The sequence below is a fragment of the Arachis ipaensis genome, chromosome B5 (genome assembly GCF_059453495.1).
Source record: "Arachis ipaensis isolate K30076 ecotype BB chromosome B5, ASM5945349v1, whole genome shotgun sequence".
NCBI classification, from domain to species: Eukaryota; Viridiplantae; Streptophyta; class Magnoliopsida; order Fabales; family Fabaceae; genus Arachis; species Arachis ipaensis.
The window spans coordinates 158,885,655-158,953,237 of NC_142440.1; the positions used below are offsets into that span (position 1 = coordinate 158,885,655).

The 67,583-nt window shown below is 31.7% G+C and overlaps 4 protein-coding genes across 4 annotated transcripts; 1 reads left to right on the forward strand and 3 right to left on the reverse strand.

The window, feature by feature from the left end:
• Positions 1-40,741: 40,741 nt before the first annotated feature.
• LOC107644902 (DEAD-box ATP-dependent RNA helicase 35) lies at positions 40,742-43,640 on the forward strand. The gene is made up of 2 exons (XM_016348857.3): positions 40,742-41,207; positions 41,599-43,640. The coding sequence occupies exon 2, from the start codon at positions 41,641-41,643 to the stop codon at positions 43,405-43,407; it is 1,767 nt and encodes a 588-aa protein (XP_016204343.1). The 5' UTR covers positions 40,742-41,207; positions 41,599-41,640; the 3' UTR covers positions 43,408-43,640.
• Positions 43,641-46,065: 2,425 nt separating this feature from the next.
• On the reverse strand, positions 46,066-48,552 carry LOC107641549 (UDP-glycosyltransferase 1). The gene is made up of 2 exons (XM_088488892.1): positions 48,387-48,552; positions 46,066-47,691 (listed from the first exon to the last, which is right to left on the reverse strand). Exon 2 carries the CDS (start codon positions 47,532-47,534, stop codon positions 46,155-46,157), a length of 1,380 nt encoding a protein of 459 aa, XP_088345018.1. The 5' UTR covers positions 47,535-47,691; positions 48,387-48,552; the 3' UTR covers positions 46,066-46,154.
• An 8,704-nt stretch (positions 48,553-57,256) lies between these two features.
• On the reverse strand, positions 57,257-58,930 carry LOC107644905 (UDP-glycosyltransferase 13). Its single transcript, XM_016348860.3, has one exon. The coding sequence runs from the start codon at positions 58,791-58,793 to the stop codon at positions 57,453-57,455; it is 1,341 nt and encodes a 446-aa protein (XP_016204346.1). The 5' UTR covers positions 58,794-58,930; the 3' UTR covers positions 57,257-57,452.
• Positions 58,931-60,546: 1,616 nt separating this feature from the next.
• Positions 60,547-66,469, reverse strand: LOC107644903 (SPX domain-containing membrane protein At4g22990). Its single transcript, XM_016348858.3, has 11 exons — positions 66,025-66,469; positions 65,054-65,112; positions 64,823-64,943; positions 64,035-64,346; positions 63,830-63,934; positions 63,275-63,729; positions 62,789-63,099; positions 62,456-62,631; positions 61,977-62,167; positions 61,611-61,744; positions 60,547-61,096 (listed from the first exon to the last, which is right to left on the reverse strand). Exons 2-11 carry the CDS (start codon positions 65,104-65,106, stop codon positions 60,858-60,860), a joined length of 2,097 nt encoding a protein of 698 aa, XP_016204344.1. The 5' UTR covers positions 65,107-65,112; positions 66,025-66,469; the 3' UTR covers positions 60,547-60,857.
• Positions 66,470-67,583: the final 1,114 nt, after the last annotated feature.

The following is a 67,583-nucleotide window of genomic DNA, read 5'->3' on the forward strand; positions in this document are numbered from 1 at the left end:
AATTAATATGCATCATGCTATCACCATAATATATTATATGTTTGGTATTGTTAAACTTATTATAGTGGCAAATGACAAGGCCATCAATAATTCAATGTCATATTTTCAATACCGTGCAGTGAAACAAACTTCGAAAATTGGTATGAATAAATTTTTTAACTAAAGTAATTATTATAACTAAGACTATTTTAATAATGAACATTAATACAATATATTAATATATAAAAAAAAATTTATCTTAAATAAATTTTTAAAAAATTACTAATAATTTAAGTTATATTTAATTAAAAAATTAAATTTTAATTTAATTATCAACAAATTAATTAATATAATAAAAATTAATTATCACTATTTTTTGAATTTATTTATTTATTTATTTATTTATTATATGTTAAATTTAACAAAAAAAATTTAACAAAAAATACGAAAAAATTATTTATATTTTATTTTAGGATAAACATAATATAACAAGAGTAATATACATATATATATTTTAAATTTTGTGGGGACAAATGCCCCTTTTCCATTGTATGTGAGTCCGTCCCTATATATACTAGCGGCTCAACAGCTGTTTTTCTATTATTTTTAAGATATTAATTTTTATATTTTTATTGTTAAAATTATAAATTTAATAGAATAATTTAAATATTAAGAACAAAAAATTTAAAGGTAAAAATATTTTTTAAATTATTTAATTTTTAGAATGTATAAAATTTATAAATTTAAATTAAATAAGATATTAAAAAATTTTATTATGTTGTTATTACATGTAAAAAAGTTAAAATAAAGATTTAGAAATATTATTTACAAATTAAATATTTATAAATGTCATTAGGTTTATTTATTTATTTTTAACAGTATTTAATTTGAATCAAAGATAAAAAAAAATTATATTTAAAGTATTCTTTATTTTTATGCATAATTTTAATTAATAATAAATATTTATTATTAATTAAAATTATGTTTAATTTTATTATTTTTTTAAATTATTAAATTATATTTTTATTATTGTCTCAATGCCACTATTGTGATATTGCATTGTTCTTTTTTCTCATCTTCCCCTCTTTCTACCTTCTCTTCTCTCGATGGTTATTAATTATCACCAAATATCATTATCATAACTTTTAATTTTATCTATCACTTTGATTTATAATCAATTATTCTATTAACTTTTATGAGTTTTTGAAATTTTGCTAAAAGAATTTTTTGTGTCTTTTCAATATTTAAATGTATAAAAATTATATTTTTTTATGTAAGCATGTTAGTTGTCTTATTTTATTCTATTAAGAATAAATTTAAGACAAAAAATATTCAAAATTTTTGCTATATTATCAAAATTTGGTGTCAATAATTCTAAAAAATAATATTAAACTATATTATTTTTAACTAAATATTAAAAAATAATACATCATTGTAAATTTTTTAACTAATAATTATAAATTATTATTTAAAGTGAAACACTACATAAAGAGAAAAAAAAATTTTAGTTTTATCGTTCTAGTTTCTTTTTTAATCTTCATTTGATATTATTCAAATTTAATATGTTGATGATTCTTATTTTTTGTAATTAGTTAAAAAGTTTCATCTCTCTCTCACTCTCTCTCTCTCTCTCCAAACTCAATTTTGTTATGAAATATTATTTTAGGTAAGAGTATTTTTAATTTTTTTAGGTAAAAATATTTTTAATTTTTTATATAATAAGTATCTTTTAAATTATCTAATGCATAAAATATCACGTCTTTTTATTTATTCTAAAAGTTTAAAATTAAATGATAGTATTTTTTTTAAAGACAAAAATCTATAACAATATAAAAAGGTAATATTAAGTTTCACGTTCTTATATATGAAAATATTATGATTTATTATATTATATATTATCTTTGTACCACATAATAAAAAATAAAATTCTATATCTTATTTTTGTTACTTATTTTACTTTCTTTTAGTTGTCTAAATTAGCTTATATATTATCAACTTATTTCTGTTATTTATGCAATAATTTTTTCTTCTAGTAGTTATCCATTAATTGTTCAAATTCAAATATATTCTTTTGAACTACTTTTTAATGATACGATTGTAATCATTTAAATAGGAGATTTTTAGACCCTAAAATTTTTAAAGTAAAGAAAAATAAAATAAAATAATTAAAATGTCTAATAAAATAAAATAATTCAAAAAAAAAGATATATAAAAAATAATAAATTAAAACTTACATGTCCCATGAGATAAAAAAAAAAGAAGAAAATAATCATGAATGTTAAAATAATAAAAAATATATATTTAGATATTTATTGGGTTGTCAGATTATTTAAAAAATCAAAATTTATTAACAAAGTTCTTATCTTGTCATATTTTAATGTTATATAAAGTTTGTTCATTCTATCGTTGATATGTGCATATTTTTTGTATCCTTTGTATGTCAATCAAATAATTTTTTACTATATGTTAAATGAATAATATTAAATTAATTTATTTTTAAATTTTTGTAATATACTTTAAAAAATTAATAAATGACAAATTCAGTTCTCTACATAATTAATGTCAAATTCAATACTCTAAATAATTAATAATTTAAAAAATGTTTAATTATTCTGTTGGTCCCTATAGTTTCGTAAAATTTTTAATTAGGTTCCTATACTTTTTTTTTTCTTTTAATTGGGTCCTCGCACTAATTTTTTTTTAATTAGATCCCTCTTGATAGTAATTGGCTAAATTTTATAGGGACCCAACAAAAAAAAAATTGGTGCAGAGACCCAAATAAAAGGAAAAAAAAGTGTAGAGATCCAAAAAAAATTGGTGCAAGGACTTAATTAAAAGAAAAAAAAACATAGGAACTTAATTAAAAATTTTGCGAAACTATAGGACCATCAGAGTAATTAAACCTTTAAAAAATTAGCATACCAATGTTTTAAGGAATACTTGATAGGTGTGAACTTTTTTGCATGTTTTATATGTCAATTAAATAACTTAGTATATATGCCAAACAAATAATATTGTAAAAGACAAAATTAATAAACATTTTTATAGTATGATTTATTTATTTTAGTTTAATTTAAAAATAAGTATTTATGTATTCAAATTTTAAATACAATACTCTACATAATTAATAATTTAGAAAATAAAAAAAATTATCCTATACAAAGCAGTTTAAAAAGAATAATGTTAAAAAAATATTTTAAAAATATAGATAGAGTAAGTAAATTAAAGAAAAAGAAAATTTGTAACTGCGGTGGATGAATGCAGTGAAGAAAGGTAATAGAAAAGGACGGAGGCAATTCAATTGAGAATGTTAAAAAAAGGAAAAGAAAGACAGTGATAGAAATACAAAAATGGTAAAAATTTTTTTAAGAAATTACAACAAAATCTCTAATAAAATAATTAGAGTCAAACTAAATGACTGATCAAAGTACAATGTTCAAGACGAAACAGTACAAACTAAAATAAACATAAAACTAAACAAAATATAATTTAATTGAATATATCAAAATATAATAATATTTACCAAAAATTACTTATCATTATTGATGATAATTGAACACTTTCTTTTATCATAATTATTCTTTTCTTCTTTCTATTCATGACTTGAAAATTAACATTTGGCATGGTCATCATGAAGTTATCTAAAAAGTTATTAAAGGTTAAAAATGCTAGAGTTGAGTAAGAGAAGTAAATAAAAATACAGAAATAGAAAAAAAAAGTAAATTATTTGAGCGAAGGATTGAAAAAGTTATAACTTAGAGTAGATGACACAACCATTCGATGTATCAATTTATTTTCCTCGTCTAATACTCTCTCGATAACTGGCACGCCTTGCGGGCGAGGTGTTGCTGCCTCTGTTCTTGGCTCATATTTTGTCTTTGTTGCCTGGCATAGTCTTGCCAAGTCGGTCGACCACTTCCACCTGAATCTTTTATTGGTATCCTATCAACTGTAATTAATCAAAACAAACATATAAACATGGTTTTACATTTTTATTTAAGGAAGAAAAATAAATTATATTAGGTTTTACATTATATTTAGATGAAGTGAGAAGAATGCATGAGAAGATGGATGAAAAACGAAAGAAGTTTTTCTATTATGCAGTAACAGTAATGTAAAGTGAGAGAGAATAAAAGAAGAAAGAGATAATTATAGAAGTTACGTAGATGTATGAGTAAGAGAAAAGAACGTGAATAAAAATGAAGTAGTGGGAGTTCTGTAATACGGAATAACTGACATATATTGAGGTATGTTATTAGGAAGGATAAAAGTGAAAAAAAAATTGGACACTAAAATAGATTTTCCCATTATATATACTAGCGGCTCAACAGGCACTAACGTGCCTGTTCAGCCGCATTTTTTTATTATTTTTAAGAAATTAATTTTATTTTTTGTTAATATATTATTTATTTTTTAAATTTATTAGATAAATATTTTTATTTTAATATTAACGTGACCTTATTTATATCATATTTTATTAAAATTAAAATTACTACAAAAATTTTTTTAAAATATTAAATTATGAAAGCACATAATAAAGAGGTATATATATTATCAGAAAAAATATAGTTTAAAAAATAATGATAATAATATTTAGAAACATTATTTACAAAATTCACTATTTATAATTGTTATTAAGTTTAATTATTTGTTCTTAATAGTATTTAATTTGAAGTCGAGATAAAAATTTATATTCAAAGCACACTCTATTTTCATGCATAATTTTAATTGATAAAAAATATCTTTTTAATTTTATATTTAGTTTTTTAAAATTTCTTTAATTTTATTATTTTTTTAGATTATTAATTTATATTTTTATTATATTATCTTTCTATATCAAACGCTATTCTTTCTCTTACTATTATTCTCTATACACATATCTGTCATTGTCTCATCGTCATTATTATATTATCTTATTCTACTTTCTCGTTTTTTCTTATAACCAATTATTCTGTTAACTTTTATGAGTGGTTGAAGTTTTGTTAAAAGAAGTAAGATATAGAGCGTTTAATTTTTTTTTTCAATTATCAAAATTTGATGTAAGTAATCCTAAAAAAAAAATCAAAATATATTATTTTCAACTAAAATAATACATAATTGTAAATTTTTTAACTAATAATTATAAATATAAGTTGTAATTTAATATAGTAATTTGGGACGGAAGACAGCCATTGCTATCTATATTTGACTGCTACTATATAAGTTTTACATTTATTTTATTATGCACATTAATTAAAATGGACTTTATTATTTTATTTTACATGTTTTAGAATAATTCCAGTATTATAAGGATGAGATTAATTTTTATAATCTAACGTAATTTTTTTTATTATTTTGTTTGTCATTTGAATACTATCCATAAAAAATAGTTACTTAAAGTGAAATACTATATAAAGAGAGACAACAAATTTTTTGATTTATCGTTCTGGTTTGCTTCTTATTAATCCTCACTTAATAAGTTATTAATAGTGAAACACTATTTGATGGTGGTGAATTTTTGTAATTAGTTAAAAAATGTCAACTTTTTCTTTCTCTTTCTCTCTATCTCTCTCTACGATTTTGGACAAAATCAATTTTATTAGTAAAAAGTTTTTTAAATTTAGAATATTTTTAACTTCTTATATAATAATCAGACTTAATAAATTACTAAAATTTAAATCTATTTTCTTGAACTACTTCTGGATCATATAATTGGAATCGTTTAAACGGGAGATCTTTAGACTCTAAAATTTTTAAAATAAAAAAATATAATAAAATAAATTAAAAAACCTAATAAAATAAAATAGGTTAAAAAATAGAATATATATAAGAAAAAATAATAAATTAAAACTTACATGATCCATGAGATAGAAAAATAAAGAGAAGAAAATAATCATTAAGATTAAAACAATAAAAAAAGTATAACAGGGTTCTTATCTTACCACATTTAAATATTATATGTCTATCTAATAATCAATAAAAAATAATATTATTTAATGTAAAATAGATTAAAAATAAAAAAGAAATTAACAAAATTAATTAATAAATTTCTTATATTAGGTCGCCATATTATTTGAAAAATTAATTAACAAAGTTCTTATATTACTACATTTATTGTGTTATATGTCAAACTAATAATCAATAAAAAAAATATTATCCAATATAAAATAGATTACAAATAAAAAAAGAAATTAACAAAATATGCGTTGAAATTTTTTATTCTACTATTGATAGGTGTAGATTTTTTTGTATCTTTTATATGTTAACCATGTGACAAATAAATAATATTAAATTAATTAATTTTTTTGCAATATAATTTAGAAATTAATAAATGTCAAATCAAGTACTCTGTATAATTAAATATCAAATTCAATACTCGCGTCTTATGTATATGCCACTCAAATAAATTGGCCAATATTCAAAATAAATAATATTATAGTAGATAAAATTAATAATTTAATTTAGTTTTAAAGTAAATATTTATGTACTCAAATATCAAATATAAATAATACTTTACATAATCAATATTTTAGAAAATAAAAAAATATTACAAAGCAATTAAAAAAAATAAGTTAACCAAATATTTATGAGACTTTTCTTCGTTCATTCGTTAATAGGTAAAGATATATCAAAAAATAAAAATACATATCAAATTGATAAGATAAAAAAAATTGTTTCTTTTTACATTAAATTGATTAAAAAAATGAGATATAGTACTATTTTTATATGTAAAAAGTTTAGAATAAATTAAAAAGACAGAGGAATTACTGAAAATATAGATTAGATAAGTAAATTAAAGAGAACAAAACAAATATAAGTGGATGTTATGCGCGTGAAAGCAATAACCGCTGCAAAATCGTCCAAAATTTGCAACTGAAGGCAATGGAAGATGATGGAGACTAGGGTATTGAAGAAAGGAGAAGAATGAACAGCAAGAAAAATATAGAAAAGTAGAAACTAAATTAACATAGAATTAAATAATAAAATATGAAGATAGTGAAAAATGTGAAATATTTATATTCATTCTCGTCCATTTTTTTTATTTATTAGCAATTCCGTCTGCATTTTTTGAAAGTGAAAGAGTAATTTAATTTAATTGAGGGTTAAGTATGACTGATGGTGGAACAGTTTTTTATTGAAAGGGAGTTAGTTTTTAAATTGAGTACGTCATTTTTTTCGGTTTTAAAATATGTCGTGGGTTGATAGTGAATCAGTTTGATACTTTATTATGGGTAAATTCTTTATTTGATAAAAAAAGAATAAAAAATATGGAGGACGTAGTAACAATTTATTATATTAAATTCATTGTTTAACAAAAAAAATAAACAGAGATAAAATAGGAAGAAAAAATTGGATACCAAATTTTTCTTATTCCCGTTATACATTAGTACGGTCCAATATGTAAGATAAATGATACTGTGATAGACAAAATTAATAATTTTATTTTATTTTAAAAAAAATATTTATGTACTGTAATCAATAATTTAAAAAATTAAATAAATATTATTGCAAAACAATTTAAAAAGTTAAGAAAATATTTATAAAATTTCTTCATTCCATAGATAAAGACATATAAACAAAAATAAGAACACATATTAGATAAAAAAATATTTTCTTTTTACATCAAATTAATAAGATTAAAAAAAAAATAATTCTTTTACATCAAATTGATTAGAAAAAAAGATAGAACTATTTTTTACCTAAAATATTGGAAATGAATTAAAAGAATAGAAGAATGACTAAAAATATAAATTAAATAAGTAAATTGAAGAAAAAAAAAATGTAAGTAGAAGTTATGCGTGAAGCCAAATTAAATTTGCAACTGCAACGGATGGATGACGATGGAGGCGATACAATTGAGGATGTTGAAAAGAGGAGAAGGTGGATATTATTGAGGATGTTGTCTTTGAATTTTATTTTAAAAATTTAAAATTAGTACTCAAAAATAAAATAAACCATGAATATAAAAATACCTACCATTTATACCTATTATTTGGATCATTATCGTGTCGATTTCTATATTTTTCAAAAGGTAAAATATAGATACCTGTGTTTAACAATGAAGTTGGCGTATGAATTGTATCAACTCCCTTGTCAAATCATATGGCGATCATTTGCACGTAATTATTAATTTGCTGAATTCTCCCTTATTCTTCCTTTATTAATTTTCTGAATTCTCCCTTTCTGAATTCTCCCTTTCAAATCATATGTCGACAACAGCCAGACGACATATTTATAAGTGGAGCAGTTCTTTAATTTCCTCACGATTGCAGCAGTTATTTAACTCTTTTGTGGGTTGATGACTTTTTTTAATTAAGAAACAAAAGTGTATTATTACTATTTTATCCATAAATTTGATTTGTAGAATGAATTATTTGAGAGTAAAGGATGTCTATAAAAATTGGACACCAAACTCTGGTATTGATATATATATTGGTATATATATATATATATATAAAAGTTTATTACCCCCTCTTCATTGCATGTGAGTCCGTCCCTATCCACAGCGGTGTCGTTTGGAGCCGCTGACGGCGTGTGTACGGCCGAACAGAGGGTTCACAGACGATGAAACAGCGGGAAGAGAGAGATCGGAGATCGCTGGGTTATAGAGGAAGAAAGAGGGACACAATTTAATGTTGTGGTGGTGTGTAAAGGTGACCGGGCGGCATTGGTTGGAGCTAGCGGTGGCGTCAGAACGGTTGGTCGGGAGAGGAGGGGGTTCAACGACCCAGGTGAGGCTGCGCGGGAGAGGGAAAACGTAGATTAGAAGTTTATGGTGAAATTTAGAGTAACCATCCGTATTGTCCATAGATTTAATTGTGAATTCTAATTTTTAAAATTTTAAAATCTGTTAGTTAGATAATTAACTAAAAATATGATATTAAATTATAGGAGAAGTATAAAGAGATAATGAGAATACTAAATAATGTAAATAATGGATATGTCGGATGTTCAATTCAATATGTATGTAGATGATTATGTTAATTATTTTTAATTGGATGATTATTCTTTTTTATTCGATTTACATTTACTCATGCACAGTTAACAATGGCTAGATGTTTAATTCACTATGTATGCATATAATTATTTTAATGTTAGGATTTAGGAGGTAATTTGAAGAGAAAATATTTTTTTATTTTATTGAGTCAATTTTAAAGTCTATTATTCATATTATTTACAAAAATTATTGTTTACTTAATAAAACTATAAATTATAATTTATTTATTTTTTTAACCTATTGTTCACATTATTCATACTTATTATTATTTTTTCATATTGTTCCAATAATATATGGACATATGTCGAATAAATTAAAGTTATTAAGATAAAATCCACTATAAATGACAAGTCCGATAATTCTATGTCGTAATATAGGGTTCAAAGACTTTAAGGAAGAAAAATCCAAAGTGAGTTATCACTTATGGTGACACCATTACTAATTCAATCAATCAATTGTATTGAATGAGATAAAGTTCTCACGGTAATAAATATATGCTTTGAGAATTACAATTGATGAGGTAAAAAGGGACTTTAATAAATAAGAAAATCTCACATGTAAAGTTACAACGACCAAGAGAAGGATAGGAATGTATTTTGAATATTTAAAGTAGTAAACTTTAAGCTTAGATAAGAAAAAAATTAGGTATATGAACCAAAATTTATTTAGGCTCATATCAATGGAAAATAGAAATTTGAAAGAAGATAAAGTTATGACCATTAGAGTTTTAAGTTTTAAATTATAGTTGCAATTAAAATTTTGAAAACTAAATTGATTCTGAACTGATAAAATTAGAATTTTTTTTGGTATTGACAAAATTAGAAGTTCAATCATGTATTTGTAACTGCAGACATTTTATTTTTTGCAATGTAAATTACGGTTTATTATTGTATGAATATTTTGTTTTTATCTCTTTGTGTTTGCAAATTTAGTTCGGGCCTATTGCAGTTATTAGGGGTGTATATGGTCTGATCCGGCTCGAATATTTGGTTTGGTCCCGAATATTTTAGGGACTAATTTAGTGTGATTTCATCGGATCTAGAGTCGAATAAGGGTCTCAAAAATAGACCCGATTATTATTTCGGGTCGGGTCCAGACCATAGCTCGGGTCACCCGAACTTGACCCGGTGGCCCGATCATCATACACAATTAATATTTTATGTTATTAGTGATAGATGATGGCTATTCTTATGTGGAATTTAAATATTGTAAACCTTAATATTTTGTGTTATTAGTCATTATAAGATTATAAGTTAATGTTTTATGTTTAAAATGCATAAGACTTTAGACTAATGCATAATATTGTGTTATTTGTATTGATTTAAATATTTGATGTTATTAGACAATATTAGTATTGATTATAGTTATGTTTTAATTTTAGAGAATTGTTAGTTCTTGTTATATTTTTTAAAGTAAATTTTACTATATGAATTGTGAAATAATGGTTGGAGATTAGGTGATTTTTACATGCTAAAAACTCGGTTTTTACCCGATTTTTACCCAGTCCAAAAGTGCGTAGATTTCATCGGGTCTAGGATCGGGTTAAGGTCAAAAAATTAAGTTCAGTCTATGTTTCGGACCAGATCTGAGTTAAGCCAAACCCGGTGTGGCCCGACCCATGTACACCCCTAGCAGTTATTATGATTCGTTCATTCCGTTGCAAGTTTACAACCTTAATACACTGACCAAAAAAAAGTTTAGGTTATATCTAAAAAACGTTTGACGTTAAATAATTTTTAATTATGGTTATACATTCCACTATTAATAAAAAAAGTGATTAATTAATTATAATTATTAATAGACTTAATTTAAGAAAAATAACATTTAGTTACATTAGGCAAATGAGTTGGAATTCGCTGGTGTTCCATTTAAATCAGAAAAGAAAAGGATGGCTAGGTTAAGAGCTCAAACAAAAAAAAGGTTAAATTCATGTAGTAGTTTGAAAGGTTATAAATAATAAAAATTTTAGAAAAATAATCTTTTTTATTAAGACTTTTTATACTATTTTATTAATAACCGTTAAAATCAATCAAAGTTATCAGTTGGCCTAATTTTAAACTACAAATATTTATTTATAGGCAAGGAATCTTTTAAAAAAAGAATTTATATAAATTGTTTCAAATTATAATAAAATTTCACTTTAACTTTTTTATAAACTTAGTTACAGTTAGTCTAATTTTAAAGAACAAATATTCATTTAAATGAATCTTAAAAAAAAATCTATATAAATTGTTTCAATTTATGTTTTAATGAAATTTTATAGTTAAGTTTTGATACATTTTTTTTAATGAATAGAGTAATAGTACAATTTGTAGTGAAAATGTTCTTTTTTTTTTTTTCATAGGAGCTATGAAGGTTTTAGAAGGCTTAGAGAAGGGGGTTGAATTTATAACATTTTTTAACTTTAATAAAACAACCCTTTAAAATAAACTTTTAATCTGATTCTGTTTGAACTCAACAGCGGAGAATTTATGAGACAATTTTATTTTGTCTCATGAATATCAGAAAATAGAACAGAGAAGGGAAGAGAGAAGCTGACACCATCAAGTATCCTGGTTCAGTTGCCTTGTGCAATGCAACCTATATCCAGTCTCCACCACAACTGTGGTGGAATTTTCACTATAGTTAAAGTATTACATACACCAATTCCACAGGATTGACACAATCCTTTCACTCTCAAGTTCTAACATAACTTGACTTGGTTATGCTAATACCTAACTATTCACTCTTAGTGCTCAACCAACTAAGAAAGGGGTATCCACTGGTACAAGATACAAGACACAAAATTAACTTAAAGAAATATGAAATCACTCTAGACTTTTCACTCAAGTGTATCCCTCTGCCTCTTTCCACTTTTAAGCTTTTTTCTTGAACTCTCTCATTCAGCCTTTTACCTCAAGAAATTACAGAAAGATAAACATTGAAAAGAAAAATAGAATCTGTAAAACATGAAGGAGATTAATGCTTCAACAGCCTATTTGCTATGTGATAAATCAAATTTGCTTGCCTCTGATTTAGTTCCTCATTCTTGCAGAATGCTCCTTTGACTAGGAAGCACTGTCCAAGTTGATGAACTTCTTTAGAGAACTCTTCTCAGAACATGAACCTCAAAAACACTGGTTATCTCTCCTTGACTTCAAAATTATGAAAAATCTTCTTTTGTATCTCCTTGCATGTTGCTGAGTTGCTCTCTACCAAGTCAACTCCTTGAGCTGTGTGCTACCAACTTACCACATCACTTTTTCCAGATCCCCAAATTAGAAATTTGAGTCTGACTTTTTCTTGCTTGACCGAAAGCCTCAATGAAGCAATTAAGAACAGTTTTCAATGGCAATCCCACATCTGAACCCTTGAAATACTACTTTGTCTCCAAGAAACAAATTTGACCATTGATTTACAGTAGTGGTGAATAGAGATCACTTTCTTCATTTATCTCAATTTGGAGTGGCAGAGAGTTGGGGAAGAGGAGAAGAAAGCACGATACATAAGGAAATAAGTTACCTTTAACTTCTACCTTAGCCTAAGATGGGTAGATTTGGGTGATTAGACCTCAACCTTTTTGCTTAACCCTTCTCTTTCTTTCTTCTTTGATGAATAGCTTAGAAACGAAGCTCTCTCTCACTTCTTTGATTTTTGACCGAAAGAGAAAAAGGTGAACGTTGCTTTGGAGGCAACAACTTGGAGGGATTTGCTTGTGAAGCTTGGGCTTAGGTTGTGTTTGATTTACTTGGCCCATCTGATTTTATTACTTTGTTTCCTTTGGGCTGTTAGTGTTCTGTAGCCCACCAGCTTTGGTTTTATTTTCCATAATATTAGGCTGCTGCTTTATTTTTCTTTGGCCTGCAACACTTAATCATAATGATTAAAAACCAATTGGGTAATTAACTCAATAAATTAATGTTTGTCATCATCATTTATGTTAGTTAATTTCTTAACTCAACAATCTCCCCCTTGATGACAAACATAATTAAAACATTAATCAAAAGAAATTGAATTTGAATAAATTTAAGGAACTTCCCTTTGAATGATGTCACTTGCTTTTGTGTTGCTCCCCCTTTCCTTTTCAAGAGTAGTTTCTCCTATATTTATGCTCTTTTCTTCCTTCCTGTTTATTATTCTTATAGAGAATACAATAAAGAGCTACACACAATTCAACTTGACTAAAAAATTTTACACAACCAGCAACACAAATCCAGACCAATACTGAACATATCATGTCAGCACTTTTAACAAGTATCCATTTCAGAAGCTGCTCAGAAAAAATTCGAACAAAAACAGAGCATCAAGATTAACTAAGGCATGACAAAACAACAAAACTTGTAAAGTAAAGTCAAATTAGCCTGATTACGGCATTATCAAGCTTTCAAAGGAGCAAGTATCAGAATTAATTCACAACAATATGACCACAGCAGCAGCAAATTAATAACCAAAAAATAACCAGAATATTACTACTCCCCCTTTTGTCATCAAGGGTGGAAAAGCATTCAATACCAAGATAAAACTGCACCTTAAAACCTGACCAAAAGTGTTAGTTCAAAGTCCAAAACCAGTAGGTAATTAACTAAGTACAACAGTAGTTAAAAGTATTACAGTCATCCAGAAAAGACATAGAGTAGTTCAAAAGTAAATGACAACAGTTTTCATGAGACAAAAGTGAGCAGACAGCAGCAGCAACATGCGACAAATCTAGGCATCTAAACCATTTTCCTCAAAATCAGCTTCCTCTTTAGCATCAGTGGCAGCATCTTCATCTTGTTGAAGATTATCAATGAACTTGAGAAAAATAGCCCCTCGATCTCTTGATTTTCGGAGGAAGTTCTCATGATTGCTTGCTAGCTTCCTTTGTTCCTTACTCATGGCAATCATATGATTTGATTGGGAGACAAACTCTTGGACCACATCTTTAACAACATTAAACGAAGCAGATTTTTGTCCAGTGGAGATGGAGGTGCCCTCGGTGGAAGGAGGAGGAGAATCCTTAGGAATGAACATCATCTTCATCATCTAGAACCACCCTTCCAGAGCGAGTAGGTCCCTTGTGTTGTTTCACTGAACTACCTCCCTTTAGATAAGAGTGTCTATTCTCATATGACTCATTAGACAGATCAACACTAAAATGTTAAAAAATGCAAGTTAAGAACATGCTATAAGGAAGTGTTTTATCTTTCTCACTTCAAACAGAATCAAACATGTATCTTACCATCAAATAAGCAAAAGAGATTTCTGTTTTAGTGAGAAGGGCATACAAAACAAGAGTGTCAGTGTAAGATACCCTTTGGTATGAACCACTATGAGGAAGTATGATGTGATTTACAATACGGTGCAACTGAGCACGTTCATATCCCAGGACTTTGTGAGTGGGTGTAATTCCATCAATCAATGAAATATGTTCACAAACATAAGCAAGAGCATCACTAAAGGAGAGACCTACCCCTTCATCCCACTTACCCGAAGTGTAAGCACAAGTCCCAACGTCAGTATACTTCAAGGCATCACTTATAGTTTCATTGTTTAGAACAATGTCACGGCCTTTCACATATGAATAAACGCTGCCCTCATAATATGTCATGTTAGCATAAAATTCTTTGGCCAAAAGAGGGTACACTGGCTTTTTGATATTAAAAAGGTGATTCTAGTCTAGAAATTTCAAATTTTCAACAAAAGAAAAACCTTTCTTTTTCAGATTTGGCAAATCAGCAACAAAAGAGGGACACAAAGTACGGTACTTAATAACACCTTCAAAAAAATCATTATTCATGGCAGACTTAAATTTGTAAGGGTTATAGTTTGAATGGGAGGTCATGAAGTGTGATTTGTGTGCAAAGGGATCAATGTCTGGTTCTCTAACAGACTTAAGAGGGATACGAGGTTTACCTCTCTGAGATCGAGTGGGAACAGACCTTGTCTTAGGTTGAGTGGGCTCAGAGGTAGGTTCGGCAGCAGCTGGCCGTTTCCCTTTCGAGGTGCTAGGCTTTGATGAACTTGGTTTTGAAGGAGGTTCCTTTGGTGGTGGCGTCTACTTGGCTGAGGGTGGAAACCTCGATGGGTTCTTAGTGCGAGCCATGGGATCAGAGCGAGAAGGTAAGGTAGGAGGAAAAGGAGAGGGAGTGAAGGTTCGGTCTTGAGAGCGAGTGGAAGGTTTCTGTTTTGTAGGGAGCTTGAAGATCTTTTCACGAGGAGGCTTTTGAGAAATAGTTTTTTTCCTCATTTGGTTGGTTTCTGATTTTGAACAAAGAGAAGCAGTAAAGGTAGTGGGGAGAAACCAAAGGGTTGGAGGAAGGAGTTATGAGGGAAGAAGAAGGAGTGTTGGTAACCGCACCGTGAATAAAAGTTTTTCTCAAAACATGCAACTGCATCACCTCTGATTTAACTTTAAAAGGACTTGACATCACAAAGAGAAAGATTTGATTTTATTAAAAATGAAATGGAAAGTAATTTTAAATTTGAAACTTTTTGACTGAAAGACAAAATGAATAAAATAAATAAATAAAGTAAACTCAGATACAATAAATGAATGGATCATGTAACACTCATATTGGGCCCAGAGGTGGTTTGGTTTAAGAAAACATATTAGACCACCCAGATTCTGAATTTTAAGGTTGGCCCAGATAATTCAGCATGTGCAGTAACGTTTAGAGATGGTTCTTCATATGCCCAGAATTGTCTCATACCTGTTTATGAGACAAAAACTCCAACAAACACATCATCAATTTTCAAACAATGAATCATAACTTAAAATTCCTTGACTAGTCCTAAGCATGCAAAATATGTCCTCAGCTAGTGGTTTAGTAAAAATATCAGCTAATTGCTCTTCTGATTTAACAAATTGAATGCTAATATCCCCTTTTTGAACATGTTCTCTTATTGAGTGAAATCTCATTTCAATATGTTTAATTCTAGAGTGCAAAACTGGATTCTTTGAAATATTAATGGCACTCATATTATCACACAACAAGGAATATTTTCAGCAATTAGTTTATAATCAACAAGCTGTGTTTTTAACTACATAAGCTGAGAACAATAAGAAGAAGCATCTATATATTCAGCCTCTGTAGTGGATAAAGCCACTGTTGACTGCTTCTTACTTGACCAAACATTCAAAGACTTTCCAAGAAAACAACATAAGCCTGATGTGCTCCTTCTATCAACTATTTCACCAGCAAAATTTGTATCACAATAGCCAACTGCAGAAAAATCATCAATCTTAGGATACCATAGACCAAAATTGAATGTGCTATGAACATATCTAATGATCCTCTTAACTGCAGAAAGATGAGACTCTTTTAGTTTTAATTGGAATCTTGAACACATTTCAACACTCTGCACAATGTCAGGTCTAGAGGAAGTTAAGTACATAAGAGAGCCAATCATTCCTCTATACCTAGTCTCATCTACATCTTTCTCAGTTTCTCCCTTTTCTAATTTTGAATTAGGGTGCATGGGAGTTCCCATGGGTTTGACATTTTCCTTACCAAATTTCTTAACTAGTTCCTTGGTATACTTCTCTTGATGAATAAAAATACCATTTTAAGTTTGCTTAATTTGAAGCCTAAGGAAAAAATCAAGTTCACCCATCATACTCATGTCGAATTCACTTGTCATGAGTTTTCCAAATTCAGTACAAAGGGATTCATTGGCTGATCCAAAAATAATGTCATCAACATAGATTTGGACTAGAATAAAAGAATCATTAGAATTCTTGATAAATAGAGTAGTGTCTGAGGTGCCTCTTTGAAAATCATTTTTCAAAAGAAAAGAGTTAAGTCTCTCATACCAAACTCTAGGAGCTTGTCTTAAACCATAGAGAGCTTTTGATCATTTGAAAACATGGTTAGGAAATTCTTTATTTTCAAAATCAGGTGGCTGCTCCACATACACTTCTCTATCTATCACACCATTCAAGAATGCACATTTCACATCCATTTGATATAATTTAAAACCACAAAAAGTAGCATAAGCTAAAAGAAGTCTTATGGCTTCCATTTGGGCAACAGGGGCAAATGATTCATCAAAATCTATTCCTTCTTCTTGGTCATATCCTTGTACCACTAGCATTGCTTTGTTTCTTGCAATGCTACCATCCTCTCCTAACTTGTTCCGAAATATCCACTTGGTGCCGGTCACTTTCTTTCCATTCAGCCTTAGAACCAATGTCCAAACTTGGTTATTCTCAAACTCATGAAGCTCATCCTCCATTGCCTCTACCCAAGAAGGGTCATCAAAGACTTCCTTGACACTCTGAGGCTCCATTTGAGAGAAAAGAGCAATGTTTAATTCTTCATTTGCCTTTCTAGTTGAAGACCGAGTCTTAATACCATGAGAGACGTCTCTAATGACAAATTCTTAAGGATAATTTTTTAAGAATCCCCATTGATGAGGTCTGGTGGACTTGGAGGCAGATTCAGTCACCAAGGGATTCATGGAACTGTTGGTTTCAGGATTTCCTTTAGATTCATGAGACAAAACGGAATTGTCTCTTGTTGGATTTTCAGCAGCTGCAGTCTCTGGTTCAGTCTTTCCAGAATTTTCATTTTCATGATTTTGTGCAGTTTCATCGTCCTTTTGAGCTTGATTCCCTGCATCACAGTCTTCCAAAATACTTTGAATCAAGTTAGTATCACAAAATGTAACATGTATGGACTCCTCAATTATTCTAGCATCTTGATGATAAACTTTATATGCTTTACTAGTTGTGGAATATCTTACAAATAAACACTCATACGCCTTTGGATCAAATTATCTTTGTTATTAAGAACAAAACTTTTGCATCCAAAGATATGCAAGTAGTTCAAGTTTGGAGGGTGACCTTTCCAAAGTTCATAAGGGGTTTTTTTCAAAAATTTCCTTATGATGGTTCTATTCAGAATGTGGCAAGCTGTGTTAACCGCTTCAGCCCAAAGGAATTTTGGAACATTGCTCTCACAAAGCATAGCTCTTGTCATTTCTTGAATGCTTCTATTTCTTCTTTCCACAACACCATTTTGTTGTGGTGTCCTTGGACAAGAGAATTTGTGAGATATTCCAAATTCCTCATAAAAAGATCTAAATAATTGGTTTATAAATTCAGTTCCATGATCACTTCTTATAGAAGAGATCTTTAAATCCTTTTCATTTTGAACTTTCTTGCAAAAGATTTCAAAGGCCGAAAAGGCTTCATTTTTGTGTGCAAGAAATAAAACCCAGCCAAACCTAGAGTAGTCATCCATAATTACTAAACCATAATGTTTACCACCTAAACTTTGAGTTCTTGTTGGACCAAATAAATCAATATGTAGCAATTCAAGTGGTCTTTTAGTAGAGATATCTTCCTTTGATTTAAATGAACTTTTTGTTTGTTTTCTCATTTGGCAAGCATCACAAGTGATGTTTTTGTAAAATTTTATTAAAGGAAGACCTCTTACTAATCCTTTCTTAACAAGTTTGTTTATTTGAAACATACTTGCATGGCCCAATCTCTTGTGCCATAGCCACTTTTCAGATTCTTTAGAATGAAAGCAAGCTACATTTTGATCCTTTAGTTCATTAAGGGTAAGTCCATATACATTATTACAACGCTTAGCAATAAACAATACTTCATTTGTCTCTTCATTCACAACAGAGCATTCTAATCTTTTGAAAGTCACTAAATAACCTAAGTCACACAATTGACTTATACTCAAAAAATTATGCCTCAACCCATTTACCAAAAAGACATCATCAATGAAGGTAGAATGATTATTACCTACTTTTCTAACAGCAACTATTTTACCTTTTTCATCATCTCCAAAGGTCACAAAACCTCCATCATACTTGTTTAGTTTGATGAAGAAAGTTGACCTTCCAGTCATGTGCCTTGAGCACCCACTATCCAAGTACCACATATCCCTTTTGTTCTTGGATGCTAGGCAAATCTACATTAAAAACTTCAAGTAACCTTAGGTATCAAAATTAGTTTGGATCATTTGAAGTTAATCCATCTTGGTTGCCCAAGTGCATTGAAATCACAAACAACATTGTAAATTTAGTTTCCTACAATTCTTTTTTCAATGAAGCATTGTATGAGTGACCAAATTTCTTACAGTTAAAACAATGATTTTCTGATGCATATTGCTGAAATTGAGGTGAGTTATTATGCTGAAAATGATTAACGGACTAAAATTTTCTGGTTTTTAGAAGAAGTGCATTTCTTTTGACAAAACAATTTTTGTTATAATTGTTCCTCTTTGCAAAAGCATTCCAACCAGAATTTTTAAAAGCTTTTGGATTTTTCGAATGTGAGATTTTGTTGTAAAATGGTGGATTTTTTAAAGCAACCTCATTATTCAAAATGTATCCCGGACCTGACCTATTTGATGTAGGTTCGATTTTTGATGATGGCTCAGTTTCACTAATGTAAAATTAATCAAATTCCTTCTCATGTGTGGGAACATATCCAATACCAGGTTTGTTGGAAGTGAATTTAGTTTTTGATGAAGAAGCCACAAATTTCATAGAGGAATCATTAAAAACTACACTTTCTTTGGTTACATAACCTAAGCCAGATTTTTCAAACAGTGGTCTTTGACTTATAAGTAATTTGTCCAAGTTACTAGAACTTTGAGAAAATTTTGCTAAATCACCATTCAGCCTTTTAATCATTTCATTTAATCTTTCGTTTTCAGCAATAATCTCTTGAGAAGGATCCACAATATGCTTTCCTTTTAGTTTTTCAAGTTCAGATTTTAGAAATCTATTTTCTTCAATAATATCCAAGGCACATTCAGTTTCCTTCACCTTTTCTCTCAAAAAATCATTTTCAACTTTCAACATATCTTTTTCAAATTTGCATTTATTGTACTTATCCAACAGTTTTGAGGAATTTAGTGTAAGATCATCAATTATAGTATGTAAATCATCTATAGACAAGTCATAGTAATTTACCTCATCAAGATGATCATTACCAGCCATGAAGCAGATTTTATCTTCACCTTCAGAATCTTCTTCCTTATTCGAGTCATTCTCAAGATCCTTCCAAGATGCCATGAGCACTCTCTTCTTTTCTTTCTTCCCTTTGTCCTCCTTCTTGAGTTTCGGACAGTTGAACTTAAAATGACCAGCCTCCTTGCAATGATAACAAGTTACCTTGCTCAAGTCCTTCTTGTATTCCTTTGAGCTTGAACCCTTGTACTTGCCTTTGTTCTTCATTATCCTTCTAAGTCTCCTAACAAAAAATACAAGTTCATCATCTGAAAAACCATCACTAGACTCACTCTCTTTTGATTCTATTTTTGACTTGAGGGCTATTCCCTTTTTCTTTGAGTTCGGGTTTGTGTGTGTGGCTTCATAGGCAAAGAGTTTTCCTCTCAACTCATCAAAGGTTATAGAGCTTAGATTATTACTCTCGGCTAGGACAGTGGCAGTTGTTTCCTACTCCTTTGTGAGGCTTCTAAGGAGTTTTCTCACTAGGGTTTGTTCTAAGTAGGTTGTACCCATAGCATCAAGGTTGTTGATTATGATTGAGAATATCTTAAACACTTCATCAATGCTTTCTCCATCCTTCATATTAAACATCTCATACTCCTTTCGCAGCATATCAATCCTCTTTTTTTGACCTGTTTGGTACCTTCGTGTGTAACCTGGAGTTTCTCCTAGATTTCTTTGGCTGTCTTGCATCTAGACACCTTTCAGTACTCTTCAAACCTGATAGCACAGTGAAGAAGGTTGATGGCTTTAGCATTCAGCTCCACTTTTTTCTTGTCATTATCGTTCCATTCAGTTTCTTCTTTTGGAGTCACTATTCCATCTGTACTTGTCTATGTTGGAATCTTGGGGCCGCTTACAACAATCTTCCATATGTTATAATTAATGTATTGGATGAAGATCCGCATCCTCTCTTTCCAGTAGGCATAGTTCTTCCCATTGAAGAAGGGAGGCCTGTTGTCTGACTGGCCTTTAGTTAGAGTGTAGGCAATTGTGGTTGTACCCAAGTTGTTCGCCATTGGACCTTTACTCCAAGCGGTGAAGCTTGATACTTGAGACATTGGCTCTGATTACCAATTGAAGGTTTTAGAAAGCTTAGAGAATGGGAGATTGAATCTATGACCTTCTTTAACTTTAATAAAACAACCCTTTAAAATAAACTTTCAATCTGATTCTGTTTGAACTCAGCAGCAGAGAATTTATGAGACAATTTCATTTTGTCTCATAAATATCAGAAAACAGAACAGAGAAGGGAAGAAAGAAGCTGACACCATCAAGTATCCTGATTCAGTGCCTTGTGCAATGCAACCTACATCCAGTCTCCACCACAACTGTGGTGGAATTTCCACTATAGTTAAAGTATTACATACACCAATTCCACAGGATTGACACAATCCTTTCACTCTCAAGTTCTAACCTAACTTGACTTGGTTATGCTAATACCTAACTATTCACTTTTAGTGCTCACCCAACTAAAAAATTGGTACCTCACTGGTACAAGATACAAGACACAAAATCAACCTAAAGAGATCTGAAATCACTCTAGACTTTTCACTCAAGTGTATCTCTCTGCCTCTTTCCACTCTTAGGCTTTTTTCTTAAACTCTCTCATTCAACCTTTTACCTCAAGAAATTACAAAAAGATAAACATTGAAAAGAAAAATACAATCTGTAAAATATGAAGGAGATTAATGCTTCAACAGCCTCTTTGCTATGTGATAAACCAGATTTGCTTGCCTCTGATTTAGTTCCTCATTCTGGCAGAATGCTCCTTTGACTAGGAAGCACTGTCCAAGTTGATGAACTTCTTCAGAGAACTCTTCTCAGAACATGAACCTCAAAGACACTGGTTATCTCTCTTTGGCTTCAGAATGATGAAAAATCTTCTTTTGTATCTCCTTGCATGTTGTTGAGTTGCTCTCTACCAAGTCAACTCCTTGAGCTCTGTGCTACCAACTTACCACATCACTTTTTCCAGTTAATCCCCAAATTAGAAATTTGAGTCTGACCTTTTTTTGCTTGACCGAAAGTCTTAGTGAAGTAATTAAGAACAGTTTTCAATGGTAATCCCACATCTGAACCCTTGAGATACTACTTTGTCCCCAAAAAACAAATTTGACCATTGATTTACAGTAGTGGTGAACATAGATCACTTTCTTCATTTATATCAATTTATAGTGGCAGAGAATTGGAAAAGAGAAGAAGAAAGCACGATACATGCAAGAGGAAATAAGTTACCTTTAACTTCTGTCTTAGCCTAAGATGGGTAGATTTGGGTGATTAGACCTCAACCTTTTTGCTTAACCCTTCTCTTTCTTTCTTCTTTAATGAATAGTTTAGGAACGAAACTCTCTCTCACTTCTCTGATTTCTAACCGAAAGAGAAAAAGGTGAACGTTGCTTTGGAGGCAACAACTTAGAGGGATTTGCTTGTGAAGCTTGGGCTTGGGTTGGGTTTGATTTACTTAGCCCATCTGATTTTATTGCTTTGTTTTTTTTGGGCTGTTAGTGTTCTATAGCCCACCAGCTTTGGTTTTATTTTCTATCCTATTGGACTGCTGCTTTGTTTTTTTTTTGGCATACAACACTTAATCATAATAATTAAAAACCAATTGAGTAATTAACCCAATAAATTAATGTTTGTCATCATTATTTATGTTAGTTAATTTCTTAACTCAACAAACTAAAATCATATAAACAAAATATTGGTCAGACAAATAATTTAGTAGGAGATAAATTATTTGTGAACTAAAACTATTTATAAAAGTTTACTTACTATAAAATAGATTAATATATAATAACTAACACAATTCTCTTCAAAAATCATAATTATGTGTCTATGTTTACACAAAAAATTAAATATGGTTTGTTGGGAGTTGAGCGGATGTTTGTATAAAATTTGTATCATTAATAATATTGTTATTAATCTTATTATAATAGAATTCGCTAATATAAATTTAGATAATTTTCATTAAAACTTCTTATGGCATGAATATCAGCAGAAGCCAAAACAAATATTTGTTGGGAGTCTGTGGACTAATTAAAAAATATAGTTTAAATTTTTTACTTTGTGATTATTTTAGAATTATATCTAAAAAATGTTTTAAGTAAAATAATGTCTTATTATGGCTCTATACTCCACTATTGATAAAAAAAAAATGATTTATTATGGACAGTAATTAGCCTAATTTTTAAAAAAAGTAGAGAGCTAAATAGAACAAATTTTATTTACGAAATTATATATAACACTCTAATTTTTAACACTTTATGATCGTACTAAAAGTTTAAGTACTATCTACTTTTATTCCTTTAATTTAGTATTATATTTATTTAATATTGAGCTTTTGCAAATACAAATTGGATTTTTAATTAAGAAATAAAAAAGTCTTTACTTCAAACCACATAATCACATAATTATATCCACATAATAATAAATATATAAATTTATTCAAAACTTCTCAAATACAAGTCTTGTCCCTCTAAAAATCAAAACAATAATTAATGAGAAAAAATCTAATAATTAAACTAAATTCATAAAATACAATCATATATTATAAGCTTGTAGTTCAATTGCGGCTTCGCGCCAAAGCTTCTTGAACCTGTCATTGAAAAAGAAAATTTGTAAGAGGTTGAGAACATCGTCCTTGCAAGTTCTCAATAGGAAAAAAATACTATCAAAACAAAAAAATACTTGCAAATAGAATTAATTTTATTTTAAAAACAGTTTATCCTTGAAATAACCTTTTGAAAAAGCTTTGTATAAAAACTTACTTTGAAAAGTTGTAAAGAAATTCCTTTAGTTTATAAATCAGTAAGGTGAATAGTTTAAAGAATTGAAAAAGACCAAAGAAGTGCCTAAGGACTTCCTACCCAACTTGCATCGGTCACTCTTATCCAATATATACATAAATAAGAGTAATAAGACAACACCTAGTCCATCCTGCCTCAACCTCTATCACCACATATCAGAAACAACCCTCAGCGTCACCACTGTCAGCATGAGGGATCTTTCACTAAACAATGCAAAGCATACACAGAGATTATAGATAGAGCAATTAGATCAAATAGCAGATAGATGCAATTACTCAATTAGGTAAACCAAAAACAAGATTCACACCCAAACAATACACACAAATACAAATGATGCATGCCTGTCCTATGGCTAATAAACTCATCTGTCGGTTATATAGTCAAACCCGACATGTCCAGAGCAAGTAAAATTACTCCACTGCATCTACCTAAATAGGTATAGCTAGCAAGTGGAATCACTCCACTGCAATTAAATCATTCTCATAGGCAAGTAAAATAACTCTACTGCAGCAAGTGGAATCACTCCACTGTATTAACAATCATATCTAGAGGCAAGTAGAATCACTATACTGTGGCAAGCGGAATCACTCCACTACATAATCATAATCATCATCATATCCCAACCAAAAATCATTTACCACTCATCATACATCACTTCACATTTAGTTTATTTTTCCTTCAATTCGCTAGCTTAATTCTTTAGGTCCCGTTTCTAACTCTTCTATCCTCAATCACACTGGCTATAGGATCTTATCGAGGTTTATAGAAGTTTAGAAGGCTCAAGAAATGGTTGAGAACTTAAAAATTCACGTTTCAGAAAAACATGGGTGGTCGCATCCGTATGCACATATTCGTGTACGCATGAGTGTAAATTCTCAAAACTCGCGTACACGGACCACCTTCGCGTACGTGGAAGGTTTAGGCAGTGGGACTCGCTTGCGTACGCATGACCTGCATCGCGTACGCGTAAGTGTTGGCAGTGGCCAACTCCTGCGTACACACTATGGGTTCCACGTAATGAGAAAAAACTGATATGCTGTAAAAATTAGTTTTTCAGCCCACATTTTAAACATTCATAACTTTTTCCACAAAATTTATTTTTCAACCATTCTTGAACAGTTGAAAATATTGATGAAGAAAATTTCATAAAAATCTAGTTTTGTAAAATTTTCAACCCCGAAGACCGAGTTATGACCCGTCGAAATTGACAAAAAATCAGTTTAAACTAAAAGCAGAATTTACCAACCTTTCCAAAAGTTCACAAGCCAAAACAGTTTTTAACTCAATAAATGACCCAAACCACTCAATTTCACAATAAAACAAACTCAAATGGTCAAACCTACTTCATTCACACATTTCACTCCATTCTTATTCATAACCATCGTTAGTGATCACTATACCTCAATCATACTTAATCATTATCCTCTCTCTCAATCTCAAAATCATCATCAGACCTTAATCAAAATCAATTTCAAGTATAATCTTCAAACAACTTACCAAACTTACCTCCAAATCAAACATCACACAATTATCATCATATTCCTTAAAATAATTCTCTTTCTCTCAACTCCAATGTTTAATTCCATTAAAACCTCAAACTCACTCTCCTATTCCCAACCCTTGAATTTATAATTAATTTATTTTTTAAATCTTTAGCTAGTTAATCAAATCTCTTTTCGTTGTTATTAAAAACCAAATAAATTAAAATCACAAATCCACCAAATCATAAAATTCAATTCTCTTTAAAATCCTTAAAAGTCCAAAAACTTGATGAAGAGGATTTATGCCAATTCAGAATTCACAAAATAACTTCCGTTGCAAGTATACTCCAAACCGATAATGGATCCTCTCATCAAAAGTTTAAATTAAAGATGTCACAAAAAATAAATATAAACCGGGAGTTTTAAATCCCGGGTCGTTCTCCCTAGGAATTGCAATGAAATGCTCAATCATTGATTATGGAAAAATGGGGGTTTGATGGAAATTGACAAGAAAATAAAAAGGCAAGAAAGTAAATAAGCATGCAAGGGAATTAAAGCTCAAAGCAAGTAAATAAAAAAAAATTCAAGTACTAAAGAAACCTCTTGGCAAGGAGTGAGAATTAAGGTTACCTATTCTAGCCATTGACCACAAACATATGATGATTATGAAGAGTTAATCCTACTTAGTCAACCCTAACATCGAGGATAAGTCAAATAGGCATAATTGATCACAATCCATAAGTCCTAGCCAATTCACTAATTAACTTAGTGAAAGACTAGCGTTAATGGAAATCAAATCAACTAACTACTCTAATATATCAATCAAGAATGGACATCAATGACTCAAGGTCACCAAAGTCCTCAATTCCAAGCCAAGAGTGGAGAAAAACTACATTAAAACTAAGCCAAGTATTTTATCAAACACTTGGTGTGCATGAAAATAAAAGCATATTAAATTGCAATAAAAATAAATTCTAGAGCTACCAAATGCAAGAAATTAATAACCAACAATTAAAGAAAGCAACAATGACATGAAAATATAAATTGCATTAAATAAAATAGAAATTAATAAGGGTTCATCAACATAAAAAGTAACCAAAATGAGAAATTAACAAGATAAACTAAGAAAATTAAGGCAATAGAACAAAGAAAGGTAAAAGAAACTAAATGAAAACAAAAATTAAAAAGAGAAATTAATGATAAATTAAACTAATAATCCTAATTTCTAGAGAGAAGGGGGAGCTTCTCTCTCTAGAAAATGACCTACAACATGATAAAATCTAAACCTAATTGCCCCCCTTGTTTTCTCTTGAATTAGGGTTGAAATAGCTTCAGAAATAAGTTGAATTGGGTTCTGGGGGTCAAAATTCGCTGCCAGCATTTTGCATTTGATGAGGTCACGTGCTGGGATCTGTGCATATGCACGTGGGCTAAATCTTGACTCGTACGTACACACATATTGTGTGCGTACGCACACTTAAACTCATGTCCACTATAGACATATGCATATCATTTTGAAGTCCCGGATGTTAGCTTTCCAATGCTGCTTAGACCGCCTTATTTGAACCTCTGTAGCTCAAGTTATGATCAATTTAGTATCGATAGGTCAAGATTGATAGCTTTACAAATCCTTCATTTCTTGAATTCTCCCATTTTGCATGCTTTCCTTCCTCACTTCTTCAATTCATATTTGCCTTCAAAACCTTAAATCACTCAACAAACACATCAAAGCATCAAATGAAATTAAAGTGAATAAAATTTAGCAATTTTAGGGCCTAAAAAGCATATTTTCACTTTTAAGCACAATTTAAGGAGAATTTACAAAATCATGCTATTTCATTGAATAAATATAGAAAAAGTTGATAAAATCCACCCAATTAGAGCAAATAAATACTATGAAATGTGGATTTATCACATCCCCACACTCAAACAATAGCATGTCCTCATGCTAAACTCAAGAAAGAAACAAGACAGGGGTATTACATTTATTCAAAGTAAACTACCTATATGCAACTATCTACATGCAATCTATCTAAATGTATGCAACTACTTGGTCAAAATAAATAAACTTCCAAAGATACACATATAAACATAAGGGCTAAAGCAATAACAATCAAATCAAATCCACAATTGAATTGAGTTCTAGAAAGAATTTATAACTTGTAAGATAAGAAATAATCATAGGTGGAAACATAGAATTGAGCAATTGAACTCCTCATCGGATGTGTATACACTCTAATAGCTCAAGTGTTTAGGGTTGATTCACTCAATTATCTTCTTAATCATGCTTTCTAAAATTTATTTTTCATCTAACAATCAATAATTAGTCAATGTATGCATACAAGTATCATAAGGACTATTCATGGTTGTAATGGGGTTAGGGTAAAGGTAAGGATGCATATGGTCAAGTGAGCTTGAAATTTGAATCTTTGACTAACTTAAACTCTCACCTAACCTACATAACAACCTATATAATTCAAATGCAAACCTAACTACCCATTATTCACTTTTTTCACACACTTATGCATTCTTTCAATTCATGTCACATAATGCATTTTTATTTCTCAAACTTTGGGGTTAACATTTGTCCCCTTTTTATTGCTTTCTTTTTTTCTTTTTTTTTCTTTTTCTCTTTTTTTATATAAAATATATACAAGAGACTAATGCATATGGTTTAAGTATTGAATGCATGAATATGTACTAAATTCCCAAGATTTTCAATGAGAATACACTCTTATCTCAACCAATGTTTCCAAGTTTTCCCACACTTGAATGATACACACTCTCACTATCCTAAATTAATCAAAGATCCAAATAAGGGACATTTATTATTTTTCACTTTAAGGCTAGTGATGTGCTAAAATATAGAACAAAATGGGATTAAAATAGGCTCAAAGTTGGCTAACAAAGGAAGATAAAATGGTGGGCTATTTGAGTAAGTGAACTAAATGAAATGATGGCCTCAATCATATAAATGCATATATACATCAAACAATGGACATAAATAATTAAACAAATCAAAGATTGCAATCATAAAAAGAGAATAACACACAAGAATGAAATAGTGGTTAACATGGTGTAAGTGTATAACCACACAATTAGGCTCAAAACTCACATGCTTATATGTTCTTAGCTCAAAAACATGTTCCACAATATAGTTCAAGCAATTTTCAATGAAACAAATATCAACTCAAATCAATTAGGATATTAATGCCCTATTAAAAACGTTTTTCTTGAAAATTTTCATTATTTTGACTATGCTTATTATATATATGGAAGGAAATGCAATAAACTAAGAAAAAAAAATACAATTAAAGCTCTATAATATATACAAACTAAGAAAAAAATAAAATGTGCAAGTGTTTGGAATTAGAATTTGTCACTCAAGATTGCCAATTGGTGACAACCTCCCCACACTTAAAGGTTTGCACCGTCCTCGGTGCATCCAAAGATGAGCAAGGGGTATAGCGACTATCCGAGTTGTCACCTTCAGCTGGTGGATCAATCGGCTGCTGTATATTCTTTCTCCCGCTTTCCTTGTTGCTAATGGTGCATCATCCATGAAAAATAGAAAACAGGATGGCAATACAAGTAAATACAAAAGCAAGGAAGCATAGATTATTGGAATGAGGTGATGAATCACTAAAATGAGTGAGTGAGTTCGTTTGTGACATTGAAAGAAACAAGTGTGTGTATTCTAAGTTGCGCGGTTTAGAATACACACACTAACAAAGAAAGCTATGTCACAATTACACAAAGGAGCATGCACTTCATTCATTATAGTGTGCTTGAGATACTTTAAAAGAGACTTGTAGGTGAAGATAAACAAACAAGTACTCAAGGAGCATAAAAGCATTCAAGCAATAATCAAGGAATTGTGAAAGGATGATAGAGGAAAGTTTGTTTGCAACACCTAATTGACATGAAGTGGAAAACATGGCAAGCATAGTTGATGCGTGAGCATATTTTCTATCTTTTCCTAGTGAATTTGCATTCGAATCGTTAAGTTAATCAAGATTTAAATACATTTTAGCCACTATGAATGCTACTTTGATTTGTGTGCAATTCTGTTTATTTCAGGTAGCATTCGGATGGATTTGATGGAGTCTCTGTAGAAAAAGAGAAGAAAGTGAATGGTGTTGTCAACTCTGACCTCCTTGCACTCCAACGAGAATAACTTGAGCTACAGAGGTCCAATTGACGTGATTTTAGTGGTATTGGAAATCTAACTTCCAGAGCTTTCCAACGATGTGTAATATTATGCACTTCTTCTCCAGCATACTCGGTCATACTGGCGCCTAACTTGGCCATTCCCAAGTTAGGCATCGGAAGAAGAAGTAAAACTCCAATTGCTTGCTGCCGGGGTGGCACCTAACTTCAGGATTCTGAAGTTTGGCACCAGTGATCATCAACGCCTCCAAGCCATGCTGCAATAGTGGCACCTAACTTGGGATTTTCTAAGTTAGGCGCCAGCCCAAATTAAAGAAGTGGTCCCAACGCTCATCAAAGTAAGCAACGAAGATCCTATTTGATTTTGATTAAAACTTTAATTTATTTATAAATATAAAAAGATATTATTTAGTTTTAAAAAAGATATTTTACATTAATTAGGATTAGATATAAAAGGAAAAAAGAATCAGCCTTTCGGTCTCATCTCTTCTCTGACTTGATTTCGCACTTGACAGTTTTTCAGAATCCTTATTTTCTCTCTGAGCTATGAGCAACTAAACCTCCACTGTTAAGGTTAGGAGTACTGTTTATTGTATGGATTGATACTATTACTTTTCTATTTTAATTCATGTATTGATTTCAATTTCAAGAATTTGTTTTTGTTCTTCATCTTATGAATATGGGTGGAACGGAAGTATGACCCTTATTCTATTTGAGTTCTTGTAAACCTTGGAAAAGTAATTTACTTGAACAACAGCTTGAAAATAATTTCTCCTAAATTTTTAATTATCTGGACTTAACGAGATATGTGACATATAATCCTCTTATATTTGGATAATTAGGGTTTCTGTGGCACATAAACTAGTTTTGAACTTAACTCTCTAATCAGAATCAAGTGACCAAGGAATTGGCGGTTGATGAAGGTTAGAGGAGAATAAAAAGGTCTAAGAAATTAGGGTTTAGTCACATATAGTTTGCCATGAATTGAATCTTGCATGAGTAAAATAGTTGGTAAGAAAAGTTAATCCAGAAAATAAACATCTCTGAAACCTTAACTGTCTTCTTATATATATTTCACAAACCGTTTACTGCTTGCTTATTTAATTCTCTGAATTTACTGTTTAATGCAATTGAACTCTCAAAACACAATTTTCTGTTTGTCTAACTAAATAAATCACTCAATCATTGTTGCTTAATCCATCAATTTTCGTGGGATCGACCCTCACTCACCTGATGTATTACTTGGTACAACCCAATGCACTTGCCGGTTAGTTTATGGACTTTAAATTCTGCACCAATAGTCCACAAAGCTTAAAAAGCTTAAAAAATGTCACTAGGTAAGCTTATGATCCAATTTCACACTTCCTTAATTTTAATGCATCAACTAGGTGACTTAAATTAAAATCAATCATAGCAAGCATCACCTAACAAAAAATGCGTCAACTAAAAATAAATTACTAAATGATAGATAATGAAATCAAATCACATGGTAGCCAAAACATGCAATTTAGAAATTCAAAAACATTCTCAAAGGCAATGTTATGAGTACTTGGTATGCACAAAATTAAACATGAAGAATTCAATACCAAGTAATAATTTATAACCTCAAGAAAGAATTCCAACAATAAATATTTATAACAATGATGCTAAAATAGCATCCAATCAATAATCAGCAGCAATAGCTCAATAGAATCAGCAAATTAAAACAATAATCCAACACTTAGCACCAAAACAGAAAATTAAACTATCTAACTAACTAACTAAAAGAGAGGATGGTGGGTGGTGAATAATAGCGGTGGATGGTGATTGGAGGAGAGAAAGAATAGAAGAGAGGAGAAAGAAGAAAAGAAATAGAGATAGGAAAAGAAAAGAAGTAAGGTGGTGTGAGAAGAGAGTTGTGCGTACGCACACATGTCCGTGCGTACGTACAAAAGGTGTAAAATGGGAGTTATGCGCACGCACAAGAGTGTGGGAGCGCTCCTAGCAGAAGGTGAAAATAGGTTTGTGCCTACGCACACCAAGATGATTGATATTTTTTTAGAATATGAAACGTCAAAATTCGATATCTGTGCATACGCACACAGGTCCGTGCGTACACACATAAGGCAAAAACAAAGGAGACGAGAACGCACAAGGGTATGCGAGCGCTCCCAACAGAAGGTGAAAATATAATTTATTCAAACCAAAGTTCTAAAACTTCTTCAAGGTCTATATCTTTTGATAATTAATTCAAACCAAACTCATTTTCAAAATCATAACTAAAACTTCTTCAAATTCTTAGAAAAATTCTGGCAGCACCTTCCCTAAAAACCAAAGTTTGCCACCCATAACAGGTTCTCTCAATTCAACCTCAACTCAACAAAACCAGCATTTCAAGCAGTGGCGGAGCCACATAGAACCAAAAGGGGGCAATCGCCCCCCTAATTTTAAATTTTTACATGTAAATTATATATAAATTTCAGTTTAGCCCCTCTTAAAATTTTATTTTAGTCTTATTTTATTGTGTAAATATTTTTAGTCCCCCTCTAATATTTCATCTAGCTCCGCCCCTGATTTCAAGTCAACGTTTCTAAATCCGTCATTTAAGACCAATCGTTATCGATTTCAAAAAAAAATCAACATATATATTCAATCCATTTAACGAAAAATTCAGAAATCAACCAATTCAACAACAAACACAACATGTCAATCTCAACAGAAAATTATTTGCATCACAAACATCTATTTACATTAACCTACTAAACTTATCAGGTATTCAAAGTCCAAAATAATTTTTTATTAAAACGATCCCCTACCTCGAGGAATCAAGCCCGTAGTGATTTTAATGCAATAAATTTCTTTTTTCGGGTGGCAACAGCGGTGACTGCAATCACAGTTCTGTTTACTTTCGCAACAACAAAAACAATTTTCATTTCAACATACAATCTTGATAACTTAATCCTAAAACATCAATGTCACAAAATTTTTAATAGTGCATAATAGAATACTAACGGCGAGGGTTTTCAAGTAGGAAAACTTACTGTTATTGTGAAGGTGCAGTTTTTATTATAATATCATAATTAGGAACAAAATCAGAAAAATATCAAAGAGGATTAGAAAAAAATTAATGTAATTTATTAGGATATTATTCCATAAAGAGCGTACTCCTAGCGTACTCTTGGTTTATATATTAGTAAAAATTTTGTAATCACAGATTAAAAAAATAAGAATATGATATTTTTTAAATTATTCATAAATCCTTTGTACCAACTTACCAGTTTTTGTTGACAAAACAAAAATGGAGAAGCATGTATTAAAGCACCGCAAGTATCAAATCAAATGCAAACCTTGTGGCAATGTCTTTCCGAAGAAAAAGGACTTGGATCTTCATCAATCCAATGTTATTAATACTCTTATCTTTTTTTTCCTCTCGTTCTTTCATATCTGAATTTTTTTCAACTTTTTTTTTTCCTTCTCTTTCTTTCGTTTGCAGTGTTTCCACTTTCAATTTATAGAGCAAGTGTTATCATAGTACGAAGAATTTAAAAAAGAAACGAAGAATTATTTTAAAAAGTATTATTTTTGTTATTCATATTTTTTATCTGTGATTACAAGATTCTTACTAATATGTAAACCAAGAGTACGCTAAGAGTACGCTCATTATGTAAGCGGTGGCTTTTCATGGAAGAGAGTAAGACACAGAAGTGAGAAAGGTTATTTGGAGGCGCACGATAGTACGGAAATCAGCAATGGTGCTAAAATGCGCCCGCTAGTTTGTGTCTGAGTGTCTTGGGTAGTTATTTACCTCGTCGACTGTGTAATGGCGCGAAAGGAGGACGATCAGCTGCGGCCAACTCCATCAATTTTTATTCGTGCACAAAAACTTTACACAATTACCGTATCATTATCATTGTTTAGAAAAAATGGCTATGATTGCATTAGGCAGTGACTCACACCACGGCCATCCAAAACACCCATTCTATTCTGTTCAGTGTATAGGAGAGAAAGGAACCGAGTTAGTTACACAGTTAGAGTCGGTTAGTTAGCTAAAGCATTTCGTTCATGTATATATAACGATACCTGTAACTAATCAGTGTTCTCTCCTCACTCGTTCTAACTCTTCTTTTCCTCACTCATTCTCTTCTCTCCTCCTCCATTCCTCATCGAGAAAGATGAAACCACCGCTGCCGCAGCTGCCGCAGCTGCCACCGCTGCCGCAGCTGCCGCAGCTGCCACCGCTGCCGCAGCTGCCACCCGTGGAAGAACGCTTTAAATGCGTTTATTGTGATGGTGCATTTTTTCTTGCCAAGACAGAAATGGAGAAACATGTAGCCAAGCATAGCAAATGTAAAATCACATGTAAGCCTTGTGGAAACGTGTTTCAGAAGAAAAAAGAGCTCGAGCTTCATCAATCGGAAGTACTATTCTTCTCTTTTTTTTCTTCTCTTTCTTTCATATCTGAATTTCTTTCAAACTTTTTTTTTTCTGTTTCTTTCTTCTTCAGTGTTTCCACTTTCAATTTGTGGAGAAAGAACGCGGACGTGCTCGCAAGGCGATGAAGAAACAATACGTTGATTTGATTTGACATTTTGACTTGATGATTTGTATTAGTTAAGTCATGAGAAATTGTTATCTGATGAACTCTGATGAACTTGACTTGAAGGACTAAACCTAGCGTGTGTGCAGGTGCAGCCAATAAACGTACTCGTGCGAGACTTATTAGAATTTTTAGATATTTGCTTCCCTTTATTTCTTTAATAACTGCACAGTTTTTATTTCGTTTTCTAGGATCAGAATAGAGGATGAAACCCTTGCTTGTTTATCCTGATGAGGGTTTATGAATCACTCAAACGAGCCTTTCTAGCCGCATCTGAATCGGCATCCCTATCGGTTGGCCTTTTCTGATTCCAGTTTTTGGGATTACAGATTCAGGGGCTTAGCTTACATAGATAGAAGCAGCTCCAAATGTCATTCCCCTCGCTTCCCCTGCTGTTCATCCGCACACCATCGACTTCCACAACCCAGTGGATGTTCTGACAAAAAAATACAACTAATTAGTGAAAGAATAATTAATAGTCCAGTATTTTTAAATTTTTTTTCCGTAGTTGTTCATATTTTATCTTACTAAATTTAAAGAAAACGAAAAAACATTTTGAGAAAAGGACAAATTAGTTCCTGAGCTTTTAAATCGTGGACAAATCGATCCCTTAAGATCAGAAAATACTAAAACGCCCCTTACCATTCAAAACGGGTGACGTATCGATCCTTCCGTGCAAAATGATGTGCCAGACGCAACGGAGAGGGGTGACTTGTCGCTTAGTTGGCGTGTGTTGGGCCTAGGTGGCAAGACGGGACCGTTGAGGGAGCTTGGTGTGCCCGTTGGGAAAAAATCGTGGACAAATACGTCCCTATGATTGAAAACGACGTCGCTTTGAGAACGTTGGCTGTAGTCAGAATTCCAAAGAAGCCCATATCAATCACACACAATTCCAAAGAAGCCCTAGCACACATATGTATGATCTTTTCCCTCCAAAAAAAACGATTGATCTTCTTCCCGTCGTCGTCCTCGTGTAAGGTTGCGGTAGTGAAGCATCATTGGTGGAGTTGCGGGTGTCATCGGTAGTGGTAAGTACCCTTACTGCGAAACTGAATGTGATATTTACTTTCGAACGTTATCTGCTTTGCATGTCGTGGGTTGGGGTTTAGGTGTAATGTAGTGTTGGGAGGGGCATGGAAGATGAGTTGTGTGTGGTTTATGGCTTAGGTAGTTGTTTATTTGCTGATGCTTAGTGGTAATCGTTGAGTGAAACAATGATGCAGATGGTAGATATTTTCGTGATTCCTGTTTTCCATCACGGGGGCTACTTTCAACGGGCTCTGAATGGTGAGTTAGTCTATGTCGATGGTAAGGTTGAGAGGTTTCCCCCCATGGACCTGGATTTTGTCAATTTTGGTGATTTGATAACACTGTTCAAGGGATTGGGATATCAATCATACAAGGAGGCGTACTGGTATGATCCAAAGAGCAAGGATATGGAGTCAGGGCTGCATGTTCTGAGGGGAGATGCAGGCATCAACCAGATGCGTCAAGCAAAGATGACAAACAAAGATACTGATGAGTTCTATATATTCTTTGATCATCCTATTGATGACCCAGAACCTGTAGACTGTGGTGGAAAGGAAAACGTTGAGGCAGAGGAAGATGATGTTGGTGTCGGGGTGGATGAATTGGGTGAGTCATCGACGGAGCACGATAGTTACGAGAGCGCAGAGGATGAGCCGTATGCACCTCCGCCTCCCGGTGATAAAAGTAACAGTGATAGTGGGGAAGATGTTGTCAGTGGGTCTGTGTTTGGCAGAGGGAAAAGGAAACAAGTGCCTCATTCCTTTAAGAGATCCCCTCAATCAAGTAAGCAACCCAGGAAGCAAGCGCGACGTATGTCCCAAAGAACAAGGTCTGCTGCAAGAAAGAAAGGGCCTGTCCATGAGCCCGAGGCAGGTGGGCCTGGTGGACAACCCAGTGGATGTAGGCCTGCAGGGGAGCCCAATATACCTAGGCCTGCAACGGAGCCCAATAGGGCCAGAGGACCAAGGCCAGCACTAGTAGACTATGTGAGTGATGTAGAAACTGATGGTGATGATATTGTATGGGAGTATGAATCTGAGGAGCTACATACACCTGTCTCTTCTGATGATGAGGGAAACAAACATCATTGGCCGGAGTTCAATGACCAATATAGTTTCGGAGAGGGAAGATTTGAGCTTGGAACAAGGTTTGCAACAATTGAGAGGTTCAAAGAGGTTGTAAAGGACACCTTCATTGCTGAAGGCCGGGAGTTGGTGTGGATAAAGAATGATAGGGAAAGAGTTAGGGTTGGATGCAAGGATGAAGAGTGTGGTTGGATTGCCCACTTGTCTTACAATCGGCAACTACAATGCTTCCAAGTCAAGACGTATAGAAACGAGCACACTTGTGCAAGAGACCTTGGAAGCAACGCCGCTGATCAACACTGGATTAGTAAAAAGGTGGAGAAGAGGATGGCAACGCACCCGCATATGACAACCCATGAAGCCATTGATTTTCTAAGAGAGGACTTTGACCTTACTGCACACCCAAAGATGGTGTATAGAGCTGTGAAGGAGGCAAGGGAGAGGATGATGGGTAACGAAAGGCAACAGTATGGAAAGTTGAGGGATTACTTGTTAGAGATACATAGAAGTAACCCTGGATCTTCTGCATTGCTAGACCTGATCCCTCAGCCTCAAGCAGCCCCTATGTTTGACAAGTTATATGTTTGTTTTGAGGCCTGCAAACAGGGATTCAAGAGTGGCTGCAGACCATTGATCCACCTAGATGGAGCATTTCTTAAAACATACCATGGGGGACAACTACTTTCTGCCATTGCACAGGATGCCAACAACCAGTTTTACGTGGTTGCATACGGAGTTGCAAGATACGAGAACAAGGAATCTTGGAAGTGGTTCCTAACATGCTTACAGGAGGATATTGGTGATGTAGGAAACCACGGTTGGAATTTTATGTCGGATCAACAGAAGGTTAGTTCCTTTTTTGTCATTTCGTGTTTGTTGTCTTAGTCATTCACTGTATTATGTATTGTTATAAATGGTTGCTTCATGCCTTCATTGTTATTAGGGACTGCTACCTGCACTGAAGGAGGTAATGCCTGGTGCACATGTTAGAAACTGCGTCATGCATATGTGGAAAAATTTTGTAAACCGATTCAAGGATCTGCATATAAGAGAAATTGTGTGGGAATGTGCTAGATGCACAACCATCTCAGAGTTCAAGGCAACCATGGAAAGACTCAAAGTTGTGAACAAGGATGCTTGGGCCTATCTCATGAAGTTTGAACCTGGTACCTGGGTTAGAGCATACTTTAGCCATGGTCCCAAGGTCGACAACCTAACAAACAACATGTGCGAGTTGTTTAACGCAAAGGTGGTGAAGTACAGAAGCAAGCCCATACTTACAATGTGCGAGGAGTTACGGTGCTACGTGATGCGGCAAATGGTTCAACACAAGAAACTTCTGGGGACTCATGAGGGAAAACTGGCACCAGTGCAGGAGAAAAGGCTACAAAGGCTTATCAAACCAAGCAACAAATGGACAGCGAATTGGATTGGTGATAATGAGCGCAAACGGTTTGAAGTCACTCACAAGGGATCGAAAGTTGATGTGGATCTGATCAAACACAGCTGCTCGTGTAACAAATGGCAACTCACAGGTTAGTCAGGGTTCCTGAATTTCAACATAACCATGCTGTGTATTCTTTTAATTTAATCCTGCTGTGAATTCATAGTTGATGTGATTTTTAATTTTACTCATACATGATGTTAACCATGCTGTGAATTTGGACATGCTTGGTGTGAATCTAATTAACATGCCGTGATTGTGTTGATATTAACTATGCTGTGATTGTCTTGATATTAACTATGCTGTGAACCTGTTAGTCATGCTGTAAATTTATATTAGTTCATTCAACTCTTAGTCATGTTTATGCCATTTTGTTGTTGTGAAACCGCTGCCCTGCTGTGAAGGGATGCCGTGCATTCATGCTATAGCGGCAATCAGAAAACGGCATGATAATCCCGATGATTATGTTCATCCATGGCTATGTATGGAATTCATTAGAAAGACATATGAGCACTTCATCCAGCCGGTAACGAGTGAGGAATACTGGACAAGATCTGAGTATACTAAGCCTGATCCGCCTGTGTTAAAAAGGCCAATTGGACGTCCCAAGGTGCATAACAGACAGAAAGACCCACCTGAGGCTGTTATTGATGGGGACAAATTGAAGAGGAGTTTCTATGTCACATGTAGCAAGTGTGGCGAGAGGGGACACAACTACAAGACATGCAAAGGGGCCCCATCCAACCCAAACTGGAAGCCAAAGACGAAAAAACCAAAAACAAAGGCCAAGGACTCTCAATCACTTGTGGTTCTACCTTTGTCACAGTCAGCTCCCGAGCAAGAGGTAATACTTAGTTTCACAGGGATGTAATTGTCCCCCCGATAATAAACTCAGGGATTTAAGTGTCTATTTTATTATTAGTTAGGGAGCTATTTGTCTATATTTTCATACTTCAAGGTTTTAAATGTCTTATGATATATTGTGCTTTACTGGGACTGTTTAAACTAACTGGATACATTTTACACAATGCCTCATCTCAGATTGTCGAAGACAGTCCCCCTGCTGCTACGAATCCTCCTCATGTTGAACAAAATTCTGCTAATGAGTCTGTTGCTAATGAGGTAACAATCTTGGTGACATTTCATTGTTGTTGCTTGCTGGTTTCATTGCATTTCACACTTGTTTCGACCTTCATGCAGGGTAATTCCAATGCAAACACTGCATCGATGAATGAGCAAGTATCTGGCCCCTCAGTAGCAGCGGTTCAGACACAATCAATGCCTCCCAAAGCACCATTCAAGCCCCCAGCCCAGTCTACATCACGCCCGGCACGAGGTACATTCAGGCCTAAGCAACCAGTTAGGAGGAAGACTGTGACAAATAAACCCTCGCAACCTGTACCACATGTCCAGAGTGAGCAGCATCTCCCCTCTCCACAACAACCAACTGCATCAGGAGCATCTCCACAGACTTTGGCAACAGCAGGCAAAGCAACCCAACGGCTATTTAAGTTCATCCCCACTCCAGGACTAGACAAGCCAAGTAGTTAATGCTACATGTTTAGACTTTAGTCATGACCTCATCCCCTTTTTGATAAACACTTTTATTTTACTAAGCAACTCTTTTTGGAAAACAATGTGATTAGCTATAGCTGTCAAGCTTAAATTATGCCTTACTATGACAGTTGACATGTACTTGACTTCTTTTGTCAATATTAACAATTCTTTCATGAGATTAAATTATGCTTTACATATATAATGATGTCTCTAAATAATTATGTCACTCACTTGCTTAGTGCAATGACTTTGCTGCACATATTATAATTTAACTTACAACATTGATTGTTCAAATACCATACAACAAAATGGAAACTCATCCCATACTACATTACAAGGTTTTTTTTACCTACTTCTCAGCCAAGATTGACTATGACAGAAGCAAAAATTACACAAACCACTGCTACAATAACCAAATACAGATTAACATTCTTCTTCCTCTCTAGATACAACACCTTCTTCTCCAAATCAATCACCTTCTGTTCCACTACCTTCTTCCCAAGATACACTTTCAGATCATCAACCTCGTTATCCGTAGTAAACTTTTCAAGAACTCTTATTGTTGAAAGATGGTCATCCAGCCATAAGAAGAACTTGCAGTGACTGGGATTTTTCAGCTGCATGTTCAAGGTTCCAAAACAAACAGAACTTAATCAACTCCCCTATAATCAAACTGACCAAATAAAATCACCAACATACCTTAAAGAATGGACACCCAAAGAACAATCTATTGGGGTTCGTCGTCGTCCTCGATTTGTACAATATGGCGTACACACGGCATTTACACATCGGAGCAATATCGTCTTTCTCCTCTGAAGCTTCCACGCATTTCACGGTTGGCGGCAGTCGAACTCGTCGTGAGCTGGAGGAGGCTCCGTCACTGGCCATTTCAGCTTGCACAATATCCCCACACTCAACCAGTCACAGAAATGAACAACGGTAATGGCGAACGAGTTCCATTTGAACAAATAGGGCAAACACCAAAGCGACGTCGTTTTCAATCATAGGGACGTATTTGTCCACGACTTTTTCCCAACGGGCACACCAAGCTCCCTCAACGGTCCCGTCTTGCCACCTAGGCCCAACACACGCCAACTAAGCGACAAGTCACCCTTCTCCGTTGCGTCTGGCACATCATTTTGCACGGAAGGATCGATACGTCACCCGTTTTGAATGGTAAGGGGCGTTTTAGTATTTTCTGATCTTAAGGGATCGATTTGTCCACGATGTAAAAGCTCAGGGATTAATTTGTCCTTTTCCAAAACATTTTAGTTATGAACATTTTTTTAACAAGAAATAAATATAACATATAGTGTCGATTCTTTCATTACTAATGTAGTTAACAAAATACTAATATCTATAATTAATTGTTAATGTGAATATTTAGTATTTAGATGATGTGATTGAATAATTAATAATTTTTTTATGATATCCTCAGTTTGATATATCAGAAATTAATTTATAAATCTAAATGTTATTTAAGAATCTATCGTTAAATTAATAAATTGTTATATATACAAAATAAAATGAACCTATATGTTGACTAACCCAAATTGATTTGAGTAATTATAATTTTGTAGCGTATTTGTATTTGTCAATTGTGGGTTGTAAATACTAATTAAGTCAATCAAAATGACCCAATCCTTTATGCTGTAGCTCAATAGCCATATCAGATGGGTCAGGACCAAGGTCCCATAACCCAATAATGCTTATTTAAAATAACAAAAATCAAGCCAGAAAAGAGACCCGACCCGGCTATGTTGCCCCAGCTCCTAATCCCCCTCCTCAATTAGATTGAGTTACTAAACTGAATGTGAATTGTGAAACTCTGATGCTGAAATTGAAAGGAGCCCTAAATTGAAAATGCGAGAGCTGGAGGCTGAGCTGCGCCTGATGACCGACGTTGTCCCTCCGCCGTAGGCTGTCATTGTCCGGCTGTCTTCTTCGGTATCGCTGCTGTGCTTCGTCCTCGTCGAGCTCGATTCGTCGTGACGTCGTTGCTTTCTCCAGCGCGGTCCCTGTTGCCGCTGCTCACTGTCCGACGCCATCCCTGTCGCCGCCGCTGAAAGTCCTCTGCATACTCCTTCCCTCGTCGGTGGCTGAGTTGCTTGCTGCTGACTCCTTCCCTCCGCCGCAATCACCGCTTCTTCCTTGTGGTCCAGGTGAGCTTTTAAGGATTCCAAATTGGTGCAATATATTCTGGATATGTTAGTGTTATCTTTTCTTTTTCTGTTGAATGTGCAATCTGTTCTGTGTAATCCGTGCAATCTTTTCTATTTCTTGTGAGATACTTGTAGCTTGATGCTTATGCATATTTCTGGCGTCTCCTAAGGAAATGATGATTTATGAGTGGGACCTTTTAAGTTTGATGAAGAAAAGAATGGGAAGTTAAAAGAGAGTGTATTTGTTGTGGAGTTATAAGGAATACGGTTTTGGTGAGCTTGAATAAGAGCAACTAAAAAACTCTGGTTGATCTTAAAGTGGAGAAGATTGCTTTGTTTATAAAATTTTGTTGCTTGCTTTATGTTTAATTTTCCTTTGAAATGCTATTAGGATCCAAGGGACTGTTATTCTGAGGTCAAATTGGTAGCTAACATGGAAGAAGAAGACGATTATGTTGAGTATGTGCCTGTGGCCAAGCGTCGTGCCATGGAAGCTCAGAAGATTCTCCAACGCAAGGGTCAGGCATCTACTGCCACCGATGCTGATCTCGAGAAACTAAGAGTAGCTGAAACTAAGCCCAGTCTTCTAGTTAAGGCTTCACAGTTGAAACGAGAGCAGCCTGAGATTAGTGCAACAGAACAGATTGTTCAACAAGAGAAGGAAATGATTGAGAACTTGTCAGATAGAAAGACCCTTATGTCTGTTCGTGAATTGGCTAAGGGGATTACTTATACTGAACCATTGCTTACCGGGTGGAAGCCACCTTTGCAGGTGAGAAGGATGTCTAAAAAAGAATGTGATTTGATTCGCAAGCAGTGGCATATAATAGTTGATGGTGAAGATATCCCACCTCCAATTAAGAATTTTAAGGATATGCGGTTTCCTGAGCCGGTTTTGAAGAAATTAAAAGCTAAGGGAATTGTGCAACCGACACCCATTCAGGTGCAAGGCCTTCCTGTTATCTTATCTGGGAGGGATATGATTGGGATTGCTTTCACAGGCTCAGGAAAAACCCTGGTATTTGTGCTGCCAATGATCATGGTAGCAATGCAGGAGGAAATCATGATGCCTATTGCTCCCGGAGAAGGTCCATTCGGTTTGATAATTTGTCCTTCACGAGAACTGGCTCGGCAGACTTATGAAGTGGTTGAACAGTTCTTGATACCTTTGAAGGAAGCTGGATATCCGGAGCTCAGGCCTTTGCTATGCATCGGTGGAGTGGATATGAGATCACAGCTTGAGATTGTGAAGAAGGGTGTCCATATTGTTGTTGCCACTCCTGGTAGATTGAAGGATATGTTGGCCAAGAAGAAAATGAATCTTGATAATTGCAGGTATTTAACATTAGATGAGGCTGATCGATTGGTAGATTTAGGATTTGAAGACGACATAAGAGAAGTTTTTGATCACTTCAAAGCTCAAAGGCAGACTCTGTTATTTTCTGCCACTATGCCTACAAAAATTCAGAACTTCGCCAGAAGTGCTTTGGTGAAACCTATTATTGTCAATGTGGGACGGGCTGGGGCAGCAAATCTTGATGTGATCCAAGAGGTAGAGTATGTAAAGCAAGAGGCGAAAATCGTTTATCTCCTTGAGTGCCTTCAAAAAACCCCACCTCCTGTTCTGATATTCTGTGAGAATAAGGCTGATGTCGATGACATTCATGAATATCTTCTCTTGAAAGGAGTGGAAGCAGTGGCTATTCATGGAGGCAAGGATCAGGAAGAGAGAGAGAATGCCATTTCGGCTTTTAAGGCTGGAAAGAAAGATGTGTTGGTAGCAACTGATGTTGCATCCAAAGGTTTGGATTTTCCAGATATTCAGCATGTCATCAACTACGACATGCCAGCTGAAATTGAAAATTATGTCCATAGGATTGGTCGAACAGGAAGATGTGGCAAGACCGGTATAGCTACAACATTCATTAACAAGAACCAGAGTGAGACAACATTGCTTGATTTGAAGCACCTCTTGCAAGAAGCAAAACAAAGAATACCTCCAGTTTTGGCTGAGCTGAATGATCCAATGGAAGACAATGATGCAATCACAGACATAAGTGGGGTGAAGGGATGTGCTTACTGTGGTGGTCTTGGTCATCGTATCCGTGATTGTCCCAAATTGGAACATCAGAAGAGCATGGCAATTGCAAATAATAGAAAGGATTATTTTGGTTCTGGAGGTTACAGGGGTGAAATTTGAAAGCACCAGTCCCTTGTGTACAAGGTTTTTATACACTACTTGGTTATTGTAACATCTTTTAAACTTAATCACATAACAAGTTCACTTCATTGTAGGTTATAGTGTGTATTGATTAGTGGATTGATTTTCGCATATTTTGTAGCCTACGATGGTTGACCGTGGCGTGGTATATTCAGGTTTATAAGTGGCGTGTTAAATGAATAGAATATAAATGGCTATATGTTTTGTTTAAACATTTTTCAGTGTCTTTTCAAAGTTAAAACTGAAGATATCCTCTTATTTAAGTCATAGCATCATAGCCTTTTCCAAACAATGGGAGTAAAGTGTGACATTTTTAAAGTGATAGACAAAAATACATATAATTTTTATCCTTATATGATTTTAATCTTATTTTTCAATGTATTCATTAGCTAGTAACTTCTTGATATACCGAGTAAAATAATGTGAATTACCGAAATACAACAATAAAACATGACTATTAATTTTAATATTAATAATCTTTTTTAAAATGATGCTTGAAGTGTTACCTTAAAAATTGAAATATATTTATACGCTGAATATTATCACAAAATTTTACCCAGAGAATGTACTTCCCCTTGCCAAAATTCAATATTTATTGACATTATTTTCATTTATTTTAGCTGCCAAACCCCACATGGCCACATCATTCTGTAGCGGCTGCGAGCCTAATAAGTGCATTCAATATGGGAAAATGTTATGGAGCTTGGTGACAAGTGACAACAACCAAATTCTCATACCCTACACTAACAATATTGCTCACAAGAAGACTCCCATTATTACATATGGTTAGCGATTTCACAGATTTCTAGAAGAAACTTTTTTTTTTTTGGGTATTAGATTTCTAGAAGAAACTAATTATTAGTTCACAAGTCAAATATTCATAAAGCAAAGCATGCTAGATACGATACAAAAAAAAAAAAAGAAAAAAGTTTAGGAGCCAGCAATTTGTTAAATTTAATTGCTAAATTTTAGCCAGCATGTAACCAGCAAAGAAAAGTGAGCCATTAAATGAAATCTCACATCATTAAAATCATCATTTATGATTATTTGATGGCTACAAATCACAAAAGTTACTGGCTCCTAATATTCCTCCAAAAAAATTTCAGTGAAACGGACGTACATATATGCCGTGAAATAATATGCACACAAGACATTAATTTTTGTTTTTATATATTTCCGGTTTTCTTACTTTTAAAAAAAGAAAATTCTTAAAAAAAATAGAATTTTGCTAATTTATGTTTTAAAAATACATTTTAAAAGCATTATAAAAAAAATTTAAATTTGACTAAAAGTTATTGAAAATTTATTTTTTATATTTTTAATACATTAAACATATTAAAAATGTAAATGTTTTTATTATTATACTCTTCACATGTGTTTTTTAGGATACAAATTACTTAAATCTAAAAAATAAATATAAAAATTGAAAGCAGATATTAATTCGGCCTAATAATTTACCACAAGGAGGGACCATTGGGAGCCATAAAGCGTATATATTTTTTTTAAATGGATCAGATTCGATCTGTATATCTGTGGTATTTATCCGAATTCAATTCGAAAAATACAGATATAGATCAAATCCGCAAGACATCTAATCCGCACACTAATATAATCGGATTGCGGATTTTGTGTAGGTATTTGCATATCCGCGTATTCACAAAAATAAAGAAATAAATAAAAAATATTCTTTTTATATTTTATTTTAACTAATAATTATCATATATGTTGTGTTATTTTAATTTATTATTTAAAAAATATATGTTTAATATTATTTTAAAAATAAATATATTTAAAAAGATAAAAAAAGTAATTTTTATTGAATTTTTTTAATAAAAATAAACTTTAAAAAATATTTTTGTATTTAATGGATATATCTAATATCACAAAAAACCGTGTATATTAAATCCGATCCAATCCGATAATCGGATCGAAATTTTGACCATATTCAATTCGATTCGATTCGCGACGACGGCTATTTCTTCTTCTTCTTCTTCAATAATGTAACATATATTAGTTATCGTAGGACCATTATTTATTACATTACATAGACGTTAATGGTGGCGACGGTTTACCGTGTTGGTTGCTGTCCTTCATTATATTGGGTAAGAAGTAAGATATAAAAAAGTCTTCACTAATAAAGATCCTATGATGCAAACACATGGTTGACCCTACTATTAGAACACAACATGTTCCTCTAAATCAATGATGTATGTATATGCATTCATAATCTCTATCATGCATTCATCCTCCATTAATTTGAAGTGCTTGTGTTTGCATGAGATGTCACACAAGGTATGTATTTAATGACTAGGGTGGAGTGAAATGAGCACAAAAGGCAGATTAATCCCGTATTCTGTATGCAATCATTTATTAGACAACAATAAACTTTATTTATCATAAATTAATTTTTGTCTTTGAAATTAAAAGATACCTTTAAAAAAACCCATAATAACTTAAACTTGAGCCGATATACAAGAACAACGACACAACACTGGCAACTAGAGCAATATTAGGACCAACAACTTTTGTGATTGGTAGCCATCAAATAGTCATCAAGTGTAAGATTGGTGTGAGATTTCATTCAATGACTCATCTTTTTCTACTGATTATATACTAGTCAAAATTCAATAAAATTGCTACCCCTTAAATTTTTTCAATTATTTAATAGATGATTACACAAAGATAACTTTCTCTTATGTAAATAGTCAACTACTTATTTTAACACTTCAAGTTGACTTCCAAAGTTGAACCAACCTGTTCAAAGCAAGACGAGAAGATCCACCTTCATCTTTTGCTTCCACAGCACCGATTCTCATCTTGAAGATTCTCTGTCGAATCTCTTTCCCTCTCTCCGAGTCCATCAACTCATTAACTCGCTCCTCCAACTCACTTGCACTCACCAACCCATCTTTATCCTCCTTCACCTCCAAACCAACCTTCATTTCTCGCACCATAATCACTCTGTTCATCTTTTGCTCTGCATAGAGAGGCCACGCTACCATTGGCACTCCTTCACAAACAGCCTCCAAGATCGAGTTCCAACCGCAGTGAGTCACAAACCCACCCACCGAGTCATGACTCAGTATCGCTGCCTGTGGGGCCCAATCCTTAACCACCATTCCCTTCTCCTTCGTTCTCTCCAAGAACCCTTCCGGCAACAACTCGTTCAGACTCGGTTCCGAGTTATCTGACTCAGCTTCAGCCCTCACCACCCACAAGAATCTCTGCTTGCTCTTCTCCAACCCCATAGCTATCTCCTTCAACTGCTTCTTGGAGAACGTTCCCAAGCTTCCAAAACTCAGCAGCACCACGCTCTGACTCGGCTGCGAGTCGAGCCAACTCAGGCACCCTTTCTCGTCATTCTCGCACGTGTTCGAAATCATGGGTCCGATGCAGAATAGTTCTGGTGTCTTGTTATTCATTTCTTTGTTACTCAAAGCTCTTATAGCTCTTGCTTCAATGGCGTCACAGGTGTTGACGATGATCCCATCGCTGTCTCTCATGGTCTTGGATATGTCAAGGAAAACACGGTAAATGCTACTCTCACGATCCTTAGTTAAATCGGGGTAATCATCGGTGGACATTCTGGGTAGCCCAGGAATTTGAATCTGCATGGGAAAATCCTTGAAGGATGTTGTGGTGGTTTCGTGAAGAGTTGGAAAATGAAGGATAGTGGAGAGAGAGGAAGCACATGAAGTGAAGTAAAAGTAGGTAGGGATATTGAGCCTGTTGGTGACTTGTGTAGCGGCGGTGGAGTTCATGAAGTCCAAAACAATGGCTTTGATGTTGGAGGTTTTGGAAATGGAGTGGAGGAGTTGGTGAAGGTTGTGGTTGCTGCGGCGAGAGAGTTCGATGCAGAGGATGTGTGGGTGGAGGTCGGCGGGGAGAGTGACTGGAGGGAGGTGGAGGAAGGTGATGGAGGGCGCGGCGGTGGAGAGGGCGGAGAGACATTGTTTTTGGATGGTGGTGGGTGTAGGTGGAGTAGAAATGAGGAAGATGATGGAGAGGGAAGGGTGGTGAGTGGCAATGAGGTTTGCAAGCTCAAGCATGGAAAGGAAATGGCCTCTATCGAGAGCTGGGTAAAGAAGAATGGCGTCGTTCTTCATAATTAAGAAGGTAACTGCTATGGCTATGGATTTGGCTATCAAGTTATGTTTTTAAGAACTTGCAGGTGTTGGTTGATGATGAGGTTAGAGGGTATTTATAACGGAGTAAGGGTCTAAGGGACCAGCTTTAACTTATAGCCCCACTAGGGAGTAGGGTCTCAGGATGGGAAATGCATTCTCTCAAATCTTTTTATAGAGTAAACTATTATTTTTTTTCTTGAACGATTTGGGTAAATTTTATTTGTGTCCCTAACGTTTAAATCGTCCTATTTGTATCTCTAATATTTGTAAAAGTGATTCAATATTATCCTGCCATCAATTACACATCATGCGCTTTAGTTTGAGTTTTAAAAATCTCTTTTTTTTGAAGTTAGAATACAAATATCTGAATCGATGATCTACTCCGAAAAATAGCTCATCAAATATTGAAACTGATTCCTACAACATTTACATAATTCACTTTTCTAGGAATATAATTGAATCTAAACACAAATAGTAGGTATAATATTAAAATCGAACACATCCAAATGATACGTAATTGAGAATAAATACATCAAAGTGAGAATAATTGAAAAATATAATCTGATTTGTTAGTATAATTGATAGTAGGATAACATTGAAAGATACAAATAGTACGATTTAAACGTTAGGGATACAAATAGGACATACCCCAAACGTTTCGAACCCCCGACACTTATTTAAGCGGACGAGTGAACTGACTACTCGACCAATCTAAGTTGATTTCAAATTTTTTTATATTTAAAAAATAAAATGTTATCTTTATAAATAAAAAATATAAAAAATTAGATTAAACAATTGAGACCATCTATTTTGTTATTGAAAAAAGTCTACTCTCAAATCATCACTTTTCTAATATTTTCTTTTTGGAGCACACTTAAAAACAAACAAAGAATCAGACAACAATCATTAATTCATTAAGGCTCATAGATGGGCTGAAACTCGTTGCACCGAATTGCATAACTCACTAAAAAATACGAGTCAGATTAAAATTTTAAAATTGTCATGGTTAAAAAGTTTGTCTAATTCATACTACTTAATCCATAGATTTTGAGAGATTTCGGTGAGGTGGGATGAGTTTTTTACATAAAAATATTAAGTTATAATTTGGATTATGTTCTATATTTAATTGATTAGAATAATGATGTTTAATTATATGTTTTAAATAATATTTTATTTTTTATAATATTAATTTTATTATTTTATTTTAAAAAAATTAATTAATAATTATGTTTATTACATATTTAAAATTATAAAAACTTTAATATTTATAAATTTTAAAATTATAATTTTTTTATATTATTAAAAATTATAAATATATTGAAATAATTATAAAATTATATATATTATTTAATATTTAATAATTTATTAATAAAAAATTTAAAAAATAAAAAAAATAACAAACTAGATAGGACAAGAGAAGAATTTAGAACCATCTCATTAAGCATGACATTAAGTGGCGGAAGAGGGGTGAACTAGCCTGATTGCCATCCTTATTAACCACCTAATCAAACTAATTTACTACTTTTTTAAATTATTTATTGAAAAAATATTAAAGAATCATTATAATTAAATTTTTTTATCGTTACTTAATGATTAATTTAATTCTTTTAGTTTTTGATGTGAAATCTTTTTAGTCTTAATTGTTTTAATTTAATGATTTAATAACATACGTATTTTTTCTCATATTTTTAAATATTAATAATTAATTAATAACTAAACATAATAAATTTTGATAGTCTTGTGACATTTTATTTATTTATTTATTGTATCTCACTTATTTTTTTCTTCTCCCCAACGTCACAATTTCTTCCATAACCATCCGCTAACAACTTGCCACTGCTGCCATATTTATGGGTAATGCAATATTGAATTGAAGATGAGCATATACAACATAGTGCAACCATGCATGTGATGGTTCTGGTAAACTAGTATTTTAGTCGTTTTAATTACTGGTTTCAGTTATAAAATATATTATTTTTATAATACTTGAAAAATTTGCAAAGTTATGATATTGCATGCATGGTTTGGGGTTATTTATGTTACATGTTATACAAATAATTAATATAGTAATTAATTTTTAATACACATGTAATTATATCTGTCTCCTGATTAATATTTAATAATACTATTATCTAAACCTAAAATGCTCACTTAAAATCATTGTTGGTTAAATAGATTGCGTATTTGCTACTCCAATGTAATATTAATTCATCTAGATAGATATAGGTACGATTTTTTTTTTCGTTATAAAAGAAAAACTTTATTTAAAAAAAAATTATTCCAACTTTAATTTTCGAGATTCAATTTTTACTTTTTACGTTACGGGTAAATTTGCCGTTATCTTTGGCGACCGCTTTTTTTGACGAATTTTATGAATTATGTGAAATTTATCAACCTGTTCGGCGAACTTTAAATAAGTTCGTCTAAATAAAAAATCCGTTATTTCTTTTCTATTTTACATTTTACCTTTCATTTTTTCTCATTCTCATAATCTTTTTTTTATAAGACTTTTCATTTTGGACGTTTTTAATCTTTTTATTTCTTCAATTCGTCAATTTCAAGTAATTCTGTTTCTTTTCAGTTTAATTTATTGTTGTATTATTTTTTTTATTTTAATATATTTATTTAGTTGGATTAAGTTTTATTGTTAGTTTTAAATTTTAATTAGTTTGATAATTAGATAATAAAGTTAGTTTAGATAATATCAAATGATCATATGATTATGGTAGGAGATTAATAGATATTAGTTAAGAAAAAATTATTTTGATTATTTTTTTCGTTTGAACTAATTATGGCTTAGAATAAAATTATAGTTTATGCTCTAAATATTCACTATTTTTAGATTTATTTTTAAATGTGGTTGATAATACTTTAGTTAATTTTAAATTATTTTATGTAAATTATTGTTTAAGTTAAATTAATATATCTCTTCACCTTCTATTTTTTTTGCTTTCTGGCAATAAATTATGGGTATGTTTCATTGATAATCAGATCCAAATTGGGTACACTGTACAACATACTTTAACTGGTCATTCTCTAGTATCTTATACTCCATAGTCCTCCTAATGTTATACGTTTTAACTGCTATATAACTTTTTTCTTATTTTCATATTGTTGTCTAATCTCAAACTCATTGGTGAGATCATTCTTGGGGCTTTCTTGACTAAATAACTAATATGAAATCATTGCCTCGAGATTCGATGTGAAAAAGTAATATGAACGATCATATATAGTAAAAAATTGGCAGGTTCTGTCATACAATTTGTGTGTCATTATAGTAATTCATCTCTTCCTCCTCCTTCTCATCTGAAATTTTCATTCGTTCAGCTTCAGCATCTTTACCGTTATTAAGGTAACTTGATAGGAATCCATCGTCAAGTCTCTAATGGTAGAGTCCTCGTGACTTTTAATATCAGCTTGCATCATACCATCATTAAAATTTTTGACATTTGACTCTTCTTGACTACATTCAGGAGGCACATTTAGATCAACAATCGTCATTCTAATATTTTTTTCTAACTGTCCCACTTAAACAGGTATCATTAGCAATAGTTCCAACAGATGGACATTTGTCCAACAGTTGTGCCAAGCGCTACCAAGACGTATGTCCTCATCATCTCGTAATCGATACCTAATTCAGAAAAACATAAAATCTTATTAGAACCGTGATCTAGAACAAATAATAATAAAATAATAATAACAATTTCAGTCTATGATATACCTTTTGTAAAACAAGATGTTATTTATTTTGAATGGATATCTGTAGTAGTAGATTTTTTTCATTATTTTCGTGTATTGTTACTCAATGGCATGCAATATCAAATTCTTTAACATTGTTAGACTTTCGACTTCAGATGTTATATATGTAAATACTGGTTGAGCAGAGCTAAACACGATAGATCCTTTGTCATCATACACTATTTCACCCTTATATATGTAAATACTGGTTGAGCAGAGCTAAACACAATAGATCTTTTGTCATCATACACTATTTCACTCTTATAATGAATGAATAACAATGGAATTTTGACATTGTATAAAATAAATAGAAGATCAAAATCAAGGAGAATAATAAACTACTGTTAGTGATTTTGGTTTTTAACTAATCTCAAAGATTTTATTGATGAACCCACTCGAAACTCGCTAAGGGGGTGACAAACTTCACAGAATCCATGAAGTTCGTCGAGAGGTACGACAAATCTTATGAAAATGACAAAGTTTGTCGAGGGGAACGATAAATTTGTCCATAACACCTAAAAAATAGATCTCAAAAATAAAGTTGGAATAATTTTTTTTAGAAATAAAGTTTTTTTTTTATTTTATACCGAAAAAAAACCGATATAAGCATGATAATTTTTGTGATTCACATTTGAAAGTACTATTTCGAAAAGCTAAGGAAATTTTATAATGTTAAAAGAATTTGTGTTTAATTTGTTTAAAAAATAAAAAAATATATTTTACTTTTAATATTTATGTCATGTAATTGAAAAATTAAGTATATATAATAAGAAAATTTTTTGGAAAAGAATAAGTTTATAATAAAGAAATTTTTGATAAAAGAAAATAAAAAATAACATACAATTATTTTAAAAAATTAACAAAAATAAAATAACATATGTTTTAAATAAATTTTTAGTTATTTAAGAAAATTATTTTTTACTAATTTTTTTAACAAGCATGAATTTCTTAAAATAAAGAGTTTGTCTCTAGCAGAGAATATTTTTTTGGAATAAATTTCTATTATAATCCTTAAAATTTATGCATTTTTTTGGGAGAATATTTTTTAATTAAGCATGAATTTCTATTATTTATTTTATTTTTTAAAATTTAAAATTTTTTTATAATAGTCCTTCAAATTAAGGTCTGGACACTAATTTAGTCCCTCAATCATTTCCGACAATAAATTAGCAAACGATGTTTAAGTGACAAAGTCTTACTACGCTAGATACTCCAACAACAAAATGAGATGACAATATTTGATTTTTTTCGGAAGAATTGGATCTAAGACTGCAATGATTTTTGTCCCCTTGTATTTTGGGGTTTAATCATTATTCTAGATGTTTTTTATTTTTATTTTTATTTCTTTAATACAGATTATTTGTTCTACCATTGGTAGCATTACAAGTTCTATTTTATGGATTTAATAATTAATCATGGTATGTAATTTTTTTGAATTTATTTGATGGACTAAATAGAATTCAAAAATTAAATATTGTCACGTCATTTTTAGTTTTTTTTTTTTTTAATTTTACTAACGAATTTTTAGTAATTTTTTATCAACTTTATTTTTTAGGTATATTATTATATTATTTATGAAATTTTTGTTATTTCTATTTATATGAACCCTTTTTTTTATTATTTATTATTTTTATTTTTGGTTAACTATTTGTTTGACATTATGTATTTTTATAATTGCGATTTTTATGTATTATTTTTTATTATCTTTTTATAATATGATTTATTGATCCCATTACATAAAGTAAATTAAAAAATAATTAATCATAAATAATAATAATAGTAAAAAAATTATAACATACTAAAAAAAGAGTACTAAGAGTACTAAAAATATACTATATAAAAAATATCATTAAAATTTTTTTTATTTATTTCGATCACTACCGAAGTAAATATTTAATTTTTTTATTATTTTTAGTCCTCTCTAAAATTTATATTTTTTCATTTTTAATTAAAATATATTTTGCCAATTTTTATGTTATTTTTATTTTAGTAAGTAAATATTAATTTTATTATAAAATTAATTAATAAGATCTATTCAAATATCTAAATTAAAATGATAAGGTAATATAAAAAAATTATTTAAATTAATGTCTATTTTAATAATTTTTTATCTAAAAATAATTTTAAGTAGTGTAATCCAAATAATATTTATTTTACTATAATTTATTTTAATATAAAGATTGTCAAATATAAATTACTTTAACATAAATTTATTTTTCATCAAAATTAAATTTGTAAAATTAATTTTATACAAATTTTTATTTATAAATTGTAATCTAAAAACATAATTTATTGTTAGAGTGTTTAATTGGCAAAATTTTGCTACTTTTAACACTATTTGTTGATTTATGGCTGAAAGTGGTCAAAAACCAAATTAATTAATGTAAAAAAACTAATATAAAAAAATTTAAATTTAAATTTTAAACTAATATAATACCAATTTTTTTTGAGATAGACTAGACCGAAAGAGATCATTCAGAAATCTGAATACACAGCAGTGATATGATACATGCATGCATTGATTCATCATTATTGGAAATTGTAGCGACAACAGATGTTAAAGGTAGGTGACGTAATTGATGTATACCGGCGGCGAGTACCCATAAACATAACACGATATCATAAATGATAAGGTTATTTCTATTTTTATAATGTTATTTTATGATATTTTTGTATTATATATTCTTATACATTTATAAAAAATAATATAGTTAAAATAAAAGTAACAATAATTTAAAAATAATATATTGTTTCGGAAATATAAGTTCTGCTGTTTTTTATTTAAGAGCGTTAATTGAACTGACAATCATAAATATCACTCAATTTCAAAGTATTCAAATATTACATTCGTCTTCCAAATTTTGAAAATAAAAAAATAATAAATAATAAAAAATTAACTTAAAATAGTTTAAATTTACTTTATTTTTTTTGTAGTTTAGTTATGGTTTATTTTATTTTATATTTATTAACTATATTAGTAGAATAACTAAGTAATATTAGATAGATATAATTATTTGATCACTTCTTATAATATCACTAAATTTTTAATTAATTTTTTTATTCTTTTAATTAAATTCTCATATTATATCAGATTTGTAATTAATTTTTTACTGTAACAAAAATGTTTAAATTATTAAAATATTTTATTAAATAAAATAAATATATTTAATACTTAATTAAATATTTTATTTTGTTTAATAGAATATTCTGTTAATTCAAATGTTTCTGTCATAATAAAAATTTAGTGACAAAAATTTAATATAATATACAAATTCAATTAAAAAAAAATTACAGTAACCTAATAAACAATTTAATAAAACTATGAAGACTGATTGAGTAATAAATGTAATTATAAATATAGATATTAAATTAAATAAAATAATAAATGTAATTATAGATATTACATATATAAAATTATAGATGTTAAATTAAATTAAATAATTTTATTTTTTGAATATTATTATTTTAAAATTAACTTAAGTTGGTCAAATAAGGAGTTTATTTATCTATTCAAGTAAATTAAACGTTAAAATTTGAATTTTATTTATATAACATAATAAATATATTTATAAATATTATATACATAAAATTATATGAATGTTAAATTAAATAAAATAATTTTGTTTTTTTTTAATATTATTGTTTTAAAATTAATTTAAATAAATTAAATAGTCAATTTATTTATTTATTTAAATAAATATTAAAATTTTGAATGAGTATATGACAATTTATTAAGATAAATTTTTAAATAAAACTCTAATCTATAATATATTAATTTTTGATTGAGTTGAGAAATATGGTAAAAAATTAAAAGTAGCTTTAAACATTAAAATATTGTATTTATTTGCTCAAGAAAAAGTTTAGAGGGCTATCAATTTTTGTATTTTGTGACCAGCACTTAACTATCAAAAAAAAAGTGAGTGATCTCCCATCATTAAATGTAATCTCATATCATTAAAAATACTATTAATGACTAATTAATAGTTACAAAACATAAAAATTAGTGACCTCTAATACTCCTCCTTACTCAAAATAAGGTGCACATACATAGCCACAGATTTTTTATGTAGTTGGAACAATTCCATCAGGCTTTTAGATATAACTACAATAATAACGACAGTTACTTACATACATACATCAACTTGCACTCCAATCTAATCAATTATTGGAAAATTTTAAAATGTATTCATACATTAATTATAATTAATTTTAATTATAAAAAATATATAATATATATAATTAAAATAAACGATTAAAATTTATTAAAATACTCAAACATTTATACTTAAAAACTTTTCTGATATGAATCACCTAATCTTAAACATATATATTAAAATCATGATTGACATAAAATTTTGCATATTTTATTTTGATAAATAAATAATAAATATATTGAAATTGTATACTTTTTGTACAAGTACTTTTAGTTAATACTATTTATATGTATTTTAAAAATATATTTTAACTAAATCCATAGATATAAAACACAATTACTCTTTAACAAAAGAGATGCATAGTAAACAAAATTATTGATGATTGTAAAAGTTTATAAGATAAAGTGTCAATTTTTATCAACTGATCTATCCCTAGATTTATTGTTGGAAACGTATACGATAGAAAAATAGTTCATAAACAATGCAATTAAGCCAGTATTTTGAAAAGGAAAAGTATGAATAGCTAATGAAATATTTGTACAATGCGTATAATAGAGGTATAGGGAGTAGTAGAAATATAACTATTAGTGTTATATTTTTTCATCAGCGTAAACTTTTGGGATGAGTGATACCATGACATGGTATTAGAACTTTAGATCTAAAAGATCAAGAGTTTGATTCTTGGTGAACCCCAAAATCAGTTTAAGCTTATGTTTATTATCTCTAGTACCCGAATGATTATTCTAAATATTATGAGTGATGTTCATTTTATAACTCATATAACTATTGTACACATTATATAAATAAACCATTGTTCAAACGACACTACATGTTCATTGTCAATCATCTCATTTATGAACATAAATGACCTGGTTTCCTTTTTTCCATTGATCTGCCTCTTATCCGAAAATGTTTAGCGTTGAGATTCATCTATTTAAGATGTGCGAATGGGAAGAGGGATCATTGACAAACTTTTGTTTTGTTTTCCCCCTTATTAGGAGTCATCGTGAGTTTTACAGATGTATTAAAACTAATTATGTTTTAAGCCAAAGGTAGGTTGAATTTCAATACGAATTATATTATAATTTATTATGTTTTTAGTAACAATAATATAATGACTACTATATCTCTTATTTAAATTATAATTTTGTTATTATTATATATTTGTGGTTATTATTATATGTTATGATAGTGATCATATACTTTTTGTAACCATTAAAAAGATTTTTATCGATAACGGTTTAATTTTTACTAAAACCTTTTAACGATAAAAATATAAGACGACTAATGTCTAATTGTCGGTGAATATATTAGTGATTATTTTATTGTCACTAAAAATAAAATAAATGATCCTAATTTTTCTAGTAATTAATGAACTTTAAAATAGTTATAATCATAACTAGCTGAATAATAATATAATAAATATAAAATCTAAATATAATTTTAAAACTAAACAAATGAATTCAAATATCAAATTTCCAATTTAACAAATTTATGATCCTACAACTAAATTGGATAGATTGGGTTTAAGTGGTGGACTAAAACATGTTTTGGGTCATAGTGGGTTAGACACTTTGAAATCCACTACTTTGGGTTAGCATATAGTGGAGATGGATGCCTTATAACCTAATGGAAATTAAAGAGACTAGCTTTGTGAAAAAATGAAGAGGGAAACCTGTGTTTGATTTCCTGATTGGGTTGGGGGCTTTGAGCTTTTGTATTTGATTTGGGCCAGATTTTGGTCTAAATCTTTGACAAAAAAAAAAAATATTAGTACTTAGTACTAGTAGTACCATACAAGATGAATAATTATTCATTACCAAACAAAAAAATGAATAATTATTAAAGTATGAATCTATGAATACAGATGTCAACAAGGTTGACAACATAACCCAACTCAACTACCATTTACAAAAAAGAGAAAAAAAAAAAAAGGAAAAGAAACCAAAAAACTCCAAATACAGATCAACTATTTGACTTTTGAGTTTTGACTAAGTCAACATGATCATTTTTGCTTCCACAAATGAACCAACCCATCCAAAGCAACCCGCGAAGACCCACCGCCGGCGAGAGCGGCGGCACCACCGTTCCTGGCAGCCAACATCCTCTCTCTAACCTCCTTTCCCCTCCTTGTCTCCGATTTCATAAGCTCAATAACTCGTTCCTCCAATTCACTCGCCCTCACGAACCCACCCTCATCCTCCTTCAACGGCAACGCCACCTTCATCTCCTCCACAATAACCACCTTATTCAGATTCTGTTCCGCGTACAACGGCCACGCCACCATCGGGACCCCAAAGGTAACCGCCTCCATCACCGAGTTCCAACCACAGTGAGTCACAAACCCACCCACCGAGTCATGACTCAGTACCTCAACTTGCGGCACCCAATTCTTGATCACCATTCCCTTCTCCTTCGTTCTCTCTAAGAACCCTTTCGGCAACAACGCTTCCAAATTCACCACTTCACTTCCCATTGGATCCCTCACAACCCACAAGAACCTCTTTCCACATCTCTCCAACGCAACCGCTATCTCTCTCATCTGAACCTTCGAGAATCTTCCATAGCTTCCGAAGCTCAAGAACACCACGCTTCGACTCGGTTGCGAGTTCAGCCAACTTAAACACTCTCTACCACCATCATCACCAACAGGATCAGATCCTTTGGTGGTGGAAATCAGTGGTCCAACGCAGAAAACCAGTGGTGAAGTTTCCGATGATTCTGGAACGCACGCAGAATTTTTCAGAGCCATGATGGCTTTGGGTTCGAGATTTTCGAAGGTGTTGATGATGATGCCATTGGTGTTTCTCATGTGAAGTGACATGGTGATGAAGGACTCGTAGCTCTGGCTGCGGCGATCGGATATGGGTGCCGGCATGTCCTCCGGCGAGAGAGGTGGCAAACCGGGAATGCTACGAAGCATGTCCACGTAAGAATAACCGTATTTTATGGAATTTTGGTGGATGGTTGGGAGGTAGAGGAAGAGTGCGACGCAGCTTGCGGCGTTGGGGAAGTAATAGAACGTGGGGATGTTGAGAGAAGCGGCAGTGGCGGCGGCAGAGTGGTTGAAGAAGTCAAAGATGAAGGCTTTAGGCTTCGTGGGGAAGGATTGGAGGGTGCCAAGGATGTTATGGTTTGAGTGGGAGAGTTGGTGGAAGGTGATGGAGGGTGCGGCGGCGGTGACGGTGGAGATGTAGTGGAGGGTGGATCTGTTTGGTGGGGAAGGAAGGAGGAGGGTGACGGAGATGGTGGCGTTGTGGTGGGTGGTTATGAACTTGGCGAGTTCCACCATTGGAACAAGGTGACCCCTTCCCATGGCTGGGTATAAAACTATGCTTTCTTTCATTTATTTTTCTTTTCTTTTAATGTAATAAACTAATAATAATTTATATTATTGCATCAAGATTTCAATGCGATGATGTGTGAAGTTTGATGGTTCTTCTGAGAATTTATACATTATCAGAGTAATGGCATTTTTTGTGTGTTACATTATTGTTGTGATGATGCTTTGGCGTGGAGGAAAGGGATAAACTTGGTCAATAGTCAACTCATGAAACTTACATATAATTATCATTGATTTATGCTATTACTTTAAAATTAGTTATTAGAATAAAATAAATAATAAAATATAAAATATATATTAAAAATAAATTAATACAATACATATATTTATATATAAATATATTATAATTAATTTTAATAGCTAATAATAATAATAATAATAATAATAATAATAATAATAATAATAATAATAATAATAGTATTTAGGAAGGAATTGATTATTGATGGTGAAATGTGAAGAAGGGTAAAAATGTAGTTAGACAATGTTGGGGCATCCTTGGCTTTGGTTTTAAGTTAATTGACATGCTTTGGCCATTTGGGAAAGATTAAGAGAATAAAGAGACAAGTGGCCAAAAGAATTGTTTGAAGAAAACGATTGTGACGTCATGGCATATGGGTAAATGATACTAATGCACGAATGCATGATGTTATGTTTTTCAAAGGCTTTTTTAGAATTAGTTGTATCTAATTTTTTTTTTTACCAAAAGATATGAAGACTCGAACTCCCAACCTTTTAGATGAGTATAAAGAGATTATGCCATTTGAGCTATTACTCATTGGTTAGTTGTATCTAATTGGCCGTCAAATAGAAAATTTTTTTAATCCAAATCCATGTAAATTAAATTATTTATCTAATTAAATTCAGACAAAAAATTATTTAAAATTATATTAATTTAGATTTAGTTGGATTTTATTTTTTTGCAAACTGTATAGACCGAATTAGATTTTAGATTTATTTCTCAAAATCAATTTAATCCAATCTAAACTACACAATATGTTATATTATTATTATTATTTATTATTATATTTATAATTTTATTTATAATATATTTAATTTTATTATATATTTTTATATTATTCATATATTATTATTATTATTATTTAATAAATATTTTATATTTAAAATAAAATTTATCTATTTATTTTAACTAATCTGTAATTTTATTTATATTATTAATATTTTAAGATATTATTAAGACATATTATGTTATTGTTAGTTATTTAAAATTTAATGTTAAGACTTGTTATATACATTTAATTTTTTTAATTTACAAAATCGCAAATCCAATCTTATCCAATTCAAACCACTTGAAATTAGATCGGATAAACAAAACAATAATTCAATCCAAACCAATTCAATGGAACATGCAAAACCTTATGCATAAGGTTGACTTCCATGCCAAAGTTGTTTCAAGCAGTAATTTAACACTTATGACGCTGTAACCTTACGTATTTGGATCCTCTAAAGTTTGAATTTTAATTTAAAGAATAAAGTGTGATCTCTCACCATTTATTTCATAGGTGGGACGAAGAATAAATAGAAAAGAGAAACCATTCAAGGATAGAAGACCACACTTTACTCTCTAAACTCTAAAGTAAAATTCAAACTTTAGAGGATCCAAATCCGTAACTTTTTTAGTACATTTAACTATTTAAGCTTAGCGGATGTATAAACATACATCCATACATATATATAAATGAACTTCCTTAGTTGAGTAGAAATTAGTGGAATGCAACCAAGATGTTATAAAACTAAATTTGGGAGGGAAAAAAAAAAGGCACACCATGGCGCAACATATTATTTAGTTTAGAACATCTAAGAAAATTAAACCAAGTTAATTATCACAGAAAAATTAGTGACAATTAAGGAATCTATTCGGCCAATAATTCACATTTTGTCACCCTACATAATGAAAGACTAGCTACTACTTCTACCTTATGAAGCCACAATCACTTAACTAATCAAAATTATGGACTGGAGACAAAGAATGACAGATAATAAGTGAGGTCATGTTGAAGAGCATTCTACTCTTACCATCTCAGCCTCAGAGAAACTCAGGAACATAAACTAATATAATGAATTGTAGGTATAGCATGTTGCTAAGATGGAGGCTATGGAAATGAAGAGTGAAGGAAGCAGTGTGACATTAAGGAGATTACTCTGACCCAAGTAACCGGCCAGGGTGATGGTTGCGTCCGCTATAACTCTTGCAATTGTTCCAGCCTCGGTCGACAAGAGCCCTCCATTGTAGGTTCCACGAGAAAGCCTCGAGGACATAACTCGCGAAAGCAGTGACAAGTTGACACCTGAACAAATGATAGTAAGATGATTATGTTATTATTAGGAAAAACAAAAACTAAAAACAATTTACATCAGCTTAAATCAAGCATCAAGCATCCTTTAATACTAAATTATACCAATACATTAAGATAATATTACTCCCTCCATCCAATAATTGTTGGATTGAGAAAATTGGTGCATCCGAAATGTAAATGTTTCTTGATACAAATTATGTCTATATACAAGAAATTATTTGACATATTCCATGTGCAGCATACATAACAAAAATGCTATTCGTACACCAAAATCAGCCACCAATGTATTTGTGTATAAATACATGTGTGGTTTAATTTATTTTCAATGTGTATTTGTATTCCGACATGTATTTTATACTGGAAGCTAATTTTGGTATACACGTAGTATAGTCGATAGCCTAGTACACAAGCATCCCACATCAGCATAGGGTCAGGAGAAATATAATTTTGTCGACTTTCGACAATCATAAATAGTGCAGCAAAATATCAGATCTTATTATCTTACCTTCAAGTACTTCTGCAGAAACAAACAAAAGGAGGCCAGAACATATGTATTGTGGCACGGAGTATGGAATAATCAAATGGAAGCTAAGGAGTACACCAATGCAAACCATAATTTCCGATACCAACAGAATTTGCCTGAAACAGATGAATAAAATTCGAATCTGATCACTTAGATGCAAGAGGAGAATTTTGAACAATATCATGGTTCTGAATGATCCACAAAAGATGGAGTAAGTGAGGATCTCAATCTAATATATAAAATGGTTTCAATTTCCTTCACTTCTTCTTCAACATGAAGAAGAAATATGTGTTACTATCAACTTACATGCATCTTTCTTAATCCAACTAGAGCATAAATTATCAATACCTGTCCTCAAACATGTTGCTTATATAGCTTCCAACAACAATGTTTACAGGAAGAACAGTCAATCCGAGGCATGCGAGAAAAAGTGCAACTCTGCTTGTTGACCAGTTAAAGTAGTATGTTGTGATGACACTAGATTCCGATAGTAAAATCTCCATTACGTATTTGAGCATAAAATATATCAATAACTGAACCTGAAAATGTTAAACAAATTCGGTAGGTAAAATATCTGATATTCCAATATTTTATCTGAATGATCATTTGCCATTGGAATTTATTACCAAAAAAAAAAAAAACAGGAGAAATTGCACATTGAATGAAATAAGCAAGGACATAACATAATCAGTTCAGAGTATTCAGGTGAATGAATTAGTTTTTTCCATCTTAACATTCACAATGAACTGAAACTTCTACATGTAATGAAATCCTCAGCAGCTAATAGAAATTCATACTATTTGGGAGACAGTTAGTTGTGAACAAACCTTCACAGATGGCGTGAGCAGTCTGTATGCAGACCGAATTGAAGTTGCTGGTAGCCGAGATTCTTCTGAAGCTTCTTCACTATCATCATAATCTTGATCGGCTTCTTCATCTCCCTTATCATCCGAAGTAATCAGCAATGGCTGTTTTAGGCCTTGTTCAAGTGCATTGTTCACTTCTACATGAGAAAAGCATGTCATGTTATATTAACATGTTGAGGCTCAACAAAATAAGGGGGAAGAAAATCCATATTTGCAAAGAAAAATGAGTGAGCCTACTATCACTCATTCTGAACAAGTAGCAACAAATTGATGCAGTATAAGTTCAGTTAGTACCATCATTTGATTGATGATTATTCACGTGATTCTCATTCTCTACGGGTTCATGAGAAGGTTCCTTGAAAGTGATCCACAACCATATAAGATATATCAGCCAAGCAACACCCATAACCCAACCGGGCAACGTATTTTGATTAAATGTAAGCTTGTAAATCTTAAAATCTGTCTGCAATATGCCAGCTAATGCAGGACCACAAGCCATGCCAAGAGCGCTGGCACTAACGAAAGCAGCTGATGCTTGCATCCGGATTTTGAGAGGCACGCAGTCACTAATATAACGCCTATTAACGGCTCTGGCAGAACCCAATCTGTAATTATAACCAAGTGTTTATCAGCAAGAAAAGCCTTTATGTTGCTACTACCTCATAATATTCCTAAATAAGATGGTAAACACAATATGTACTAATCAACTCAAGCACACAACATTATTTGCAAGTACCATCAAAATCATGGCATGCGAAAATTCAGGAATAGACTACTTACCCACAGAACACACGACCAATCAAGAGAATCCATAACGAACGAGCATCGTATGCCAATGCATACAGGATATTTCCAAGAAAGAGAGTTATGCTACTGAAGACAAGAGGTCTGAAGTATGATCTATTTGACCACGCACTAAAATATACCGAAGAGAACACCTGAGCAACAGCCATCGCCCCAATTACAATACCACAAACTGTTGGTGCAGCCCCAAGGCTCATAGAGTAGTCATCTGCTGTAGGGACAATAATATATGTATTGACCATATACAAAAATGTGTTTGCCAAGTTCAGGATAAGAGACATGAAATGGTATCTTTCATCATCAACATGTTCCTCCGTAGGGGTTGGCAGCTCTTCTTGCATAATCAGAGCATGTTGCCCCAAAAAGTTAAGGAAGTTTGTTGAGTTAGTTAACCTGTCAACCGCTGCTTTTATTGAATCAATGACAGGATCCTGCATGAAAGACAAAGTAAATATGATAATCAACAACCTTATGATGCTCCAAAGCCAGCTAAAACAAAGTAAGTGTTTGGTGCAAATTAAAATGTGGAACCTGGAGAGGAAGGGTAGGTTGATCATAAATTGATAAATAGCTCCCTTGACGGTTCTGAAGTTCATGAAGATTGCGAGATAAGGCTCCCACAACAGCTCCTATTCCCTACAAATTTCAAATGCATCAGTCAATGGCCATTCACAAAGTTCTGTATTTATTTATGTGACAGTCCAAGTGAAGACTCGTTTCGAATTAAACATATTACCACATGCTTGAACACTTGTTGCAGCTGAGAGTAAGGATGATTCGCACGAGTTTTAACATAGTAATCAGTGAATCTATAGCCAAAACGTTTGTCAAACTTCTTCAATATCTTGCGCAAACCAATAGCATTCATCTCAACAAAGAAAAGAAGCTTTAATAGGTCTTGTCCCACTTCTCTATAAGCTTCTCGCAGTTCAGACATTTTGTGTATTTCAGGTTCCTGCAGAAGAGCATCATGCTGCTCTCCAAGCTTCGATATCCTGCTTGCCAAAATCCCTTGTTGCTCCAAAAGGAAAAGGACAATCTTCTCAATCTGATTTGTAACATTTAGAGAGTGATTGAAACCAATGTTAACACACAACCAGAATCATCACATTCTACTCGAACAATCACATTCGCAACTAGAATGGTTTAATTACTCTTTCAGTCCCTATAGTTTTACTGAATTTTCAATTAGGTCCCTATACTTTTTTTTTCTTTTCGATTGAGTCCCTATATCATATCAAATTTTGTAATTAAATCCCTACCGTGATAAAAACGCTGGAATTAACGGAATATTTCATTAAGCAAAACGAATATGCTTAACACTTGACTAAATATTCTATATGGTTTAACAGAATATTCCGTTAATTTAAACATTTTTGTCACGGTAGGGACTTAATTACAAAATCTGATATGGTACAGGGACCTAATTGAAAATTCGATGAAACTATAGGGATCAACAGAGTAATTAAACTAACTAGAATCTAGTTTACCATTGGCAGTAATGCAAATGAAAACAACAGAAACCTGATTATCTAGCATTCGGGAGAAATCCTTGAGCACATGGCGGCGATCTTGTGTTCCGAGTTGAATTTGCTGAGCATATTGCCTTACTCGCTTCTTCATGAGTTTGTAGTTTATATAATATCTGCAACAAGATTATCAAACTTATGAACCCAAAGTATCATTATAGAGCAGAACAGATATATCCAAGTTGAAAATTTTCAACCCTCAAGACATAGGCAGAGACATACATACCCCTGCCATTCTTGAATTTGTCTGTCTTTCAACTTCTTTCCAAAGGCAACCATCTTTCTCTGCAACAGAAGACATTGTATTCAATGAGAGTGAAACTTACAATATTTATAAGTGTCTAGCTTGGTTCATCCAACACTATACAAATTGCAACAAGACCAACCACAACGATATATTTACCTTCGAGATTAAACCGTAAATATCGATAATTCAATAGAATGTAACTAATCGGAATCGATTTTGGACAACCTAATACAATTATAAAGCTCTCAAAGGTATGTGTGTTTTAACTATCAACCACTTGCAAAAGCCAAAGTTCCCAGAACATGTTTGCATCCAACTCCAATAATTAAAAATAAAAATAAAAAAGCCTTTTTTTTTTCCCAACATCCAAAACCTGCACAACAACTTTGATATTCAATATTCATGCCTAAACAAAACGCTACTTTCGTGAATGTTTAACAAACATACCAAAAAATTCAAACAGAACCCATTTCAAAATTTTAAAACTTGAAATTGAATCTAACAAAGATTTCAGCTGGTTCTAGTTCAGGAACAGAAAAATGGTTTTTTATCAATCACTTTGATATGAACAGAAGAAATTAAGGCGCAGCAGGCAAGTGAATTTAAGAATGATAATGCTCTCAAAGTTTTTTTTTTTTTAAATCTCTCTTCAGAATCAACTTGAATTAAGTAAACAAGTATTAAATTAAGTATTAACCACTTGCAAAAGCCAAAGTTCAATAGAATGAAATGCCACAACATGTTTGAATCCAACTACCGTAATAACAAATTTAAAATTAAAAAAAAAAATATATTTTTTTCTCCAACGTCCAAAGTATGAATTCAATATTCATGCCTAAACAAAATGCTACTATGGGTGAATGTTTAAATACCAAAAACCACAGTATAATGATTCAAGCAGAACCCATGTCAAAATTTTAAAACTTCGGAATTGAATCTAACAAACATACCGAAGTTTCAGCTGTTTCTAGCTCGGGAACAGAAAAGAGTGGTCTTTTTTGTTTTCTCTGCTTTGTTTCCAGAGAATTCTCAACAACCAAACAGAAGAGAGCAAATGTAACGAGCCCAATCAGTTTGACATGAACATAAGAAATTAATGCGCTTCGACAATTTATGTACGTCTAATCATTCAGGAGAAGCAGCAAAAGAAGAAAAGGAAGGAAAAAAAGAGGAAAAATGATTGAGAGAGAGGAGAAGAAAATATGAAAAGAAAGAAGATTCTGTGAAACACTAAAAAGATGGAAAATTTTATAAAAAAGGAAAGGAAGAAGGTGGTTTTATGTGTTGGCAATGTAGCCGCCATGTTATGTTTTGTCTTTTACGATGTGAAGCTGTGAACACATCACATGTAAGTCTATTCTTTAAGCCTTTCAAATCTTCAGTTCTTTGCTTGCCACTCATTTAGCTTCTTTGTTAATTCTAATTATCCATTCAAAACTAAGTATTAGTTAGTCTTAACTCTATCTTAACAGTTAATCCAATAATCTCGAAGAAAAAGAAGATATTTATCTCTCTAGATTAGATTGTTTCTGTTATAACTTTATTCTCTAAATATTTAAAATATATAGTATAACAAAAATATGTTTTTCTATTTTTCTTAAAAAATAATTTTTCATTAAAAAATAATTAGGGTTTGAAAAGAAAGTTAAACAATTTAATTTTTAAATATTATTTGATCATTTTAAAAAGTTTAATTTCTATTAATTATTTTATCTTAGAACATTAAAAACATATTTTTTAAGAGAAAAAATATTTTAAATCAATTAAATACAGACCACTCTCATCTTATATGTACTTGGCTTTATAGAATTATCTTTTTATTTATTTATTTTTCGATAAATTAGATACAATCCAAAATAATAAATAAATTATTTTTAAAACATATATGAAAATACATATAATATAATTTTTTTAGTAAAATTAAGTACACACATTTAAAATAATAAATAACAAATCAAATATTTTGTAAATACATCCAAAATTATCAAAAATTATAAAAAAATAGATCCTATCGAACGTAAAGATTACTATGTTTATTTAGCTATGATAGTTTCAAAATTATTCTTACAATAATGAAGCTTTCTCTCTCAAATACAAGCAAAAAAATAGATTTAAAAAGATAGAATATTTTACCACAAGAGGCCAGAAAGCGTTATTTATAATTTTTTATTAGTATTTTTTGAAAAAAAAAGTGATTTAATTTATGATATAATTTTTTTAATTATATTCAAGACACATCTAAAATAATAAATAATAAATAAAATATTTTTAAATTTAAAAATATATATAATATAAATTTTTTTAGTAAAATTAAGTAAACATATCTAAAATAGTAAATAACAAACTAAATATTTTGTAAACACATTTAAAATGATAAAAAATCATAAAAAGATAGAATCTTTATTAGAGTCTTGGAGGAGATGGTGGGAAAGACAAAAAGTGCGTTATACATCCAAATTTTGGCAAAAGATCGAAGCGCGGTCAAGATGGGAAGAACACGGGACGAGAA

Bases quoted from the DNA above. Each gene is read 5' to 3' on its own strand.
- LOC107644902 (XM_016348857.3), top strand. From the start codon at position 41,641: ATGGAAGAAGAAGACGATTATGTTGAGTATGTGCCTGTGGCCAAGCGT.
- LOC107641549 (XM_088488892.1), bottom strand. From the start codon at position 47,534: ATGAAGAACGACGCCATTCTTCTTTACCCAGCTCTCGATAGAGGCCAT.
- LOC107644905 (XM_016348860.3), bottom strand. From the start codon at position 58,793: ATGAAAGAAAGCATAGTTTTATACCCAGCCATGGGAAGGGGTCACCTT.
- LOC107644903 (XM_016348858.3), bottom strand. From the start codon at position 65,106: ATGGTTGCCTTTGGAAAGAAGTTGAAAGACAGACAAATTCAAGAATGG. The intron at 62,168-62,455 runs GTTTGTTCACAA...TAACATTTTCAG, and splicing joins TGCTCACGCCATCTGTGAAG to GTTCAGTTATTGATATATTT. The intron at 61,745-61,976 runs GTATTGATAATT...CATCTGTTTCAG, and splicing joins AGCAACATGTTTGAGGACAG to GCAAATTCTGTTGGTATCGG.